Source organism: Tasmannia lanceolata, unplaced genomic scaffold (genome assembly GCF_043159265.1).
Source record: "Tasmannia lanceolata isolate RefF3 unplaced genomic scaffold, GAP_Taslan_0.1 ptg000012l, whole genome shotgun sequence".
Lineage (NCBI taxonomy): Eukaryota > Viridiplantae > Streptophyta > Magnoliopsida > Canellales > Winteraceae > Tasmannia > Tasmannia lanceolata.
The window spans coordinates 58,171,255-58,243,343 of record NW_027518689.1 but is presented as its reverse complement, the minus strand read 5'-3'; the positions used below and the strand labels follow the sequence as shown (position 1 = coordinate 58,243,343).

The window sequence follows — 72,089 nt, the reverse complement described above, 5'->3', positions numbered from 1 at the left end:
GGTCGGCTCGCCAATTGGCAGGTAAAGGATTGGGGGGAGGCCGGGTGGCAGGTAGGGTTATGCGACCTGAAGCCAGACACTGCTTAAGCACCTCCGAAGATGGAATGGGAAGAGGAGTAAATTCTACCCGGGCTTGTTGCCGAGGTGCGGTTGCAGGTTGAGCATAGTCCATTACTAGAGGTTCCTGGGATTTAGAGGATTGAGCATTGGAATGGGAGATACTACTGACTTGGGCTGGTGGGGATTTTTTGAAATCTCTAGGATTTGGGTTGCTACGGTTGAATACACCTTGAGCCATAGCCTCCTCTATCTGGGTGCCAGCCACAATGAAGTGTTTGAAGTCTGGATAGTATTGCAATGACATGTGATACTGGAGCTGGGGGGAAATATTTTTCATGATTATCTGGACTTGCTCCTCCTCAGACGGGCGCTCCATCATCTGAGCTGCTATTCTCCTCCATCTTTTCACAAAAATCAGAAAGGATTCTCTCGAGTCTTGTTTTGTTCTCTCTAAATCCTTTCTGGTGATTTCTGTCCCATCATCATATTTGAACTGCCTGATGAATTGCTCGCCGATATCCTTCCATGTCCTGTAACGAGTCTTGTCCAAGACCATGAACCATCTCCTAGCAACCTTGGTTAGGGAAACTGTGAACAATTGAGCCATTTGCTCAGGAGATAAGCCTTGAGGCTGACACATGATGGTGAACATTTGTAAATGTGTGATTGGACAACCCACACCATCATATTTGTCGAAATCGGGCATTTGAAAATTAGCAGGAAGGCGGATTTCGGGAAATAGAGTAAGATCACTGGGATTGAAACTACCCTGGTCTTGAAACTGAATGTCTTGAACTTTTCTGGTAAGAGTCTCTAATTTCTCCATAACAGACTTATCAACCATGGACTGAGAAGGTCTACTACGATTCTCGCTATACTGCTCTTTTTCCAAATCTTCTTCGGTTTTATCATGGATATTGATGAACACTGGCTGGACAGGTGCTGCTGAAGTAGCTGCTTGGTGCACAGGCCCTTTATCCTTGGACAACGATTGTCCGAACTTCTCAGAAAGTTGAGCCTTGATAACTTGGTTCTCTTCCTTGAGTTCTTGAAGCTGCCGGAGAATCAAGGTAAGAGTATCGGTGATAGCAGCGAGTGGAGGACTGTCCTGGTTTTCTGCCATTGGTGAGGATGAGGACGGGAAAGAATGAGATGCTGGGGTTCTCAGAGAAGGTGGCGGGGATACAGATTTCCTCTGTAATCGAGAAGAGACCCGAACCCAAGGAGTATTAGGGTTAGCTATGGTGTCTACGGCCCTGTAATATTTGAAAGACATATTTAAAATCAGAAAGAAGTAGACACTGATGTATGCATAGACGAAGATACTGAAAGAAAAAGGTGAACTTTTATTGATAGATCATTAAAGCTTGAGTACATGGTTCGATCTTTCAAAGATAGACTGATAAGAGAAAACATGACATTAAGCACTCTTTCTAGACTTCTTCTTTGGACGACTATCTTCCTCAACTGACTCCTTGAAAGATTTGATGACTCGAACATCCCAAGCAGATGAAACGGCTTTGACAATCTTGGGCTTGAGATCCTCAGGCGGATAGAAATGACGAAGGGGAGGCACAATGGATTGCTCCCTTCCATACTGACGCTGAATCCTGGCAGGAATATAAAAGGAAGTCTTTTTGAGGCCAAGAAGGCGAACGTAGTTAGCTTCTCCAGTATTGAAGACAGCTTCTTGGATTCCAGGGATTTGCCAATAAATCTGATCTTCATGGCGAGAACTCAACCACTCAGCCCAATCGCCTTTATGATTGAAAGAAACATCATGACGCCATTCACTGAAGGTGTATAACGTATGATCAAAATGCACAGGAGCTGCAATTTTTAGCTTGTGGCATAACCACACGTGAAGTAATGCAGGACATCCTGAGAAGGACCCAACAAAAGATCGAACATAAGAGCCTGGACCTGAGCTGGCACGAAGACGAGCCATCTCATCCAATCCATTGAAGGTTTCTGCAAGCATAGTAGGAATTGGATTGGCGCCACGATCCATCTGATCAACGAGGTCCAAGAGAACAGCTGACGCACAGCGAGAAGGCTGGACAGTGAGGAACCTAGCAAAGGAGCAGAATCTCAGAGCGCGACCTCGGGCTTTTTGAATATCAACAGCACCAATATGCCCAACAGGAGGGTAAATGTCAATCAGTTGTTGCATGGACACTTCCTGGTCTTTGATGAAAGAGTTCATGGATTCATCTGGATTATTCATCAAGCGAAGGAACAAAGGACGATAATCCGACACGTAAGATGGCTTCACCAGAGGGCCATCTACAGGATATTCCAATAAGGCACACCATTCTTCAAAGGTGGGACACATTTCTTGGTTGCCAAAACGGAAGACATGATGATCGGGATCCCAACACTCTGATGCAGCATAGAGTAATCCCCAATCGAGCTTGATGGTGGCCACGTAACCGAAGAGATTTTTCTCTTGCTCACTTATGGCATAGATATGGGATTCTCTTAATGTACCACGGATCCAATCAAGAATTGTACGAGTAGACATGGTGTCTGTAAGCCAGGAGAAAGGATACAGGGATAATCAGGATTACATGAACATGAGATTAGGATGAGTTCCTACCAATATAAAGGAAGTATGGATACTCGATCGAATCAGATAATATAAGATTAAAAATCGTACGATCGAGATGAGATGAGATAGCATAAGATTGCTTTCAACGGATGGATCATGAATGACTAATCCTATGAGATCTTTGGAAATGAATGGGATTTAAATCCTAACCCCAAAGGGAAAGTTTTTTAATCTTTGCACATTTTATCAGTGTTACCTGAAGGCATCAACCCTAATCCTAATCTAGCGGAGTGGAGAGAGGATCTCGACTCATGACTTTGTTTGTGTACCTAGGACCGATCGTAGCCATTAGAAGATGGTCTACGGCCTAATCTAGACACAAATAGGTAGGATATCCTAAACTAGGCTCACACACGTGATGCACATGTGTTCGTATACGACATGCATGTGTGGGTTAATCTAGGGGTAAGGCCAAGAGTTCCCTTAGCGCGAATCCCTGTTCGATATACTGTACCAGTGTCCGGCGTATCAGTACGTGAACAAGAGATCCGTTTACGTACCATAAAGGTACTAGGCTAAGGGTGGAATGCTTCTCTAGCACAGAGGCACCAGGTGATGAAATCCCAGTCAACCATGCTAGATAACACTCCGGGTTCCTAAAATAGGACGTGTGTGCATGTGAGATGCAGGGGTTTAGATGAAAGTGATGTAAGTGTGTGCAATAAGTTCGCGCAATCTATGATGCCTTCAGGTTTTGTTAGATTAAGTTTGAGTATATGTGATGAGAAAATAAAGCATACAAACTAATCTAACAAGCATAAAAGAGATAGAGTTTTCATGAGCCAGTTAAAATAGATTCAAATGAGTTATCCTTTGGAATTGTAATGAAGTTAGGTGTTCCCCAGCAGAGTCGCCAGACTGTGGGACATGATCCCGCGAGAGGGGTGGGGCGCGAGCCGCCATGCACTCTCTCTTGGTCTCTCGTACCCACGCGATTGGCGTGTGCATTTTATTATTGATTCGTCTTTCCTGTGAACTTGGGATCACTAAGGCAATCCGAATTCCACACGAAAGAGACTGACAGAGTCGCCACCTAGATGTGGGATCTAGGACCCATAATTAACCAGAAATCTAGACTCGCTACCTGGTTACGAGAATGGAAGGTATGGGGAGTTATCCACCACATGCACCATTCTTGTCCGATAATCGGTCTTCGATTCCAAAAGCTAACTCTTTTAAATTTATTTTAAATGGCTCATTCAACTCTATGTTAATGTGCGAACTAAGTGACATGCATCCTAGAATCTAATTTCAATGTGAATCCTAGATGTGTATCTTGATTTATTAATTTGTCTGGATTCATTCTAAGTGAAAGTTCTCCTAGAATTCTAATTTCATGGAAAACCCTAACTGATTTGATTAAGTATTTACAAGAAAATTAATATACAAAACACCACAATTTGTTTGTGGTGCCGACTCGCGGGTGGTATGCCATCAGACATCCAAGCTGCCTACGTACCCAAGCCTCACTGGGATCAGAGTCGACGTAGTTCGGTGCACCTAAGCTAAGCTACATATGCCTAACTCAACTAGGACACCGACTTAGACGGATTTGACTGTTTCAACAGTTTTAAGAGGAATTATTTAATTCAAGTTGAGGATTTTATTATCTTAGGATTTCATCTAAGATGCTATATGATTCTTATCTGAATGCAAGTTGTCCCTTAGACTAATGCAGGTTTGCCTACATCCTAGTTTACTAGGCTTGTCTTAAGGAAAGATTGGGTGACTAGTGTAACTAGACCTATGGTACGGTTGCTATACATAGCAAGCGTCCGTGATGAGGCTGGACTCCTAACTCTAGGACTCCCTAAAATTTAGGACACGACACAACACTAGTGTTCCTAAATTGGGCTCTAATGGTTCTTAGATTGGAAACCATAATCCAATGGTTCCGAAAGACTCGAGACAAATCAATTCAAATTCTTGAAGTTAATTAATTTCAGATTTCATGGATTTTCGATTTATGGACACTTGAGGATTACCAATGGTTCTAGGGTTCACCAATTTCGGCCCAGAATAGCATCCAAGGAAGGGAATCGTGCGTTCTTTCCTTGCGCAATTTAATACTTAGGTTATAACATCTTATTGCCTGGCATATCTCAGGATTTCCGTGGACAGTAACCTCGGAGCCAACAACATGCTATAGCTTAAGTATTCAAATTGTCAAAGATCGGTTGCAATTGGGATACGATTATGGATGCACTGGCCATTTTTCCAGGAAAATCTAAAGATCCTAAAATTTCTGTTTCAATGGATTAAGGAGTGAACATGTGACAAAATTTAAGGTTCTTTGGAAATTTTCACAATGATTTTTAATTAATTTCGAATTTTCAATGGATTTTATCAATTTTAAGCATATGAGTGATTTTACAAGTGAAATTATTGCAAACAAATTCGAAATGAGTTGAAATTTCTACAGCAGCAAGATATGATGAAATGTAGCTTACGGGAAGAGTTTTACAGATTTTTACATTAAGCTCATATTTAATTTCGATTTAACAATTGATTGACCAGATTGCACAAATAACACAGAAACCACTAGAAATATGAATCTAAATTCAATGAAATTTCTACAGTAATAAGATATAAGTAAAAATAACATACTGAGAAATTTTCATGAATTTTGGAAACCATTTACTATCAGTTTCAGATTTTTTAATTTTCAGACCAGATTATGAATTAACCCTACATCCCATATGAAAACAGATCCAAATCACTTGAAACTTTTACAGTAACTAGAAATGTGAGATTGAAGACTACTGTAAAAATTTTAAGAATTTTAGTTGTGATCTGATGTCAGTAACAATTCCTTCAAAAGCTGGTAAATTTCAAAGAAAGCATAAAATAATATACCAAACAAATTCTACAAATTCTCAAAATTTCATGGTAGAATGTACTGGTATCATATTAGTTTCCCACGAAATTTCATTAATTTTGGAATTCATTTAGTATATATTTTATTTTCGAAACACTCATGGAGATCATGATTTTGAGCATACATATTTAATTTTCAACTAAATCCAATTAAATACTAAAAATCATGCAAATATACCAAATAATTCTAGAAAAATCTAAAAATTAAGTACCTACCTGTGATCGAAATCCTCGTCGAATCCGAGAGCCGAAAAATTCGAAAATCGCACCGCCGCTTGATCCGCTTCCGCTTTCTTTCTCTTTTTCTTTGTTTTATTTTCTTTTATATTTTTTTTTATATGGAACAAGGGAGAGAGATGGGGAGAAACAAATAAGGAGAGAAAGTAGATAATGATAGTGTGAGAGTGAGAGAGTGAGAGATATTGAGGGAGGGAGATATTGAGGGAGAGAAAGAGAAAACTATCCAAAAACAATGTGTTGTTTTTCTCCTCTTTTCTTCCTCTCATCACCTCTCTTTATATAGTGAAAAACTTAGTGGAGAGGTGGAAATAAAAAATGAGAATGGTGGGTGTGGTGGAGAATAATGGAATATATAATGGTAATGGTGGGAATGGTGGTGGGAATAATGGAATATATAATGGTAATGGTGGGAATGGTGGTGGGAATAATGGAATATATAATGGTAATGGTGGGAATGGTGGTGGGGATAATGGAATATATAATGGTAATGGTGGGAATGGTGGTGGGGATAATGGAATATATAATGGTAATGGAGATAATGGTGGTGGGGATAATGGAATATATAATGGTAATGGAGATAATGGTGTTATTTTAAAGGGAAAAATGAAGTTAGTGGAAATGGTAGAGAAAGTTAAGTCATGCTAATGGTGAGTCCCACTTTGTGGGTTCCGCACAAGCGGGCCCCACATCAGCGGGCCCTACACAAGCGGGTCCCACATCAGCGGGTCCCACACAAACGGGTCCCACATCAGCGGGTCCCACACAAACGGGTCCCACACTAGCAGGTCCCACACTAGCAAGTCCCATACCAGCGGGTCCCACACAAACGGGTCCCACACCAGCGGGTCCCACATTCTCTTTTGCTCGGATTCTCATGAATAACCCTTCTCAATACTCAACGGAAAAAAAAATCAGAACATTGCAGGAATGACCAGAAAGATTTGAGAAAGCTTAAGGGATGAACACGGGAATGGAAAATACTGAAAAATTGACAGCGAAACCCTAATTTCTTTGTTGATCAAAGCAGAGCAAAATGGGGGTGTCTACAGGATCACACCGTTCCAGGATAAATTCGCCCCCTCTTAGGATAAACTCACCCCCCTTTTTCGAATTTGCACCATGATTTTGCTTGACTTGTTCGCTCTCAGATTTTGACGAAATTTTATGGGGACCTAGCTGGGACCTTAAGCTAGCTTGGGGTGAAATTTGGGACCCTACCTCGTTGATTTGATGGGATTTTGCATGAAAACGGGAGGTTTAGGGCACGGTCAAAATGGGGTGTCTACAACTACTCACTCAATTCTAAGCACAAATAATCAAATAAGAGAGTGAGAGGGAGTGAGAGAAATACCAATCACACAAGTGACACAAAGATTTATATTGGTTCGGCAAACGGCTTACTCCACTCTTCTCAAGGTCGCACTTGAGGATTTCCACTATTGAGACCTCGACGACGCCCGGCTCCAAGGCTTTTACAATCCAAGGGAATTAAATAAGGATGCCCTTCCACCTTTACAATGACTCTCCTTCTTCGCCGAGTTCTAAGCGCTTCACCCAAGAAAATTAAAAACAACGGATGCCCTTGCCACCGATCGAATAAAGAAGAAGATAAAAGCTTTGCCTCTATGTAGGCTACAATGCAAGTTAAAGCTCCAAGGATGCTCTCAAGAATAAACAAGTTTAAGCCTAAACCAATCTCAAATGATTTTCTCAAATCAAGGCACAAGAGGTTGGTGAGAGAAAGTACCCAAAAATAGTTCATAAATGATTTTCAAGGGTTTTTTTAAGTTGGACAGTGTTCATCTCTTGTTTTAGACCCATTAGATGGGTATATATGGTGTCCCAACTCAATATGATCGTTTGGGGGGCAAAACAGTCAAAACTGGGACAAATAGTCAACTAGCTGTTGGACCACAACGGCTATATTTTTTTGAACAAAAACATTTCTCGGAGTTCCGAGAATTCAAACAGAGCTTTTAATTTTAGAACCTGGATCATTTCTCGGAGCTCCGAGAATAATTCTCGGAGTTCCGAGACTGGATTTCCAGCAAATAGTGTGAAAAATTCATATCTCCTTCGTTTCTCATCGGATTTCGATGTTCTTATACCCTACGGATATGAGAAAAATGAGAGCTATATGTTAAAAATATTTTCAAAAATATTTGAAAATGTTTTAAATAAGTTTTGATAGGATTTAGTTACTGGTCCAGGTTGTTGCTTCGGAACTCTGTTTTGTTCATTCTTGTGCTGAATGTCATATGGATCCCAACATGTTGGTAAACCACCATTGCCATTCACTTATCCATTTAAGTCCTTAAAGGGTGTGTTAGTCTCTTTGAAAAATATATTTTTAGGGGTTTAAACAATGTGCCTTGACAAGAGAAAATGCAAGAGAGATAAGAATACATTCTACCCTTTCTATCACTCTCTTGAACTCTTCTCTTGAGCTGTGATCTTCTATGGTTGAGCTTCCATGCTTGACATCTTCAAGTTGTGGTACAAGCTCCTTGGTCCTCCAGCTTTGGCCTTCATGATCTTCTCTGTCTGTTCAATGCTTGATATGGATGATGTTGAGCTTCTCCTTGGTAGATCCTCTAAGGTGTGGTTTGTCTAAGAATGTTCTAGCTCCTTTATCCATTGGTTAGTTTATCTTCAAGCATAGGCCAACAAGGTGTGTGCTAGTTTGATTTGACTTGTGTAGGACCAGTCTAAAGCACAACACTCAAGGCAAATGATCAGTCCATAAACGACTAATCAATTTGCGTTTGTTAATCATCAAAAGACGATGATTGAATGAACCCATGGGGAACCCTTGGGCTTACAGCTTGTCTAGGCAGAACCCTAAATTGAGCCTAATAGACAAGGGGCTAGGATCATCCAATCAAAGAGTGACTAATGGAAATGGGCTGAACTTGTGTCTAACAATTGGATCAACGGATCAGATCACGTCCATGTGGCAGGCATGATGAGCCCAAGCTCTGATCGTTTTAAACATATTTTGTCCATTTAATGTTCTTCGTCGACTAAATAAGAGCAGCTGATTAGTTTTGGTTAACCATCCATTTGAAGCCCATAAATGTATGGATGGTTAGGATCGTCCAATTAGTATACTTTTGTATGTACTAAGGCATATAAATAGCAGGGCCCATCATATCAATAGTTGTGGCCAAGGTAACTGTCCCTGTGGGTAATGGGAAAAATGATATCGGCACTTCCTTTTCAAGAACTAGAATTGTCGGAGATGAAAATCTCGATATATTGTTACTATGTTTCCATTTCTACAGCAAGCAGAATGGTCAAAGTTTTAATAGACAGCAAAATTCTTGTCTAGATGTCTTTGTTATAGAGTCAATGATGGTTGACCGTCAGCCCAATGAAAACAACGATAGAGATGAAGAGGGGCACACGTCCGTTGAGACATATTGAGGTACTAAATAGGGTGATGATATTTTCATCCCCCCTACGGTACTTGCACACCTTATAACGTGATTTGACATAAAGTTGCCCACTGTTCACGTCAAATCAGGTTATAAAGGGGGTGTGCATGTAATGCAGGAGGGGATGAAAATACCATCTCCCACTAAAAATTCATAACAGGCTCGGTGGGCCTTTTTTAACTTATTTTTGTCATTTTCCCTTTATCCGTATATTAAAAAAGGAAAAATTATTTAAAAAAATTCAAAGTTTTGTCTAAATTGTAAATAAAGGGTAGTGATTTGAAATTTATAAAAAATGTGTTGTCAGGTGAGAGAAGATGGCTTTTAGGACAAATATACCCCTCCTACCTCTTTTTTCCCTCCACGTTTTTGCACCTATCCCTATACACTTATTACCTTCTCACCTACCACCTTCTTCTTCCTCAAGGCTTTTCAAACGTGGAAAACTCCATGGAAGGGTTTTGAAGGTTGCCATTTACAACAGGGTTTCGTATTCATGAGGGTTTATTCATGATAAACTTATCGAAGCAGTGTTACAAAATGCAAAGAAAATAGATTTTGAGCTTAAAACTGAATTTTGTTGTTTTCCCCATTTTCAAGATAAATCCATTTTCTTTGCATTTTTTTATTCTAAAACATCAAAACCAAGCTTCAATTTATGGTTGCCTGCATGACACTAAGATCACAATGTATATCCCTATTATCCTTGGAATTATTACTCAATTTGAAGATAAAAATCCTTGGAATTATCCCTATTCTACTGGCTTCCGTCGGAAGTCCGAACAAAACTTCGGACTTCTAAATGTAAGCCAGTATACGTAACCAAATTAATGGTTCCATTCGGAAGTCCGAAGGTTTGTTCGGACTTCCGAACAAATGTTCGAACATCCGACCGAAGGCAGTCGGACTTTGTAGTTCGGTAATTGTCATATGTTAGTACATCCTTTCGGTATTTTTTTTCTTAATTTTACTACTTTGCTTCCATTTTTCTGCAATTTTTCATTTAAAACTTAGAACTTCTGCCACAAATCTGTAATAATTACTATTTTTTGCTATTATGTTTTTGCTAGCAACCTTCACACCCATGTTACTTCTGCCAATCTTTGCATCAAAGGATGGGCCACAAGCCGACAAGTGGCCTCGGCGAAGGTGGCTAGCAAATTCCTATACAAAAAAAAATCTTAAAAAATACGACAAAAATCCGGGTGACCCGCGGGTCGACCCGGCCAGTACGGGCCGGGCACAGGTGCAGGCTCAGTGACCCGTAATTGCCAGGTCTAAATAATACTCAAAAGATAAGATTTGCCCAAGAATTTCTCCCATTGTTTCTTCATTTTGGAGAAATGTGTTGAGGGAGTTTAGAGGGTTCCACGTCAGCAGACAAGGGCCCGACAACCCCAGTGGTCAAACTCCCCATTTTTGCTAAATTTCAAACCAAACAGGTTTAAGCAAATCAGTAGAATAACATTCCCTGGTATTTTTCTCAAAAAAAGGTAACCAAATAGAGCATAGTAGTTTCAAACTCCCCATTTTTGCTAAATTTCAAACCAAACAGGTTTAAGCAAATTAGTAGAATAACATTCCCTGGTATTTTTCTCAAAAAAGGTAGCCAAATAGAGCATAGTAGTTTCGGGGTATAAGATGTGGTTCCCTAGTGGTTCTAGGGTATAAAATGTGATTCCCTAGTGGTTCCGATGTATAAGATGTGGTTCCCTAGTAATTCCCTAGTGGTTCCTAGGTATAAGCCGTGGTTCCCTAGTGGATCCGGGGTATAAAATGTGGTTCCCTAGTGGTTCTGATGTATAATCTGTGGTTCCTAGTGGTTCCGGGGTATAAGCTATGGTTCTCTAGTGGTTCCGGGGTATAAGCTATGGTTCCCTAGTGGTTCCGGGGTATAAGTTGTGGTTCCCTAGTGGTTCCGAGGCATAAAATGTGGTTCCCTAGTGGTTCCGAGGTATAAAATGTGGTTCCCTAGTGGTTCCGGAGTATAAGCTGTGGTTCCCTAGTGGTTTCGAGGTATAAAATGTGGTTCCCTAGTGGTTCCGAGGTATAAGTTGTGGTTTCCTAGTGATTCCGGGGTATAAGATATGGTTCCCTAGTGGTTGGTTCCGGGGTATAAGATGTGGTTCCCTAGTTGTTCCGAGGTATAAGATGTGGTTCCCTAGTGGTTCTGAGGTATAAAATGTGGTTCCCTAGTGGTTCCGGGGTATAAGATGTGGTTCCCTAGTGGTTCCGAGGTATAAAATGTGGTTCCCTAGTGGTTCCGGGGTATAAGATGTGGTTCTAGTGGTTCCGATGTATAAAATGTGGTTTTCTAGTGGTTCCGGGGTATAAGATGTGGTTCCCTAGTGGTTTCGGGGTATAAGATATGGTTCCCTAGTGGTTCCGGGGTATAAGATGTGGTTCCCTAGGGGTTCCGGGGTATAAGATGTGGTACCCATCAATGTGGTTCCGGGGTATAACACCTCGGAACCACTATATTATGTTTCCAATAGGTTCAAGATAGTATTTTAGTGCTTTTAAAAGTCATCATGGCTCTATCATTGGTGTTTAAACCTATTGGAACCATTAAGTAGGCCTCGAAACCACTATTTAGTGGTTCAAAGACTGTAAATTAAGGTTCCCAAGTGGTTGGTACATTGTAATACTACTTTATTAGTTTTCGAAGGGATAATGACTGTATCATTGGTGTTTGGAACATATTGGAACCATTATGTAGGCCTTGGAACCACAATTTAGTGGTTCCGAGAGGTTACATAGTGGTTCCAACACTTTAAATTGTGGTTTCAAGAGTCCGACTTGTGTTTGGTAAACTATAATAGTATTTTAGTGGTTTTAAAAGTCATCATGGCTCTATCATTGGTGTTTAAACCTATTAGAACCATTAAGTTGTCATCGGAACCACTATTTAGTGGTTAAATAGTTGTTCCAAGACTATAAATTATGGTTCCCAAGTGGTTGGTACATTGTAATACTACTTTATTGGTCTTCGAAGGGATAATGACTATATCATTGGTGTTTGGAACATATTGGAACCATTACGTAGGCCACGAAACCACAATTTAGTAGTTCCGAGAGGTTATGTAGTGGTTCCAACACTCTAAATTGTGGTTCCAAGAGTCCAACTTGTGTTTGGTACATTATAATAGTATTTTAGTGGTTTTAAAAGTCTTCATGGATGTATCATTGGTGTTTTAAACCTATTGGAACCATTACGTAGGCCTCAGAACCACAATTTAGTGGTTCCGAGGAGGTTAAATAGTGGTTCCAAGAATCGATATCAAATCTTGTTGTACGACATTCAAAATGATGATGACCTAGCAATGGTGATGATGCTTTTTGAGAATAGCCTCTTCAATTGTATGAGTCTGTTCATACGAAAGTCCCTACCAAATCCCATATTATAGTTAGACAGACGGTGGAGGATTTGAGGAAAAAAATATAGTGAGGCCTGCTTATTTGAGTAATCTAAACAATTTACTTGCTAGGCCCTTTCATGTAGTGCCATAAAATCTTCTCTACAGGATAATCATAACCCTCTGATTTGTTAAGGCTGTTTTTATGGGATCCATTCATTCTAACCCTCTATAATCCTAATGGTTAAGATCATCCTAATGGTTCAGATCATCCTATGGGATCCATTCATTCTAACCACATTTTCTACCCCGGAACCATTAGGGAACCACATTTTCTACCCCGGAACCACTAAAGAACCACATTTTATACCTCGGAACCACTAGGGAAGCACATTTTCTACCTCGTAACTACTAGGGAAGCACATTTTCTACCCTGGAACCACTAGGGAACCACATTTTCTACCCCAGAACCACTAGGGAACCACATTTTATACCTCAGAACAACTAGGGAATCACATTTTATACCCCGGAACCACTAGGGAACCACATTTTCTACCCCGGAACCACTAGGGAACCACATTTTCTACCCCGAAACCACTAGGGAACCAAATTTTCTACCCAGAACCACTAAGGAACCACATTTTATACCCTGGAACCACTAGGGAATCACATTTTATAGTCCGAAACCACTAGAGAACCACATTTTATACCTCGGAACCACTAGGGAGCCACATCTTATACCTCGGAACCATTAGGGAACCACATCTTATACCCCGGAACCATTAGAGAACCACATCTTATACCCTGGAACCACTAGGGAACCACATTTTATACCTCAGAACCACTAGGGAACCACATCTTATACCCCAGAACCACTAGGGAACCACATTTTATACCCCAGAACCACTAGGGAACCACATCTTATACCCCAAAACCAATAGGGAACCAAATCTACTGCCTTCCGTCGGAAGTCCGAATGTTTGTTCGGAAGTCCGAACAAACCTTCGGACTTCCGAATGGAACCAGTAATTTGGTTACGTATACTGGCTTCCATTCGAAAGTCCTAAGTTTTGTTCGGACTTCCGACGGAAGCCAGTAGAATAGAGATAATTCCAAGGATTTTTATCTTCAAATTGAGTAATAATTTCAAGGAAAATAGGGATATACATTATGATCTTAGTGTCATGCAGGCAACCATAAATTGAAGCTTGGTTTTGATGTTTTAGAATCCAAAAATGCAAAGAAAATGGATTTATCTTGAAAATGAGGAAAACAACAAAATTCAGTTTTAAGCACAAAATATATTTTCTTTGCATTTTGTAACACTCATTCGATAAGTTTATCATGAATAAACCCTTGTGAATTCGAAACCCTGTTGTAAATGGTAACTTTCAAAAGCCTTCCATGAAGTTTTCCACGTTAGAAAAGCCTTGTGGAAGAAGAAGGTGGTAGGTGAGAAGCTAATAAGTGCATAAGGATATGTGCAAAAAGGTGGAGGGAAAAAAGAGGTAGGAGGGGTATATTTGTCCTAAAAGCCATATTATCTCACATGACAACACATTTTTTATAAATTTCAATTCACTACTCTTTATTCACAATTTAGACAAAACTTTGCATTTTTGTAATAATTTTCCCAATTATTTTCCATGATCGAAAATTGTTCTTATTTTCTAAAAAAATTGGATATTGGAATTCCGTTTTCCATGCTTTTCTTCGAAGAAACATTTTCCTAAACTGGAGTTGATAGATACATTTAGTATGACTGAGATTTTATATGGTGTACGCTCGTATCTATCTATCTATATCTATAAAGCTGAATGTGGTAAGCTGGAGTGTTGCCACGTGGCACCCCGAAATTTAAAAATGCTTGCATTCCTTTATTTAAAAAAAAGTTTTTTTTAAGCACTGCAAGGGATTCCATACTCTTTGTAAATTACATGGCATGTTTTCGTTTTCTCCTTATTCAATAAGCTGAATGTGGTAAGTTGGGGTGTTGCCATGTGGCACCCCAAAATTTAGAAACGCTTGCATTCCCTTATTTAGAAAACGTCTTTAAGGATAATACCGCAAGGAATTCCAAAAGTTACTCTTTACAAATTACTTGGCATGTATCCTAATGCCTTAATCAATAAATTATCGATATTTATATTGTTGATAATATATCTTTCACTGATTTGGTTAGACGACCCATCTTATTTTTCTCCATTACCGTCTCAAACACGTTTCATATTCATAAGCAAGAGTCAAAACCCAAACGACACTTCTCGTTCTCTCTATCTCAATGGATGCGCCCACGGGACTGCAACTAGTCTATGTCTATAAAGTTGAATGTGGTAAGCTGGGGGTGTCGCCACGTGGCACCCAAAAATTTAAAAACGCTTGCATTCCATTATTTAAAAAACGTATTTTTATAAGGATAATATCACAAGGAATTCCAGAAGTTACTCTTTTCAAATTACATGGCACGTTTCCTTATCTTCGATTGATTTGGTTAGACGTCCCATCTTATTTTTCTCCCTTCCCGTCTCAAACACGTTTCATATTCCTAAGCAAGAGTCAAAACCCAAATGACACTTCTCTTTCTCTCTATCTCAACGGATACGCCCCGTGCAGCACGAGACTCCAACTAGTAGTCCAATATTTCTTAAAACGTACTGTATGGCTTACACCATAGGATGATCAAAATCGTTTTTTAATGGGCCACCACTATACAGGTTGTTCCCAAAAATTCAATTCAATAGGATTATCTTAGCCCTTTGATCTATAGAGGAACGACATGTTAAGGAAACCTCTATAGATCAGAGGGCTGGGATCATCCTATGGTAATGATTTTTGGGTCACAAGCATAGTTAGCATAATGTGATTCGAAAAAAAATAAAAATAACAGGATGGCAAAAATTCAAATTTAATTCGGCATTAGTTAAAAAAAAAAAACGAAAACACAAGAAAAATGAGTTTACAATTTTGTCATTTGCAAAATATTGTTGGGGTAAAATCAAATAATGGGCCAAAAAAACTATTAAAAACGTTTAAAACATTTTCCTCAAAAGAAAAGAGTTTTATTCGTTGTAGAAGTTATAAACGGCACACAAATAAAATGTGTTTTTTCAAAAAAAAAAAAAAAAAAAAAAACAAACGTGGTTTTGCTACACTGCTTTTTGGAAAATACTTAATAATACCGGCTTACACCATATAAAAACTCCAGAATTACCCAGCCCTGCTCTAAAAAGGCATATATGCACTAAACACAAATAATAAGCTTTTGGAAAAATACTGGACTATATGGGCTTACACCATATAAAAACTCTGGTACGACCAACCTTCTTTAAAAATTAAAACGGCATCTGCACTAAACAATGACATACTAATTCTCCAGGAAAAGTTGATGATAAATTCGCACCCCTTGTAGGATAATTCGCACCCTTGAACGTCAAAAAGCACCAATACATTTGATTCCCTTCCCTCCTTCCCTAAATTGAAGTTACTGAAGCTCATGCCCTAATTCTCCAATATTTTTCTAAATTCCCCCATCCCTCGCCCACTCTCTTTATCAACCCATCGAGTTTTCTAAGAATAGAATATGCCGTGTTTTCCTCCTCCTGGGTCGATCACAATCTGCGAAATCAATCGCTATTTGAGTAAGAAAGAAATTTTTATTTCTCATTTACTTACTGCTTTTCTCATTTTTACTGATTTCCAACAGAAATGTTCTAGGGTTCTTAAGATAATTTTGATATTTTTATTTAATGATTATTTTCTTTTGATTTATGTAGTTACCGCGGAAAGCCTATCGGATGATCCTGCCAAGGAAACTTATGGCAAAGTTCTTGTAAGTTGTTTCTTCATGTACTGAAAGTCTATGTAACTTTTTTTTTTTAATATTTGTAATTTTTTTCTTTGGCATTTTTATGTCTTAAAAAATTTGTCTCCATGAGTGTGCATGTAGTTCAGTTGAAATCAACTTGAATGCATGCCTTGTTTTCAGCATCCCTTGTTTTCAGCTCTTGAATCCATTTTAATATAGGGGTTTGCTACTCCTTAAGGTGCATTAGAAACATAATTGTACACATGTTTTAAGAGAAAAATCTTAATACATTCTCAAAACATGTGTAAAATTACGTTTCCAATGCACCTTAACAAGTGCCCTTAGGGCACCAGTTAGCTAAACCTTTAATATATTAATGTCGATGAATGATCCAATGCTGACCAGCTGCATTATACTGATATAACATGGTTGCAACCCATGGTCGAAAATATTCATGCTGATTGGGAGACCCTAACTGTCCCAACGATATAGTTTTGGGATTTTTAATGTGGATACTTTCATCTACATCTTACTATCCATTTGCTGGCTTAGAGTAATTTTGGGACATTGGCGATCTGATACTCTGTGCCTCGCATTTGCTGGTCCATATTTATTGAGGTGGGGCACATATGTATGGTGCAATGTGCCCCCTATGACATGTGTGCCTCACCTTGATCATATGGAGTGTGAACAATTGGTGTATGCATGCATTTGTGGGGCTGGCTTTGTCAGACATACTATTAGCTTGTTATCGTTGTGTTGGTTAAGTTTTTTTAAAAATGGTTCCTTGTGTTGGAAAATGTGTGATGTAGATTCTAATTTCCTTCTACCATCCCTGATATTTTGCATAATTTGAAATTGGGTGTCCAGGGTGCTGTTTTCAGCCCGGTTCCTTTTCAGCCATATCTTCCCTTGTTGAATTCTGAGCAAGACTCCGAACAGGGATCCAGAGATAATGGTCAAGAAAGGGGTTTAACCGCCTTACAGGCGACCTTGAGCAACTTATTCAAGTGGCGCTTTCCTCTCAAGGATGTAAGTTAGCTCCGTGCCGAGTTGACTAGTATTTACTTTGGCAGTATTTGGCCTGCATCCGCATTTTAAAACAATGCCAAAGAGTATGAAATTATGGATTCTCTATCTTCTCCAAGGGAAATGCTTTTGCGTAAAAAATACTATATATATGTATGTATAATAATAAATAAAAATAGAGGAGTTATCATTCAAAATAAAAAAAGTAGAGGAGTTTAAATATTCCAAAATAGTTACTAAGAATTGAAAAAATGCAACTACAATATTAATATAACTATCATATGTTTTTACTATGGTTATTGTTATGTAATTTTTATAATCTATACTATATTTAAAGGCTGTGTTGGAGAGGCTTAACTACCAGAGAGAATCTAATATGCATCAATCATCATGACAACATGCTATTGATGTAGGACTACTAAAAGGAAAGAAACTAGATATCGTAGCAGTGATACAAAATTGATGTAAGATAAAAACGGAAGAAAACTATATATTGTAGCTATGATGTCACTTACATAGGATCGGCTAGGGAAGACAATGAATAATGCTGATTTTATCACAGCTGGGTAACAAGTAGACGAATTTGGGTCTGTTAGGATGGGTTTTATAGTAAGGAAATAAATAACATTTCAGGAGAGGCGTATGGACAAATTTGGAGTAAGGAAATAGGGGATAGTTAATGAGAGGGGTATGAATAAATTGGAAGATTGATAGGGTTTCTAGGGGGACTGTTATTATAAATCTTGGATTGTGAAATAGATCTGGACTGAACAGTTGGCACTCTATTTTTATAGATAAAAAAGGGCGGCCCAGTGCACGAGGCTTCTGCTATTGCGGGGTCTGGGGAGGGCTAGATGTACAGTTTTTAGAATTCAGACTGCAGGGACTTAATAGGGGTTTAAAGACATGTTTAGGACAGAGGAATAGGGGATAATTCATGAGAGAGATATGAATAAATTGGAAGATTGATAGGGTATCTAGGGGGACTGTTGTTATAAATCTTGGATTGTGAAATAGATCTGGACTGAACAGTCCGGCACTCTATTTTTTAGATAAAAGGGCGGCCCAGTGCTCAAGGCTCCTGCTATTGCGGGGTCTGGGAAGGGCTAGATGTACAGTTTTTAAAATTCAGACTGCAGGGACTGAATAGGGGGTTTAAAGACAGGTTTAGGACAGAGGAAAGAGGGGATAGTTCATGAGAGAAATATGAATAAATTGGAAGATTGATAGGGTATCTAGGGGACTGCTATTAGAAATCTTCGACTGTAAAATAGATCTGGACTGAACAGTCCAGCACTCTATTTTTATAGATATGGACAGTTTTTAAAATTCAGACTGCAGGGCGTGAATAGGGGTTTAAAGACAGGTTTAGGACAGAGGAAATAGGGGATAGTTGATGGAGGGGTATGAATAAATTGGAAGATTGATAGGGTATCAAGGGGGACTGCTATTATAAATCTTGGACTGTCAAATAGATCTGGACCGAACAGCCCGGCACTCCATTTTTATAGATATGGTCAGTTTTTAAGATTCAGACTGCAGGGACTGAAATAGTGGTTTGAAGACAGGTTTAGGACAGAGGAAATATGGGATAGTTCATGGGAGTGGAATGAATAAATTGGAAGATTGATAGGGTAACTAGGGGGACTGTTGTTATAAATCTTGGACTGTCAAATAGATATGGACTGAACAGTCTGGCACTCTATTTTTATAGCTATGGACAGTTTTTAAGATTCAGACTGCAGGGACTGAAGAGTGGTTTAAAGACAGGTTTAGGACATATATGAGATATCGGGTGTAGAGAATTTTCTGCACTTTATAGCAGGTCTGAACAATCACAGGTGTAGGGGTTCTTGATCGTCGATTAGGGGTGGATTTTGGGTGAATAGTAGACTGTAATTCTTAGGTTAGCGATGGTCATTGGACACAGGTGGGAGGTAAATAATAAAAGTTTAGTGACTGTTGTAGGGTTTTGAGTCTGCTCTTGATTAGAGCAGTGCAAGAAGTAGGTCTAGGGTTGTGTTTCTTACGAGGAGCTGGAAGTGATGAGAAGGATCTTAGAAACAAGGCTTGGTATGGTTTCAAAAAATAAGCTGGTGTAAAAAGACTGGCAAGTGACCTCTATTAGTAAGGGAAAGTGTCAGAATCGAGATGGGATCTCTCCTAATACATAGAAAACGAAGAGTTTTACGGAATCTATGGCAAAAGAATGGTATACTCAAAGGTTCAATATGAAATTTCCAAACAGGTATCGATTGTGGGTTGCTCAGGGTAGGATAAGTCACTCAGATATCTAAAGATGAGGGTTTGAGTTGGCAGAGAAGGGGCAAAGGCAGGGTGGTTTGTCCGCTAAAACAATACTAGGGAGCTGGTTTCTTAGGCAGGGGTTGGGGTTTGGAGATCCAGGTTCGTAAAAGAAGAATGTTTCAAGATTGAGTTGAAGGAGAAAAGAGGAAAGAATAAGAGGAAGTAGTAATAAAAACCAACTTGAATCTCTTCGAGATTGTCCTAGGCATCACACACAAGGACTGAAGCATCAGACTTCGAGGGTATTTCCTAGGCATCTAATGTGATCCCATCCTGAGAATTTCTATTTTTAGGATAGTTTCTACTTTGGACCAGTTTCTATTTTTGACATGTTTACATTTTTATCACGTTGCTATCCTAGATCCTAGAGGTGTTGTGGGTGGGTTGGGTCGGGGGGGGTGGCTACTGTCCACATCAGCTAGGGTAGTCACCTCATTTTGACTTATCACCCTTTTACCACATTACCCATGCCATGGCTCACTTAAGCCCACTTAAGAAGGGGCTCATACCTTATTGGTGACCTCATATTCAAGGTTTTAAATTTTGGTTTCAGTTGCCATGGAAACAGAAACATTTCAGTTTTGGTTTGAAATTTTGTAAATTTATAGAAACATGTGGAAACAAATGCCAATAATAGAATTTAAAGATGAAACTTCAGGAAATGCTAGAATAGACATAAATACACACTTATAAACCATCATATAGGCATGACAATCATCCCATGCACTGCCCCATGTCTAATAATTTAGTACATACCAAATTTCAAATTGAATTCTTGTAAATATTTATACATAATACATGAACCACATTTTGCATGTAATTCATATAAATATAATTATGTAATACATACTGATGTATTATACCACTATTACACTTACGATTCTAGTTTATACACTTTGCTCATTTCAGTTTCGGTTTCGGTGGGGATGGAAACATAAACATTTCTGTCGTTTCTTATCGTTTTCGGTGGAAATGAAAACCACGCTCATAGGGCCCACCACTTAAGTGAATCCTAGCTTTATTATAAGGCATTGGAGAGCCCTAGAGGGTGGACAAACCCCAGGCAGCCACAAGGTAGGTAGCCTAGGTAGCCTTCTCTCTCTTTGGATTTCCTTCCTCTTCTCCCTCCATCTTCCTCTTCTTCTTTTCCTCTCCTTTTCCTTCCTCTCTCTTTTCTCTTTGCCCCTTCTTCCTCTTCTTTCCTTCCTCCTCCCTATCTTTCTCTTATTTGTCCCTTCTCTTTGCTGTCCTGTCCTCACCATAATTGTCACCCTGCAGTCCTTGATTGCTTCTGGAGTCAACAACCCCTCTCCCTTTCTCCCTCTTATGGGCACAACTCGGGCCGGGTGGGATTGGGTTTGAGGCCAACCCGAGATAGCATTCCCTCAACCCTATCCCAACCCAACCTGAGCCTCGGGTTGAGGAGGGTCAACCCTAACCCAACCCGCCTCTAAATTTCTCTACCATAACCCAACCCATCTAACCCAAAATCGGGTCGGGTTGGGTTCGGGTTCACCTAGGGCCAAACAGAAAATTACAAGAAAATAACACAATCCAAAGAAAACGAAGATAAAATTAGAGGAAGGAGCCCGGGTTTGGGTCGGGTTGCCTAGGCCTCAACCCTAACCCAACCTGAAATTAAATCGAGTTGGCTTTTCCCAACCCTAACCCAATCGAACCCGAGAAAATGCCGACCCAACCTGACCCAAAAACAAGTTGCATCCATACTCTCTCTCTCCACCCTATTTCTCTCTCTTTCCCTTGCCTTTTCACAATTCTGACGCAGGGGTAGCGTAGTAGTGGAAGCTTAGTTATAAGGGGTAAGTTTAAGGGTAAGGTGATGGGATTAGTTGAGGGAAAATCAAAGGAAAAGGGGAGGAAAACACAAGGAAAAGGAAACTAAAAGGGAAGTGGAAAAGTTTAAAAGGGTTATTGGAATTGTTGAAAAGGTGCTAAAAGGGGGTGAAACTAATGGAAATCTCTATTGAAGAGAGGGTGATTGTTTAGGTAATCCTATGGGTAATCTATTGGAGTTTCTTAAGGTGTGAAATGGGTGGTTAGAAGTTGGTTACATGATCAAGAAATGGTAGAGGGCTGTTAAAGAACCCAAGAAGTTGTTGGTATAAAGAAATAAAGTTGGATAGTGATTAGAGAAGGGTTAAAGAAAACAAGAAAAGATTTCTAAGATCAAGAATTGGGTGTGGGTCTTAATTGGTTTTGATGGGATTTGAAGGTGGCGGTTTTGATGAAGTGTGGGTCTACTGACACTAGGGAAATGGATGATGATATCGCCTAGAACTAAGGAACAAGGGTGGTAGATAAAGGAAGGTGAAGGCACCTAGATTCAAGGAACCTTTAGGTGGTTAGGAGAGGTGGTTACAGATATGGAAGGTTTAAGGGGGCTTGCGGGTGGAGTTTGGAAGTTTATGGGTTGCCTTCTTCCGACCAAAACAAAGGTTACATGGATTGGTTTTGGTGAAGTTGGTATGTGAGCATGAGGCGGAAGTGGGTGATTCGAAGTTCGAACAAAGGCAAAACAAGAGCAGCAATGGCGTTTGGGTAGATAATGTAGCATCAAGATGACCGAAATGTTCCGGGCGCTGTTCGACAATACAAGAAGCAGAAAAAGGGCTGCTTTGATCGGATGGAATGGGAGGTGAAACTGATCAAAACCCGATCAGTTTGATGGAATGAAAACTTGCACTAGCAAGTAGAAGAGGCAATGTCGTTCACACTTCATAGGACTAAAACCAAATAGATTTTACTAATTCAAAAGGCATTGAAAAATTCGTTTTTACAAGAGGTCTTGACTCAACTAAGCCTTTGTCCCAAACTAGTTGGGGTCGGTTTTTACAAGAGGTCTATTAAAATAATTTTCATGGCAAATCCCAATTCTTCTAAAATGGGAAAGGAAAAGACTAAACTATCCCTAAAATCTCTACATTCTCCCTAAATTCTCTCTCAACCTTGGACGTCCAACTACTAAAAATTTCCTAAAACTTCTCCCAATTTCCTAATTTTTGTCCAACTCAAAAAAAAGCCTTCCTAATAAAACTCAAACAAGGGCTCTTTTAGCCAACTGGAAATTCTTAAATAAAATAAAACTAAATAAAACTAATTTTGTGATCCTTGGTGAACAAGAACCGCTGATTTGGTCGTTGTCCAATCTCTTCCGATCTATGAATGATCGGCCTATGGAAAACATGACCTAGCATAATCTTGGCCTTGATTGTCGATCCGTGCCATCCATTGTTTGATCTGTGGGTTTGTAGTGGCCCGATCATGGCTTTGATTTGCTGTGCCTTCGAACGGCGTAGATGGACATGCATCACATTCCCATCACCATCTTTCTATTGGGATTGATGTTCATGATTTTAAATTTCCTCGAAACGACCAAAATGTTTATGTTTCCATCCCCACCGAAACAAAATATCAATGAGTTCCTTCCACGTCATTATTTCCTCCCTAAATTCCCGAAATTTGATTGAAATTCCTGAAATTGGACAGAAAATTTTGAAATTCAAGCCAAATGGTCGTAATGACAAAAAATGGAAAAGTGTTATGATTTACATCGTATAAAGTTATTTACATCGTATTGACATAGAGTTGGGGTCCTTAGAGGGGAGACATGTCATTGTACTTTCTTATACTTCATTACATTTTACTTCTTTATTGATTTTATTGTTCCAAACATGTGCGACAACATGTCACTAGGTGTTCGATATGATTAAGCCATTATGGATGGCTTTCTTGCTTATGTGATGGTTTCTAAGCATGTATTTGTGCTTGTTCTAGCATTTCCTTGATTTTACTAGATTTCCACTGAAATTTTCACCGAAACTGAAATTTAAAACCCTAGTTCAAACTTCGCTAGGTGTTGGGTGAGTTCTTCCACTTGCCTTCGGAGTGCCTCCATCTCAATCTTGGTTATCAAGGGTTTGGTCTCCTTGGCCATTACCACATTCTCATCAAGAAGCCACGTTGATCAGTTTTCAAGTTTTTGACAAGGATGAATCGTGTTATGATACCTCTTGACACAAACATAGAAAATTCAACTAATTTTTTTTTTTTGAAAAACGACAAATATTTCATTAATATTGATAGCATTCGGGACCAGGAGTCCCAACCTGCAATACAAAATATTAAGATGAATTGGCACGGGCATACCCAAAACCAATTCAAAAGTAGCCAAAATAAATTGTGAGAAAACACCAATTATTCCTTTCCTCTATTCTATAGCATCCCTTCTTTACATCTTTCATAGCATTCTTTTCAAACTTTCATGTGTACCTTTTTGAATTGCACATAATTCCGATTCCCCTAAACAAGTACTTCTTGGAAGTATAGGTAAACTAAAATTTCTGAAAACTACTAAAGCTTCAAACTTCTAAAACTACCAGACTTGCATCCTGAAACTCTATAACTCTAGATCTGATGTAGAATTCCAAGAAAATATAGTAAATCTAGAGTATCCAGATAGGGAAACCTAAGCGAAAGAACGAATCTCTCAAGCTATGGGTATTGAAAATCGAAAACTTCTGGATAACGACCGGCAAATCACAATGCTATTAAACAATAGAAATCTTGAAAGATTATGGAGGGAACTTACTCTCTACCGTCCTACAACCCAAATACTGAAATTTCAACAAAAGCCACCTGATTAAATCAAAATTTCATTACCCTTATCAGACACAATACTGAGGGAAAAGTCTATACTCATCTCCTTAGCTAATTACTTAAATGTCTTCCCCAATCTTCTTTTCAATTTCTTTTTCTCTTACCTTCTTCTCTTCTTATCTCTTGCCTCCATTGTGAGGAACATGTCTTTGGTTGCCCCCAAATCTTTCCTCATATTCAATCCCAAATACATCCCCCATCGATAACAAATCTTTGAATTCTTGCAAGAACGATCCCCGAGTCCTTGAATCTTCTGAGCTATCATCAACCTGCTTTGCCTTACTTTTAGGGTCCCCACAAGTCCTTTGGGTCCCCCTAGCTCGTAGATCTTCAATCCGTCCTGATATGGCAGAGGTAACAACTACCTCATGATTCGGGTGGATACAATTGTTCTCCAGGTCTCTGATAACAGTTTTTATTTCCCCCTTTCAGAGGCGCCGCCTGGTATGTCTTTCCTTTTCTAGAACTTTGATGAATATGGGGAAATCAAGGAGAGGTAAGTGCATTTCTATATCACTCGTCTATTCAGAGATAAGGGATATCATCTATTTAGAGATAAGGTCAAGACTGGTGTTGCTGGAAGAGTTTTTCTTTAGCTGGGCCCAACGCTTTTTTAGCAGGCTAAGAGAAGTCTCACAAGGGGTTGATGATTCCTTCCTAGCAAGCTTTTCATTATAGCGAAGATTTTTCAGTAGCTCAATATCTCCATCCTTATACGAAAAGTCCTTGGCGGGCGGAGAATTTCCACCCTGGGCCGATTCATTTCCTGACATAGCTGGCGAAGTGGTGGTGTCGAACTTTTGAAGGAGCTTCTGAGAGTCAACAACCAGTCTCCTCCGCCTGTGAACTTCTTTCCTAAATATACCTGTAAGTTTTCTTGTAAACACTAAGAGACCACCTCGAGTAGCTAGTACTTGTATTTCCGAGTTGGTATTTCTACGGGGTACGTTACCTATTCCTGTATGTGGGCGCTTTTCCTTAGAATATTTATTTTCGCTATTAAATCTAGTACTCATCTTTAGGGCCTTTTTAGGCGATGTCAGTATACAACTGTTAGCAACATCTTTTCGAGAGGCTTTTCCTTTCTCACCACGAGCTGCTGCATTTAATTTTTTTGTGCCGATCCATTTTCAGTCTGATCCCACTTTCCATGCACAACAACTTTCCTACTTTCTGACATTCTGGGCGAGTTGGTGGCGGTAAGCTTGGGTAATTCAAAATTCAAATCGGGACCCACCAACGGCTCCCTGGAAAGGCCGCAGGTATCGGGATTAACGTCTATCACCTTTTTCGGGGAGGCAGCCATCACTGGCAACTGGACATCGGAAACCTGTTCGGGGCCCTCACAAGCATCCAAATTATCCTTACTGCTTGATTCCCCCATAACCGATGTTAGATCTACATGATGGTTAATAGAAGGAAGAAGTATGAGGGATTAGGAGAGAGAGAGGTAAACACCGTACAGATTTCACCACTCTGAATTCGATGACGAATGAAGTGACAATCAACTTCAATATGCTTGGTTCGTTCATGAAAACACTGGATTCGTTGCAATATGAATTGCCGCTCTATTGTCACAATACAACTGCTGGAGATGTCGATGCGAACCCAATCTTTGATAACAATGAGCGAAGCCATATTAGCTCCCCACTCGTAGATGACATTGCTCTATACTCGGCTTTTTCACTTGACTTGGACACAACATCTTGCTTTTTACTTCTCCACGACACCAGATTACCTCCGACAAATGTACAATATCCTGTCAATAGGAGATCTTGTCCTATCTGCATCACTGAATCCTTCTACCTTTTTATGTCCATATTTTCTGAAGCATAGACCTTTGCTTGGCGTACTCTTTAAATATTTGATCATCTGGATGACAGCGGCCCAGTGGGAGGTACGTGGAGCACTCATAAAGCGACTAACCATACTAACTGCAAATGATATGTCTGGACAGGTGACAGTCAAATAGATTAGTTTTCCAACCAATCTTCTATATCGACCATGCTCATTCAACAACTCTCCTTGATTAGGAAGAAGTTTAACATTTAGATCCATAGGGATAGCTGCAGGTTTCACCCCCATTGAGCCTGTCTCTTCTAAATTGTATAACACATATTTCCTTTGTGACATTGAGAGACCATGACGAGAGCGACCAACCTAAATACCAAGAAAGTACCTGAGCTGACCCAAATCTTTAGTAGAAAATTCACTTTGGAGAAAGGACTTCAGATTGTGTATGCCAGACTTGTCATCTCCTGTAATTAAAATGTCATCAACATACACTATTAGGAGAATATATCCAGAACTAGATTTGTGGTTGAACACAGAATTATCAACAGCACACTGCTTCAACCCAAAATGCAAAACCGCAGTACTAAATCGTCCCAACCACGCCCTGGGCGATTGCTTGAGTCCATAAATCGCCTTCTGAAGACGGCATATTGATGAGAACATGTCCCCCTGAGCAACATACCCAGGAGGTTGCTCCATATAAACTTCTTTAGACAAATTGCTGTGAAGAAAGGCGTTTTTGACATAAAGCTGATACAGAGGCCAACCACGATTTACTGCCAGAGAGATCAATACACGAACCGATGGAATCTTAGCAACTGGCGAAAAAGTCTCCTGATAATCGACACCAAACGTTTGAGTGTAACCTTTAGCGACAAGGTGGGCTTTGAGACGCTCAATAGACCCATCTGGAAGGTACTTAATGGCAAATACCCACTGACACCCAACAATCTGTGCACCAGAAGGAAGGGGAACCAACCGCCACGTTTTATTTAAGTGAAGGGCAGCCATCTCAGCATCCATAGCAGCCCTCCAACCCGGATGATTCAAGGCATCTCTAACAGACTTAGGCAAACTAATCGAAGACATGCTAGAAACAAATGACTGAAAGGAATGTGAGATATGGGCATAAGAAACAAAATTAGATATAGGATGAGCAACAGTACGAAATGCAATTGGTGAATCATGAATAGAAGAACAAGTACCTGAAGGCTGACAATCCGACTGCGGAGGAGGATCAGTGGGCGGAGATGGCGCTTCTTCAATCGTAGAATGAACGACCTGGTGAGGTCCCCGAGTATAAGTTTGATGGTCAGAACCCTTAGAAGCCACAGGACCCGTTGGAAGATCAGGAACAGCCACAGGGACTGGCAGAGGAGGATCCATCAGAATAGGAACAGACAGGCTAGAGATGTCAGTAGGTAATGGAGAGCCTGTGGAAGGCAAATAAGGCTGGTCCTCAAAGAACGTGACATCCGCAGAGACATAAGTCTTTCTAAGACGAGGACTGTAACATTTATAGCCTTTTTGGGTACGAGAGTAACCTAAGAAGAGACACTTTTCTGCCCTTGGTTCCAACTTGTCAAGTCCTCAAGATAGGTATGAACAAAGCATGCACATCCAAAGACACGTGGCACTAAGGGAAATAGATCACCGAGAGGGTACAAGACCGAAAAAGGCGTTTTGCCAGATAAAGTTGACAAAGGGAGACGGTTACCTAGGAAGCATGCCGTGAGGATTGCATCACCCCAATGAATTTTAGGAACCTTCATCTGAAACATAAGTGTACGAGTTATATCCAGTAAAAAACGAAGTTTTCTTTCAGCCACACCATTTTGTTTTGATGTGTGAGCAGAAGATGACTGATGAATAATACCACAAGGGGAAAGAAAATCATGAAAGCCATTAGATACAGAGAAATATTCCTTAGCATTATCAGTACATAAACAGTTAATGGAACATTTAAACTGGTTAACTACTTCAAAATAAAAGTGACGAAATGCATTAAACACTTGAGATCTATCTTTAAGTAAAAATAACCATTTGGCTCTGGAATAATCATCAACAAAGATAATGAAATATTTATGTCCATTTAATGATGTAGTTCTAGCTGGACCCCAAACATCAGAATGAATAAGTTCAAATGGACGAGACACTCTACTACTAAGACGAGAAGGGAAGGACACACGATGGTGTTTCCGTAACTCACACGACTCGCAATGAAAAGATGGAACAGGTTCCAAAACAAAAGAAGACTTCCTAAGCATATCTGCAGGTGGATGTCCCAAACGACAATGCCATTGATAAGCATCCACAGAGGAACGAAGAGGTACACCAGCATCGGCCTGGTCAAGGTAGTAAAGACCATCAATCTCACGACCCTCCCCAATCCTCGTCCCAGTCTTCATGTCCTGAAAAACACAATAAGAAGAAAAAAAGGAAACGGTACAATTCAGTGATTTCGTTAACTGGCGAACAGATAACAAGTTAACATGAAAGGATGGAACATAAAGAACGGAAGACAATTGAAGTCCTGTCGAGATGGAGGCAACACCCATCCCAGAAACAGGGTTACCAGTTATATGGTGGGATGCTTCTGAATCGATGAGCCATGTCCCAGAAGAAGTACCAGAGAGAAACACAGGAGGGCCTACCTTTATGGGCAAACGTGGCAACTGGCTCTTTTCCCTTATCCCGAAGACGATAAGCTCCTCATATTCAGCACGAGGGATAACTAGGGACTCAGATGTAGATGGAGCCACAGGAGAAGAAATACCATCAGAAGCAGCAACAGAGGCATTTGCAGGCCTGTATGGACGAAGCTCAAGATTCAAATCATAGCAATAATCAACAGTATGGCCATCCAACCGACAATGAGTGCAATGGCAGCCCCCACGACCACGGCCATCTCTGCCTCCCCCTGACTCATGACCACCACCACTGCCCCGACCATGACTATGCCAACTACCATCATGGCCATGCCCAAAGCGACCACCACCACGGCCACGATCACCTCCACCATATAAAACATGAGCAGATCCATCCACTAGAGGTTCACCAGACTGAGGTACCCGCATACGCTGAACACGGGAGAAGGCCTCTGCGATAGTGGGAAGCGAACCAGAACTAACCATCTGCTGATAGATCTGGAGATAGTCAGGGCCCAAAGAATCAAGAAACCGAACCACCCGCATTTCTTCCTGACGTTTTTTGAGAACATCAGGATCAACAGTAAAGGGCAACAATAAATCAAGTTCCTGAATTAGTGCAAGGTAATCACTGTAGTGGGATCCTACGGGTTTAGCTCCTTGCTCAAGACTAATATGAAAAATGATCACAGATACGAGTCAGATTATCCATTCCTGAATAAATCGTAGTCACATGTTCTCATATTTCCTTCGAGGACTGCAGATACATCATGGACGTAGCGATATGAGGTGCCATACAACTCCAAAGAAAGGAGTGAACCACAACATCATCCTCCCGCCACTGATCATATGTCGAGTCAGTGCTAATCGGAGGAGAGTGCTCAAGAAAACTGATTTTTCTACGGCCAAGAAGATAAGTGTAGACTGCCATCTTCCACGGAGGGTAATTTATTCCATCCAGTTTTATTGAAGTCATCTGAAGAGAAGGCTCAACATGAGAATAGCTAGACTGAGCAGTATACGATGAAGAATGGCCTTCATCAACCTTGAGAGTAGTAAGTTGCTGAGCGGAGGTCTCCACAGATTCCATAACCAAAGCCGACAAACAGAACAACCAACATGAATATCCCAATCACCACCGAAAAATAATAAAGCACCTCCACAAAGTACTCAACAACCTACTGCAATGTCATAGTAACAATAGCAACAACACCATGAGGCCAAAATACCTCAGCCAACAACCACAAGAAGACAACCACAAGAAGACAATCACTAACAATAATCACTACAGCACTCCCAAGAAGAAATAACCAACACGAGGCTATAACACACAGCCAACCATCCACAAATAAATCACCACATCCACGCCAACACAACCATCACCAACACATGCAATAGATGTACCATCCAACCTCACCAAATCACCAACAATAATACTAGGGTGCTGATTTAGCTCATAGATAACAGCCTGAACCACGAATACCGCGAACCACCAGTTTCGTAATAAGAGATAAAATATGGTTTAGATCATGGATAAAAGAGGTCTAAGGATTGGAATCACAAACGAAGGGACAACACAAGAAAAAAAGGATTTAGGGCTTGGAGAAGGGAGGCCGAAACTGCTGATTTGTGAATAGGACAAAAAACTAGGTTTTTGTGAATAGGACAAAAAATAAAAAATTTTGGAATATGGTTGGGCAAAAATGGAGAGTATAGGGTATGGAAGATTTTGGTAAAATTTGGTTGAAAATTCCAAATGGTTAGGGCTGAAATAAAAAACCCAATAAAGGTTGACAAAAAAAAGAAGACACGAAGGAGAATACCGAATCTTTATTGTTGATGTGGATCTCTCACACCTTTTGCTCTGATACCATGTTAGATCTACATGATGGTTAATAGAAGGAAGAAGAACTATGAGGGATTAAGAGAGAGAGAGAGAGAGAGAGAGAGAGGGAGAGAGAGAAACGATGGAGGGAGAGAGTTACGTCTGTTGGGAGAGAGAATGCGTTAAGCAATCTCTCCTCAACACGCATAATATGTATACATATGTGGAAATGTCACAAATGCCCTTACTAGGGCGACAATTCATTTAACAACCGACAACGCCAAACTATTAATGCTATCCCCAGAAATCATTTAACTCCAAAAGAATAAATGCTGGACTCTACTCTTAGATTAATGGATGAGGGGATAGTTTTCCAAAGGGGAGTTAAGACCAAGGCTGAGGCGAAAGACATGCAATGGTCATAATTACCAAATAGCCGGGTCTGGATCACCTGGCCCCAGATGCTGCCCAAGGTACTCCACAGTTGACCAACACCAGGCATGAAGAGGAATATCGTAAAATCTGATGCTAATGGTTCTAGCACCAGTGTTATAAGCCGGGAACCAAGGCTGAAGGGAAGAGAGAAACCCTCCCAATGCCTCACCTCCACGCCTGAGGATGACAGTCGCCTGGGATTCTGACTCAAAACAAAAGAGGATATCTACTGAGTTAATAGAGAAAGGCTTCTGCAACTCCAGCAGGCCCCAACATCTTTTAGCCCACTCCCATACGTCTTCTAGCAGCCAAGATCCAGCTTTCAAGCTCCCAATGAGGCAGCTCTTGAAATATTTCTTTCTTTCCTCTACCAAGGTAACCGGGATCTCAAGGGCTCAGGGTTTAGCATGAATGTCAGCCTGAGAAGGTTCGACTTTAGGCCTCCAAACCATAGCTGGGGTCAATTTGGTTTTGAGATCTAAACATTTTCTACAGGCGTTTCACGAGCCAAAGTTTTTGTATTGACATTTTGGACACATCTAGTCACTACCATTGGAAGGCAACGCGGTTAAATTCAGAGGCTCTTCGGCCAGGGATTCTTCTGGCCCCAAATTCGAGTCGTCTCGCTCTGGTATCCCTGTCCTCAATGCTACCCAAGGACCCCGAATGGGATCTGGGGGGAGCCCACTGAGACATATTTAGGTTGTCGCCTTGCCTGAACAAACTGAAAGTCCTCCGACAACAGGTAGTAAGGATCCCCAAGGATTCAAATACTTCCAGAGCTTGATGTCCTCCTTCGAGGAATTTTTGGAAGTGATCCACTATAAGCTCAAGGCTAAAGCCGCATGAGCAAATTAGGGAGTCCACTGGGAATCTAGAAACAACGGCTATCGTAGGAAGAGGTCGACGGCTTCTGAAGACGTCCCTGATCGTCATTTTAGGTCGTCGTTCCTCTCTTTGGGTTTTCACGTGAAACCCTCTCTCAATCTCTCATCCTCCCAATCGATCCAACTAAATGGAATCCTTGGTTTGGGCATGATCAATACCAAAGGGAAGGAGAAAGGCATGTAGAGATGAACAATATTACATATGAAATGATAATAATATCACCCGAGTATTGAAGAAGAAGAATGGAATCCATCAAGTGTTCACTCCAATTCAAGCTTCCAAATCTTAAACTTTTGAAATATATTCCAAGTTTACAAATCCATGCTCCCCTTTTATCTCCTTATATAGATGAGTAGTACTGATTGAAAATGTAAATAAATAACTCTTAGCTAAGTTATAGACATAGGAAATAAAAAATTTCATGGGAAATGATAAAAAACTACAACTTTCAAAACATAGAGCTCACTCTAAACTATGGTTGACTCATGGAAGGTAGGGGTGGACATGGTTCCGGTTGGAACCAAGGAACCGAACCGAACCGGCACATTTGGTTTGGTTCGGTTCGGTTCCATTTCTATATGGTTCGGTTCCGGTTCAGAAATCCGGGAACCGGTGCAAATTCAGTTCGGTTCTGGGTTTGGGATCGCGGAACCGAGAACCGACCCTCTATCCCAAATTTATGCCTGATTATTTCCCTTAAAGATAGGTTCTTGTGGAACTTGACTTTTATATTCAGGTTGAGGAATTGGTTTAATGTGATTTTTGCTTTGGATATTAGGGCCTGTTTGCTTTGGATATTAGGGCCTGATTATTTCCCAAATTTGTAGTTCATGGCTTCATGCATTGCCAAAATTTGTGCATGATTATCCCACTTGTTTGTACTTCTTCATACTTCATATAAGTTTTGCAGTGCCCAAATTTGTGCCTGTTACTGTTACTGTTAGTGCTTGTAATTCATATATAAACATGGCCATTGATGAAGGTTGGGTAAACCCAGAACCGAACCGAACCGAACCGATTATATATGGTTCTGGTTCGGTTCGGTTCCACACATATATGGTTCGGTTTTGGTTCCAATTTTAGGGAACCGATTATATATGGTTCGGTTCTGGGTTTAGCCCAAAACCGAACCGAACCGAACCATGTCCACCCCTAATGGAAGGCCACAAAAAATGAAGAACAAGAGGTAAGGAGAAGGAAAGCTGCCCCTTTTTGATAAAATCCCTAAAATACCCTTTTTGATAAAATCCCTAAAATACCCTTATTCTTTTGTGAAACTAATTTGATAAAGAACAACTCCATATGCTAGGATGTCATGATCAAGGTCGGTTGAAATCATGCTTAGACAATCATGTGTTGGGAAAAACCTTTGGACAGTCCAAATTCTATTAAGAATAAACACTGGAATTCAAGAAAGAGTTAAAGATCAGAAGCAAGGGGAGGAGATGAACTGAAAATTTGAGAGATTAAAAGATACCTTTTGATAGAAGTAGGTCACCAAGGCATCACACCATCGGTCTTCCTAGGGCATTGGGCTGTCTGATTGCAAGGCATCACACTAGGACGAGGGGATATCACATCCATTGGTTGCAAAGGCAAGCACAATATTCTTTATTCATTCATTACGTCGATTTGGCCAAAGGACATGGAATATACATGTTAGAAGTTGGTGTATTAAGCCTTAAGGGCATAGTAGTCATTTTGTATGTTTCTCATTTGGATAAATACATTAGTGAGGGGGAGCTCCTACTCACAACTCTTTTCTCCAATCTTCTCCTTTTCTTCATCACTCAACATGGTATCAGAGCCCTAGGTTTATCCTAGGGGACCATTGAGGATCACCATCCTCCCATCCTTCTTCCCCCTCCCTTCACACCTCAAAACCCTAACCTAACTTCCCACTCCATCACCGCCCATCATCTTCTACCTCCACAGTCCTAGTCCTAACCCTAACCTAACCAACTCCACCACCCCACAGCCACTTCAAACCCCCACCGTACTCCTCTCACCACCACCTCCCATCACCACTCCAGCACCCCCCCCCCCCCGCAACCCACTTGGGTTTTCCAACCCTCGTACCTCACCCCCGACCCTACCTGGGTTCGTTCCACGCCCCAAACCCTGCCATAATACCCCCCTCCACCTTCCCCGACCCCCCAACCCTACCGTAACAACCTCCTCCACCTTCCCCAACACCCCATCCCCACCCTAACACCCTACCCATCCTTCCCCGACCCTCTAACACCACCGTAACACCTACCCTCTCTTTCAGACTTCTCGCTCCTTTTGTAAACCCATTTCCCCCCCTCTGTAAACCCATTACCCACTTCACATCCCTCCTCTCTCACTCTCCTCTTTTTCATTTTCCCACTCCTTTTTTAGTCTCTTCTCCTTATTCTCAAAGTCTTCACTTTTCTTTCTACCTTTTTCTTCCATATTATGGTCTAAATATCCTTTTGTGCCACTCCACCTCTTCACGGCTCCGATTTTTCTTGTGTGACCTTCCATGTCTCGGTTTCTCTCTTCTCTTACATCAGAGCCGCTCTCTCTCTCTCTTGGGCCCATTGAGTAGTCCTTTGTCCCTCTTGCTATCGAACCATTTGTGGGGTTCTCTATCTTTCTCTCTTTATGGATTCTCCCGTTATTGAGGATCCCCCTCTTGGATAGGCCTCTACTAGCCCTGTTCCTCCACCCCTTATGGCTTCCTCCTCTAGTCGTTCTTCCTCGGGGGATGGTTCATTCCCTCCGATGACTACTGTTCCATTAGATGGGTCAAATTATGTCAATTGGAAGGTCGCTGTCAAAACCTACCTCATTGCTCGACACCGGATCTATGTCATCCGTCGGGCTCCTCCTACCACTGATTCCTCCTATGAGAAGTGGGAGCAAGACGATGCTCCACTCTCTTATGGCAGAGCATATCCTCTCGGATTTCTGGCACCATGATGCATTTTCTGACTGCCAAGCATATTTGGGATGAGACTGCGGTTGTCTTTTCTGGGGTTGGCGATCTTGCTCTTATTTATTCCACCTATTCCCAGTGGATACATCTCAGGCGGGGTGATGCCCCTCTTTCTGGGTACTACAACCAATTTGTCTGTCACTGTCAGCAGTTAGATGTTCTCATGCCTCTCACGACAGACTTAGCTGTTGCTGCCCAGCAGCAGGACCAGCTCCGCGTCGTTCACTTTCTTGAGACGCTGGGTCCTGAGTTCCTCCCTCTTCGGCAGCAGATCTTTGGCTCTGGGACTATGCCCTCCCTCCAAGAGGTCTATTTACGAGCTTAGTAGTGTATCGTTGGTACTTCTCTACCTCCTCCTTTTGATGGATTTGCGACGGCAACTTATAGCTGGTGACCGTGGTTTCCTAGGGGGTGGCACCTTCGGATGCGGTCGTGGACGTTACCTTGGCCGTGGCTCTGGCCGAGATTTCGCTGGTGGACGGGGTCCTAGTGGTTGTCCTCATCCTTACTGCTCTCACTGCCGTCGGGAGGGACACACTCTTGAGACATGCTATGTTCTACATCCTGAGCGTTGTCCGTTGTTTGCTTCGCATTTTGGCCGCTCAGCACATCTCTATGCCAAAGATCCATCCGAGTCAGTGCCTTCTTCATCTTTAGAGCCGAGTCATGCCGCGCCTCCTGATTGTTTCTTCCTTTCTCGGGCTGACTACGATGAGTTCCAGCGCCTCCGGCTGACCAGTCACCCTCTGAGTGCCGGCTTTGCTCAGCCAGGTAGCTCTCCTGCTTCTCTTCCCACTCGTTCGAGCTCTTGGATCATTGATTCTGGGGCGTCGAATCATACTACAGGTATCTCATCATCCCTTCGTCTTTTTCGTCCTCTCTCATCTCAGTTTATTACCCTGGCTGATGGGAGTACTACTCCCATCTCTGGTCTTGGTACTACCTCTCCCTGTCCTGGTATTACCCTATCCTCTGTGCTATGTGTTCCTCAATCCCCTTTTAGCTTACTTTCAGTTAGTCAGATTACAAAATATCTCAATTGCTCTGTTTCATTTTATCCATCTTATTGTGTTTTCCAGGATCCTTCGACTGGGAAGACAATTGGCTCGCGTAGAGTGGTGGATGGACTCTATCATCTGGATTGTGGCCCTTCTCCCGCACTTTTTCATAGTTCTGTCGACTCCTATTAGTGGCACTGCCGTCTTGGCCATCATTGTCTTGACTGTCTACGACACACTCCTATTATGTCATCTCCTGTTCAGTCTTTTACGTGTGTGAGGCCTGTCAACTTGGAAAACACCATCGTGTGTCATTTCCATCCAGCTTGTTAGTAGGGCCTTGCACCCTTTTGATATAGTGCACTCTGATGTATGGGGTCCCTCGAGGACTACCTCTATTTTTGGCTATAAATATTTTGTTGTCTTTATTGATGATTTTTCTTGCATGACTTGGGTTTATTTTCTTCGAGATAGATCTGAGGTTTTCTCTACCTTTCGCACTTTTCATATCGAAGTAACCAATCAGTTCAGTTGTACTCTAAAATGCTTGCGCACGGATAACGCTAAGGAATATTTCTCCAAATCCAATGGTTTTCAGGATTTTCTTTCCACTCGTGGTATTGTCCATCAATCTTCCTGTGCTCACACCTCCCAACAGAATGGTGTAGCAGAACGGAAGATGCGATCTTTACTTGATGGAGCTCGTACTCTTCTTATTCAGATGCGGGTTCCCAAATCTTATTGGGGTGATGCTATCCTCACTGCATGCCACCTCGCCAACTAGCTTCCTTCTTCCGTCCTGGATGGTTCTTCTCCTTTTGCCAATTTGCATCCTCATCATGATCCTTTCCCTCTCACCCCTAGGATTTTTGGTTGGGTCTGTTTTGTTCACCACCTTGGTCCAGGTTTAGATAAGCTGGATTCTCAGGCTGAGCAATGCATCTTTCTTGGGTACTCCGGACTCAGAAAGGTTATCGCTGCTACAGCCCTCACTTACGTCGATCATTTGTCTCTGCTGATGTTACCTTCTTTGAGTACGAGTCTTACTTTCTCACTCCTTTGGAACGTCCCCCTGTTCTCGATTCGGATATTCCTCTCCCTCGGGTTGTCCTTCCAGATCCTACTCCTCCCCTTCCTCCTTTGCAGGTTCCTGAGCTGACCCCTGTATCTAATCCCTCATCATCCTTACCGGCTCCTGCGACTAGTCGTCCTGTTACTCGCCAGATCTATCAGCGCCGTCCGAAGTCTTGAGCCCATCCTCCTCAGCCTGCGCCATTACTCTCTCAGCCGGAGATCCCGCCATCCTCCTTCAGGTACCTCTTCCCTCCCCTCCTGCTACTCCAAATTCTCCCATTGCTTCGCGTGCTTGCTCTCATTGTACTGCTCATCTAATTTCCTCTGTTATTTCCTATGATACTCTCACCCCTCTGTTTAGAGGTTTTGTATCTTCCTTGTCTTCTGTTCCTTTGCCGCAGTCTTTGCCAGGTGCTCTTGATCATCAGGGTTGGCGTGCTGCTATGGATCTTGAGATGGAGGCCCTTCAGGCCAATCATACATGGGATTTGGTTCCCCTTCCTCCTTGGGCTTGGCCAGTGGGTTGTCGCTGGGTTTATGCCTTGAAACACTTACCAACGGCACTGTGGAGCGCCTTAATACGCAACTGGTTGCCAAAGGTTACACACAGACTTTTGGTGTTGACTATAACGAGACCTTCTCTCATGTTGCCAAGATACCTTTTGTTCGGGTTCTTATCTCACTTGCTGTGAACCAAGGGTGGCATCTGCATCAGTTAGATGGAGCAACCCCCTGGGTATGTTGCTTGGGGGGAGATGTCGTCCTCAGTATGTCGGTTGAGGAAATCTATATATAGCCTCAAGCAGTCCCCTAGAGCTTGGTTTGGCCGATTTAGTGATGCTATCATGCGCTTTGGCATGAAGCAATGTGCTGTGGATCACTCCGTCTTCAGTTACCACTCCGCTGCAGGTTTTGTGCTATTGGTAGTATATGTTGTTAACATTATTCTTATAGGCGGTTATTCAGTGGGGATACAAAAGCTGAAGACCTTGCAGAAGGAATTTTCAACCAAAGACCTTGGTCGTCTTAGGTATTTTCTTGGTATTGAGGTTGCCTATTCCACTATAGGCATCTCCCTCTCCCAAAGGAAATATGTTCTGGACCTTCTTGAGGAGACAGGCCATCTCAGAGTGAAACCTGCTTCTGTTCCCATGGACCCAAATGGGAAACTTCTTCCAGAAGGAGGTTTATTAGAAGACCTTGGCAGATACATGAGGCTAGTTGGCAAGCTCATATATCTTACAGTCACTCGTCCAGATATAGCTTTTGTTGTTGGTATCGTTAGCCAACATATGAGCTCTCCTCGTACTTCACACTGGGCTGCAGTGATTCAGATTCTTTGCTACTTGAAAGGAGCGTCAGGTAAAGGCCTTCTATTCATGAAGCAAGGGCATATCAGGGTGGAAGGCTTCTGTGATGTAGATTGGGCAAGATCTCTTGCAGATAGGCGTTCTACCACTGGATATTGTACATTTGTGGGAGGCAATTTGGTGTCATCGAAGAGTAAGAAACAAGACATAGTTTTCAAGTCCAGTGCCGAATCAGAGTACAGAGCCATGTCCCACACTAGTGGAGAGCTTCTTTGATTGCGTTCTCTTCTCTCAGAGATTGGTTTTCCTTCATCCTCTCCAGCTCGGCTTTATTGTGATAATAAAACTGCAATTTATATAGCCACCAATCCTGTCTTTCATGAGAGAACCAAACACATAGAGGTTGACTGTCACTTCATTCGCCAGAGAATACATAGAGGCGAGATTCATATTTCCTTCACTCGATATCTGGACCAGCTTGCAGATGTTTTCACTAAGCCCTTAAGTAATACTAGATTGAATGACAATTGTAACAAGCTTGGAATGTATAATATATACATTCCAGCTTGAGGGGGAGTGTTAGAAGTTGGTGTATTAAGCCTTAAGGGCATAGTAGTCATTTTGTATGTTTCTCATTTGGATAAATACATTAGTGAGGGGGAGCTCCCACTCACAACTCTTTTCTCCAATCTTCTCCTTTTCTTCATCCCTCAACAATACATACATACATATATATATATATATATATATATATGAGGAAATGGATACGGTGTGTACACACCCTATCCATGGAAGGGCCTTCCAAATGAATGCTTTGGATCCCCCAAAACATGTGGGGCCACATATTTTTGTGAGCTCGTGCTCAGATAAGCTTACCTGAGCAGCTGCTCACAAACCATTTCCTCTCTCTCTCTCTCTCTCTCTCTCTCTATATATATATATATATATATATATATATATACTAAATTGGAAACCCCGAAATTCCCATGCAATCAAGAGTTACTAAGGATTTCTCTTAACTCTATGATTTTCTCATAAGTGACAATTCTAATTAGGAAACTATCATAGTTAATTTCAATCAACCAAAGTAAGAAGTAATCCAAATAGGAAACTAACCCTAAACATTAACTTCTCCTAAAATAACGCCAAGGGTTCGTTTGGATATACTTTATATAGAAGTAGAAGGAAAGAAAAATAGATTCCCACTTATGTACCTTCCTTTTTCTCTTGATTTGAGAGGAAAGTCAAATAGTAAAAAACGGATTGCATGTAGAAATTTTACAGCAGACAAGGACTGTCACATGAATAGTAAATGACAACCAAATAACATCAGGAACAGGAAAATACGTCCTTTAACTTTTATTTTTCCACAAAACCCTTGTTTTTTTTTTTTTTTGCAACCAAACGAACCCAAAGGAAGCCTTGACAGGAATAGCAATTAAAACAAATCACTCAATCTTACACAAGTGGGCCTTAGGGGTTAGGAAAGCCTGAAGAAAGGGTATTACTAACCTGCCCCCCGTTCTACTATTTTAGCAAGGTGAAACTAGTAAAAATGAATTATTTCCCCCTTCTTTTCATGCATTTTCATTTTGTTGCTCCAATAATGGGTGGGTGGTCCAGGTAGGTCCCACTTGAGCATGTGTTGGCAAACAAGGTTTCGGCCCTTCTTCTCTTCTTGCATGGGGTCCACTTCACTGCCACTGCTCCTTTACAAATTCATGAGTCAATTGCTGGAGGTTCTTGAACCATCGGATGAAAGGCATGCCACCTTTGATTTCAGTGTTTCAAAAGCTACTATTCTTCTTATAAAGTTGGCCAAGTTTACTCATGCTCTTTTTTTTTATTTTAAAGATGACATATTTCATTGATATTAGAACTACAGCAGGGACCAGGAGTCCCGCACTGAATTACAGAATATCAAATTGGTACAGGCTAATCCCTGTCCAGGAAAGTACAACAAACAAAGCCAAAAGATGGTAACTTTTTTCTTTACAGGCAAAAATCAGACCCACCTGATTTCCAACAGCTGCTCTTACAATCGAACTAAAAATTGAAATGTAGGATCCAGTCTTAGCAAGGAACTAACCTTTCATACCAAGCTTAAATCTGTCCCATCTTACCAGGTCATCTAAGCCACACACTTCTCCAATTCGTCCAAGATATGCTGGATTAGAAAGTCCGGCATTTCTATGAAAAGCTCCTCCGGCACCCGCTCCAAGCGGCTAGGGATTTTTCTATCAGCCACTTGCCGGATGCCAACAATTTTTTTGGCTTCCCAATTTAGCCTCCTCAAATCCCTTTCTTCAGCCAAAGGAATTTGAAGAAAGGATGTGCAAAAAGTGGCGATTGGGTTTCCCTAATCTCACTTGACCAATGAGACGAGATAAGGTGAAAGGGCAATCCTGAGCATCTAGTTTAAAAATGTCCCACTGCTTCCGAAGCAAGTCATCGGCTATCTCTTTGGGCAAAGGGTCCACGATAGAGGCCCTTTCTTCATCATAAGACATCGCTTTAATCCTTCTGAGGATGTTTTCTGGAGTGGATACCTCTGTGAGTAAGTGCCTCCTTATTGCGTCGGAGAAGGTAGATGGACTACTAGAATCACCTTGATCCTCCATTCTCAAAAGAGTATCTTAGAAGTTCAGAGCTAGAAACAATCAGGAAACCAAAAAATGCCCTGAGAAACAGACAAATGAGGACGAGAAGCTCCTTCAAAGACTCGCTAATATACAGAACAAAGCTAATAAAACCCTAAAAGAGACCAAACAGCAATCCGCTACTCGGGACCTGAAAAAATTAAACCTATACGAAAGGACCAATAAGAACCACCTTGAAAGCCCAAAAAATAAATTAGGATGGGACAGGCCAAACAGAAAAAGGAGCAAATCTACCCACAAAAGAGATAGAAAGATGATCTAACCCCTACAAGGTTCCAGACGCCAACCCTAGATGTAAGATGGTGGGTCAGGCCCACCCTGACTAAAGGATTTGAATCAAGCTGACCCTCACCGACAAAACACTTAAACTTTCCGCTTAGGGTCAAGGGAAACCAGCGCCTCGGGCTCCACCGACAAACTTACTGTTAGATTTATGCTGGCTTGACTCAAAACTTGCTGTTAGATATATGATTTTCTCATGCTTTGCTTGACTCATTCTTGGTTATTAGACTAAAACTTGATAGTGAGGTGACAGAAATTGATTGTCATTTGACTCAATTAAGTTTTAGTTATGCAGTTTGATGACAAGTAAATTGTTTCTTAAAACTGAGGCCTAACGGATTCTATTTATTTTGGTGATTTGTTCGAATTTGAAATATTGTTCAAAGCTTCTTATTACCGACGTTTAATGTTCTACCATTCAAATATTTTCCAATTAACCGAGCTCACTTGTTTTTGCTGAGTATCGAGATGGCTTTATCCACCTCATTGGTTCAAATATATTGTTGATAAAGGGAAAGACTGTTAGCAGACTGATGCTGTTGTGATACTTTTCTCACCCGATTCTCTCATAGGCGAATTTGCTGACAGAAGTTGATATTCATGGAGTGAGCTGGCACCATCATAAGCATATTTTAGCTTTTATCTCAGCGCCTGACCAAGTTATGATACGTGATTATGATGATTCAGGTCAGTAACATTTTCTTATTTGAAACATGGATATTTTACTTTTTTGATACTCTTGGCTTTTCTTTTGTCAAAAAATGAAAAAGGAAAAAATGAAAAATAACATAAATACTTTTCCCTAAGTTTTCTTATAACGTTCTTTTATTCTATTGAAACCGAGTGTGCTTCTTGTGACAGAACGCAAAGATCCATGCATTTTAACTAGTGAGGCTCAGAGAGATATTAAAATGCTGGACTGGAGACCAAATGGCGGGCGTACACTTTCTATAGCTTGCAAGCGAGTATCATGATTATATCTCCCGTTCCTTGAAATTTGTGTTATTTCACCTTAACTATGTGTTGTGGACTAATTACTGTTAAAAATAAAGTTATAATGTTTCAGTAATTAATTTTTTTATAGGGGTGGAATTTGCATCTGGTCTGCTTCTTACCCAGGCAATGCAGCCCTTGTAAGACCAGGAATTGCCACTTTCTTGGGTTCCCTCTCTAGAGGTTCTAGAGTCCGATGGACCTTGGTGGATTTTCTTCAAAGCCCTAACGGTGAACAAGTTAGTGCGCTCTCTTGGAGCCCTAATGGGAGATATCCTTTTTAAGTTACTTGTGCGCTATTACCACTAGAGTTAGACTAGCAAGATGATTTCATTTTGATGAATGAAAATGACCATGATTTAGTGGAGACATGGCATATGTGCTTGGCGATTGGGACCATTGATCTTATGGGCCAGCACAAGGTGACCTAGTGGATCCTAGTCTGATGCCGAATGGAAATCTCATTTTCCGATGAGGCTGTGACCGAGGGCAATAGGCCAGACTTGTGATGGCCAATGATATTCGTGGACATGTTTGCTGTACTTGTGGCATGTGGCGAATGCCGTACATGATCATTTTCCTTAATGAAAACAATACTCTGCTTAAAAGATATTTCCTTCTAATATTTAAAAGTTCTCTGCCATCTCTCATGGTTTGTCTTTTATTTCTCATAACATGAAGTCTATGAAATCATTGTATTGTCACAAATGTTTTAATACGTTAATTCTATTTCTTCAAAACTTATATGTTCATTATGCAATTATCATCCTAAACAGTTATATTTTTGTGATATTTCTGGACTTCTTTAAGTTGCTGCTTACAAAGTTCGCAAATTTTGTTGTCCAAAGTGATGCATTTGATGTACCAATTGTAATTGTCCTTGACATTTCTTCACATATTTGGCGTTTGCCTCGTACGAGAGCTCATCATTCACGATATGGGATGTTGCTCAAGGTATTGTTGATTCCTTTTTTTCCCCTAATTTTTTATGCATTAATTCTGATTATACAGTGGGATTCATTCTACTTTCTATTGACATGTAGCATTGTGTCCTCACCAGTAACTTGTTCACCAAATTTAAATCTTAAGGCATCAATGTACCATTCTATTGACATGTAGCACTTTTGCTCCATTCTATTTTCTATGACCCATTTTATTTATCTATTTTAAACATTTGTTTTTTTTAAACATTTGTTATGTGAATAAACTTTGGTTCTATTGACTAATCATGTTCAGATCTCAAATACATTTGTTGGAATTTTTAGTCTTGACCCCCCTCTTGGCAATACAGTTGGTGGAAGGGTTTGCTTCTATTAATGTATGCAAGATATTATTTCTTCCAATTCATTTAAATGGCCATTGTTTCTGTGAAGAGCCAACAATCATCCATAGCATGCCAGTCCTTTATTTGTATACAAAGTCATGTGTCCTTGCAAGGCCTATTTTTTTTTCCTGATATAATCTTTGGTTTTTGTATTTTTTTCTTTTTTTTTTCATTTAATTGTAAATAAATTTATTAAAAGAAATGAAGCAGAAGGCAGAAACAACAATGACCAAGTTTGATCAAGAGCGAAAAACAAGGAACAACAAACAGCAGAAATGACATGTTCACAATCGGGAATACATCACTGACTATTGGAGTAGGCCTAAACACCCCTTCTCGAGCTCGCCCCATCCAAGGTATGGTAGAATGTAACTGATGCTCCTCAATGCAATCAAGGGCGCCTCAATGGCGTCCACAAACCTCCAAGGTTGTTCGCCCTTGTTCCTCATCCGCCAATTCACATTTAGGGAGTCTCCATGACTTAGGATGGGTCTATGGAAGAGAATTTTCAAAAATATTAAGGGCTGATTTAATGGGTAGAAGACAATTAGAAATATGAACTAGATGGAATCCAAACAATTTGTAGATGCATTTTAAATCAGAATGATATAATATTTTTATTGAAAGATGAGGAAATGTATTAATAATCATATGGAAGTTACATAATAAAGGGACCAGGAGTCCCCCATGAACCATCATATGAGATCCTAGGTAATATGTTCATAAACCTGGAAAAGTCCAGGGTTTTACATTCCTCTGTACTATAAACTACTAAAACAACAACTCTAAACTCTACATAAATCGTTCCTACAAGAGCCACCTGTTTAATCAACACCACATCTTTGCAATCTTCAAACGAAGATCTTGAGAGAACCCTTCGGAAATTAAAGGTAGTTTTCATACAGCCTTCCACAAGGATCTTGACAACCTTGCCCATACAAAAGAGAGAATCATCACCAGAGACTAAGAACACTTCCTCAATTCTCCAAGAAAGTAGTCAATTCCAGCTTGCAGTTGCTTTTCTTTGGGAAGAAGAAATTTCGAAACCCGGAGATGGTACTTCCTCCATCGGGTCCGAATTGATGGCGATCAACTTCTCCAACTTCCGAATACAGAGCTGTTGATTGTCCTCCCAACTGAGGCGCCGATCTTTTTTCTCAGCCGCAAGACTGTTCTTGAAGAAACTAAGTTTGTAAACTGGCACACAGATGTCCGTAATGTTTCGGGTACCCGTAAGAGGGAAGAGCTCCTCTATATTCTGTAGAAAATCTGCTCTGAACTAGCTCCACTGACTTTTAAGGCTTTTTTAACTATCTCTCTCAGGGTGAGAGCATTGAGAGAAGCTTTGGCTTCATCAAACCGTAAAAGTTGTACCTCATTTAAAAGCTCAATCCATGGAGAACAATCCATAGGTTGCAACCTTCTTCGTTTAACATATCGAACTTCCGGGGAGAGAACGCTGCTTCCTTCCATTTTTAGACTTTACAAAGCTGAGTTCCTTTCTTTTCCTAAAGGTCCATGAATCTACTTTATAAGAACGAACCGTCTATACTACCAATTAAGAGACCCCACTGAGCCGAGACTTACAAAGCAAGAAATGCCATTAAATAGACGCCACTTGCCAAAACTTATAGACGCTAGCAGCAAACCATTTGACTCTCAACTCACAAAAGTATTTATATCTACTCAGAGACCCAAATCTCAAGGTTTGAATTTTGCCTAACCTATTAACATCCCTGCCTAGAGCCCTCAAGTTCATTGCCTATAGCTGATTCTTACAAAGGAGCGTAAACTCCAAGAATCCTTGATTTTGCTAAGAACAATCCCTATTCCACCTAGAGCCTCCGCTTCCAGAATGACCACTATCTAAAATTATACTAAGAGAGAAGAGCTGAGGGCTCTCCTCCAGGATTGGTGACCGAGCAATCGTTGCAGAGTTTGGCCAAATCTAGGGCCACCAAACTTTGATAATGGGGCCAGGCAAGTCAGATCTCGTACTGGTTGACCAAGGATACAAGCCAATAGATTACCCAGAATTTTCTTAGCTTTATTGTTTCTTTCTGTGTCTCAAAGGGGCCGTTGTACGGCTCCCGCTCAACCCATTCAACGGCACAATCCTAAGCACCCCGGGATAATGATTTGATTGGTTCGATTTAAAATTTGAATTCTCTACAAGGCCCAACAGCTCAATGGGCAAAAGCCTGTTGCACGCTGGAGATCTATCTGTCGGCGAAGGAAGATTTTTCTTCGAGAGTTCCACCCCAATGACATAGGTCTGATCTAAAATCCTGAGATGCACACATGAGTTTGGGAAAAGCCATCGTAGGGCTAAGATTTTGGCCGAGACATAATTCATACAATTCTGATGATTGCCTTCCATCTTAGTTTCTATAACCTTACCAAAAAGACCCCCTAATGCCTCCACCGTTGAAGAAGCGCAGGCATGCAGAGGGATGTCTTAAAAGTCTACCCAAAGAGCTTCCTCCCCCCTTTGATATATTCCTTTTTCCAAGGTAAAAGGGAGAGCAAGTGGTTATCCAAGGCCGCAGATCCCTTAGCAAGGATGAAAGAGGCTTGTGATTCTGATTCAAACATAAAAAGAACGTCATTTTTCGCCAGCAAAGATGGAAAATGTAAAGATGGGATGTCCCAGGACTCCTGTGCCCATTTCCAGAGCTCCTGTAGAGTCTCATTATGGTTTCTCATTTTCCCTATCAGGCAGGCTCTTAGAGAGCCCATTCGAACATCCATTTCCCTGGCCGAGATAGATAAAAATGGAACTCCTGAGTTTTTGTGGCAATAAATATTACCCGAATCCGGCCACAGACCCTCCTCCCCACCAATCGATTTAGATGATGAGCTAGCGTGAGGAACCCATTTTGAGGGGGATCTGGTCTTATGGCACCAGCGACAATCTCCCCTCCAACTAAAGTTTAGATATTGAAAGGGGGCACAAAACCATGCTCCTGATCTATTATCCCAAGATGTGCGGGGTGAGGAGGGGGGATTGAATCTAGCTTGCGGCACCTTCTACATCTAACTCGCCAGCCAAAATTATGATAGCGACAGAGTAGGCACTGCCAGTCCTCCTCCCTTGAAACCATCAGAGATCTTCCCTCAAAGTTTCCCCTTCAATCTATCATTCCTCTTATTTGTTTTGTTCATTTGCATAAAACAGAGCAAGCATGCTAAGTTGAACAACTTTGGAATGAGTTCCTTTACTCATAAAATTCTACTATCTATTAACAATAAAACAAGAGTTCTAATATTTTTTGCTCTTGGCGCGCTCAGGTCCCTGGATTGGCTGTTGTTATTATAGGCAGTAGAAAAGATCCTCAAAGTTATGTCAATATGAAGAGAAAGGCATGTGCTGAAGTTGGCATTAGGTCCTTCGATGTGGACCTTGCGGAGGAAGTATCCGAAGAGAGAATGATATAATATTAATTCAAGGTTTATAGTTGAAATAAAAAAAATGATACAATAGTCATTTTCATGACACCCCAGTCAAACCAGGCAACTTCAGGCTTTGGTCTGGAACTTCATTGAAGAGATGGACCCAATCTGGGAGTTAGAAAACTGGTTAGAGGATTGTAATTCCTGTTTTGCCTGATTAAGGGTAGTTTAGGTATGGGTTTTCATGTTCTTAGGTGTAGTTGTGTGTGTGTGTGTGTGTGTGGGTGGGTGGGGTTGAAAGTGAGGGGTTTTGGATAAGGTTTTTGAGCTTTCTAATCCTCTTTTCATTTCTTATATGTGTAGCATCAGGGCACTTTCTCTCATGATGATGATACTATGATATGAATGGAAAAAACCTTTGCTCATGGAGAGGTTCCCTTCACTTCTTGATCTTGATGAGATGTCTTGATTGCCTATTGGTGGGAAGCCATCGGGCATCCTTCGTCTTGATACATTTATCTTTAAGAGAGAGCATATAAATCTGCATTGCCCAAATTGGTCCATGTATCTTGAAGAAGCATGGGTCCTACTACCTTAGTAAAGATATTAGCAAGTTGATTTGACAATGGAACATAAGGAGAACAAGAGCACCGTCATGGAGCTTCTTGCTGACAAAGTCCTAATCAACTTCAATATATTTGGTTCGCTCATGAAGAACAACGTCCAAGGCAAATTGATTGCAGATTTATTGTCGCAATGAAGAGGCATTGAACCACTGGTAGAAAATCGTAACTTAGAGTTAGAGATTGGGGAACGAAGCCATAGAAGCTCGCATGTTCCATGAGACACAGTCCTGTACTCTGTTTCAGCATAGAGCGAGAGACAACAACCTATTTCTTGCTCTTCAATGTAACAAGGCTTCCTCCTAGGAAATTAGAATGCATAATATCCAGATGTGGAGCGACGATGAATAGCTGAGCCCACACAATCAAAATTACTGTAACTAGTGATATTTGGTTGACCATGAGGGCATAAGTCCACAACCATGGTTGGGCTTGATGAAGGGACGGATGCGATAAACAACAGCTAGATGAGGAGACCGAGGAGCATGCATGAACTGGCTAACCATGTTGATCGCAGATGTAATATCAGTCGTGTAATAGTTGACAGATAAAATTACCTACCATGTGCTGGTACTTTTGGTTATTAGGAATATGATTACCCTTGCTAGAATGGAGAAAGTGCTTTGGATCCATGAGAAAAATGAGAGGGTTTGCACATCAACATTCCAGTCCACTTCAGGAGATCAAGGGTATACTTCCTCTGAGAAAGAACGGTCCATTTTCTAGATTGAGCAACCTCAAGACCTAGAAAGAATTTCATGTTGCCTAAGTCTTTTACTTTAAAAATCTGAGCAAGCTCCTCTTTCACATGAGTAAGGCATATGTTACCCTCTAGTAATGATGACATCATCAACATATATCAGAAGGATAATGTTGCCAGATGTGACAGTGAGTGAATATTGTATGATCCAATTGACATTGTTGAAAGTCCATGCCATGTATCGTTTAGCTGAAATGATGGAACCATGTCTGCGGCTGCTGCCGCAACATAGACACTCTCTCTCATACCCCCCTCCCCCCCCCACACACACAGTCTCTCTCTCTCTCTCTCTCTCTCTCTGCAATTCATCTTGCGTGCTTAAATGTACCCATGTTTCTCATGTTACTAGTTGTTAATATTTTGGGCATCAAAGGTAAGCTCTCTATCGAGTGCACTTAGAAACTTTACATGTTGCACACAATCAACCAAGGGTCCACTCTTTGGTATCATTTGCTAATTTGACCATACTTTTTGTTGCTTGTACTTTTATTGCAATGGTAACTTTCTTAATGGAAATGGTGAACAATGAAAATGCAACATAAGTGATGATTGATTGAAATCCCATGACCAAAAAGTAGGGAGTATCTAAACATAGGAATGAATATTTTTTCTCCCATGCCCACTCTGCCCTTAAAAATTTGACGTGATCCAACCCCAGGTTTGCATCAAAATTTGTTCTCGTGTCTTAATCTCATGGTTTGTTGTATTTATGCACCAATTTTTATGAGCTTAATATCAATTACCGATAGATTTTAGTATCCTTTCTTGAATCATATTATTTGATAAGAAAATAAGCTTCTAAGAAATTGTTCAAAATTTCTTCCAAAGCTGGAGATCAACGAGGATGCCCTTTTTAGAGGAACTAGATATTCTTTGTTGATGTGTCTAATTTTCAACTTGTTTGTTCATAAACAGTTACTGTTTGTTTCCTTGCTCCCAACTTTTTCTTTGACTGCAGGATTGGGAACGCCGATTCGACGTGGATTAGGGGGCATATCAATCCTGAAGTGGTCACCAACAGGCGATTACTTTTTTACTGCAAAGTTGTATGGTCATTTTTACAGTTAAATTTGAATATGTAGAAGCATGACTAGCAGCTTTCAACTCATTTATGAAATGGGTATCTCTGTACTTTTGTAGTGATGGGACATTTTATCTTTTCGAGACGAATACTTGGACATCAGAACCTTGGTCATCCTCTTGTGGATATGTCACAGTAAGTGAAAATGATGAATTATGACTAAAATGTCTTACATTTCTGATTTTCAGTATTCATCTTTTGTAGAACACTGAAAGTTATCACCCTTAATAGAAATCTATGAATCAGGGCTGTGTCCACATTGAAGCCAAGGGTAACTGTACTAGTTTATTTTTTATCAAGTTGGGAATACATTCATGTCGGATATTAGGATTTGACTAGACGTTTTTGAGTATTCATCTTTTGTAGAACAATGAAAGTTATCACCCTTAATCGAAATCTATGAATCAGGGCTGTGTCCAAATTGAACCAATGGTAATTGTACTAGTTTAGTTTTTATCAAGCTGGGAATACATTCATGTCGGATATTAGGATTTGACTAGACGTTGTTCTTCTTATTTTACATAACTTGTGTATGTCTACTTGATAATAATTTTGTTGTAACTGGATCAGATGGATGCATTTCAACTTCACATGCACAAAAATTGTGTTACACTATAATTCTATCTCTTACACTCCAGGATTTGAGATTACAATTTATATGTCAACAAAAATAGATTAGCTTATGACATCGTTGAAATTATATTGAGAAAACTAGCTTAGAAGAATCTTGCTTTGCTTTAAGTTTGTGGGTTCATTATTGGAACTGATTATGGATGGATTGGAGAATAAGTTTGTAATTGATGCATAATTAGGAATTCTCAAATCTGTTCGTCCCCATTGGTCAATCGTCTACTAATATTTGATTAGTTACAACAATGCCCCAATTGTAGGATGAAAAAAAGGCACATGAAATAAATGTCTTTTACTTGGAGTGAAGTCCACTGATAATAGGAGTGAAGTGTCAAAATTACCAATTGATATATTGTGATGACATATCCTGACTAGTAGTAAGTTTTTTAAGTAAGGCTGCATTTGGTAGCCCATTATATTGCAACCATTGTGATCGTTGTCACAACAATTGCTCTTTTGTGTCGATATTGTTGCAATATGTCATCTTCAGTCCCACTTTCTCCTTGAAAGATGAATCTTTTACTCATTTCTTCATGCAAACTAGTTAACAACTTAACACTTTGTATACAGCTTTTGCAATAGACTTAAACACCACCAATTACTTGTTTTTTTTCCAAGAACTGAAGAAAACTTACCCACTTGAGCAAATGTGGCACTGTTGCCTAAGCGATATTTTTGAGTAACTCCCTCTGTAACCAATTGAGCTTTGTACTGTTTGATAGAGCCATCTTCCTTGTTGTGTTTCACGGTAAAGATCCACTCACACCCAAAACACAAAATCCATGAAATATGAAATTTCATGGACTAATTAATGCGCAAATTTATCTAATGAATAATTTCTTGATGCGTTTGTACCTTAATCCATGAAACAAGCAAAATCACAAAATAAACACTTGAACATATTGAAAAACCCAAGGTTTTGATGGACTTCAGTCGTGATTTTCCGTGCTTACCAAACCCCCCCGATGTCGGCCAGCATCCTATACCGTTTTCGCTTCCAATGTATTTCGTTCCTGTGGGGGGCGATGTTGACATACCTCATCTGAAACCTATGCATTTTCGTCGACATCTGAAACATGATCATATGGAAGGATTTGTTTCCCCGGTTTGTTGCTCAAAGCAGTGTCCACTTTCATGCAAATATAGCTTCTGCATGTTGATGATCAGGATCAACAGATTTAAATAATTCATATTAATGTAGTCATTACTCTCATTACTCTTTTTTGTGCTAGAATGATGGAGGTTCTACCATGGCACAGTTTTTAAGGTTTTTGCGTTATTTATTTTGGACACGGACACATGTTTTGGTGTTGGATTTGGATCAAGGGGGCCAGACTTAGAGACATATGGTTACCTGATCATCCTTACAAAACAAAATGTTTTAATGATAAAAATAAGAAGGTAAGTATAAAAAGAACCTAAAAATAATACACATACACAAATCCATGTTCAACTACATTGACATTTTAATTTTAAAAAGCAACTAAGGACCGATGATTCTATTAGCTACCAAGGATAACAGGTAGCGCTGAGCAAACAATCTCCAACAGTCTTCAGAGTGCTATTCTTCAAAACAGTATATCATCTGTTTCCAATAAGTTTGCTTAACTTGATAAACTGTTTCCATCTTCCATTGAACTATTAAAGTTTTTTGCTATGTTAAACTTGTCTCTCTGGACTTATCAAAAATATTTTCTTCCATTGAACTAGTTTTTTGATATGTTAAACTTGTCTCTCTTGACTTATCAAAAATATATTTCTGTTTTAGGTGATAATCTAACAATTTTCATGTCATAATTATCTATCATGATTGCTCATCATGTAAAATAAAACCTCAATGCCATCCTAGTTATTAACTATGTCATGGTTTTACTATCAGGGGGCAACCTGGGATCCAGATGGACGTATGGTACTTATTGCGTTCTCAGAATCTGTAACATTGGGTTCAATTCACCTTGCATCAAGGCCTCCATCATTGGGTATATTTTCTGATTCTATGTGAGGCTCAGTTTCCATGTTTTTTTTTTCTTTTGTTCAAATCTGACAATTTTTTAGTTTCTTCCTAAATTTAAGGATTTATCATTGGTAAGAAGGATTAAGTTTTTCACTCTTCTTACTTTCCAGTCATCATCTCTTTTCCAAGCAAATCTGGCCAGTGCTAAGGATATGACATTGCTTATTGTGGATTTTATATTCCACTCCTTTCAGAGCTGACTAAATTTGGAATGTACATATTTGAATTTCCTATGGATCCATAGGCCCTTATGGAACTTACTCTCCTTTAAGAACCTGATAATGCCCTCATATCTCCAACCCATGACAATAGGATTCTCCATTATATGTGGCCTTTTTAACCCAGTTTATCTAGAAGATTTATCCAATAGTTGTGCTGGTCTGTTCAGATATGTACTATTGGATCAACAAGATTCTTGAGTGAAATCTTGATCTGTTTGAGGTTTAATCAATTATTCTCACGACTTATGAGTTGTGATGTTCCTTATGCATAGTTTGTTATCCATTCAAAACACTTTACTGTAATTTTTAGTTACTCATGGATTTATACTCTATAGGGAATGAAGCATTCTTCTCTCATTGTTGAGCATGATTATGTAGCAGTAGTGTAGTGAGAATTTGCATTCATATGATGTCCTATCTTTATGCCGCCACCTTGTTGTGCCCATGGTTTTAAATTTCCGCCTAAACCGACACGAAACAATCCAGAATTTGCATTCATATTGTTGGGAAAGTTGCCTTATTTCCCACCACCGTAGTGTGGTGTGGTGGGAAGGCAGAAGCTAAGAAAAGGAAACTTGTTTCTTTTTCTTAGGGTTTTTAGTAAAGCCTATAAAAGGAGTACGAGCACTCTTTGGGAGAGTGCGGCAGTGAACGAGAGAGAGAGAGAGAGATAGAGAGAGAGAGAGAGAGAGAGAGAGGGAAGGAGAAAGTGAGTTCTTTGGGTTTTTCTTGGGTACCCCTTGGGGTTTCTTCTTCGGATTTTCTCTTGGGATTTTCTCTTGTGGGTTTATCTCGGTTTACTCTCTTGTATGGTCTTCGGTTTGAGAAGCAAGGAAAGGGTTGCAGGTTTTGGATTATTGGTTTAAATCTATTGCAATCCTTGTATATTGTTTTTCCTCATAGTGGAAGATCGTGTTTCTCGCCCGTGGAGCAGGCTTGGCCGAACCACGTAAATCTCGGTGTTCATCTTGTGGCTTCATTTATTACTTTTATTTTTCCGCTTAAGTCAGATTGTTTTGCCTGGTGGATTTTCTCAACAAGTGGTATCAGAGCTGTGGTTGGAGCGATCGTCGAGGCCTGGCGGAGTGATCGTGGGTGTTGTGGTTGGATCGCGGTTAGAGCGATCTTTAGGAGTAGAAAGATTGTCCAAGACAAGGTTACCTGGAACACGGTTCGTTGCGGTACGCGATACGGGAACGGGTACGCGGTACGTTGGTTAGCTGGTACGCGGTACGATGAGGGTATGCTTAGCTGGTTCGGTATTTGGGATGCGGGTCGATTTGGAGCGCTAATTCGGGTCGCTCCGGTACTCTCTATATGTGTATATATGTGTCTGTGTGATATTTCATACATTTTTTACAAGAATTGGTTGCCAAAGTGCAAAGACCATGTACTACATACATTTAATTAAAAAAAGAAGCAAAACCTCATGTATGCCATATTTAGTAAAAAAAAAAATTCAATTCCAAAATCCATAGTTCCATATTCCAAAGTCCAAAGTCCAAAGTCCAAACTAACATATATTGCATACTCCATCCAAAATGATAGCAACAAAAAATAACTACTCGGATCTGAAATTAAAACATAAAAATATGACAAATGATAAAAAACTAATCAGCTAGTGTGCAACATTGCATCTCTCTTTCTCTAGTCCATTGAAGTGCCCCCTCTTGTAAAGCTGGATATGCGAGTTTGTTGTAGTCCGGGACGACAATTTGATGGCGTGCTTGAACTTGGAGGCGGAGATGGTCTTGTGCTTGAAGCCGGCATCGAAGCATGCAAAGGTGCTATTTCATCATCTTTTTCTGTAAAATCGTCTGAAGCATCTATGTAGTCACCATCGAGGGATCTCCATCTCAAATCCTCTAGTCGAACAATGGAATCATCGATATTAGTATGTTCTGGATCAATATCCCACTTCTTAAAAGGTCCATCCTTATAAGTTTCTGTGAAGCGTGACTGGAGGCGAATATTTGAATGGATGAAAACTAATTTATCAGCACGTGAAGAATTCAGCCTATTTCTCTTGACATTATGAATAAAAGAATAAGTGCTCCAATTTCGCTCAGCTGATGTACTAGTAATTGGTTGCGACAATACCTTCTTAGCTACCTCAGCCAACTCTGGAGTTTCTGATCCGTATGTTGCCCACCAATTGATTGCATCCATGGTTACAGCATCTGTTTGAGCAGCTGCCATAGCATATAGACCTTTTTTGCATATGAAAGACAACAAATTGTTCACGTAACAATTTTACTTCTTCCACGCTTTCTGATATCTTTGCAAAAGCTCCCATAACACCCTTAATTACTTCTTTATCTTGATTCAGACTCCTTCTAACTGTGCCTCCTGGTGCTGGCGTAGCAAGGTATCGCGGATCATAAAATCGCAGTGTAAGTGCAAATCCAAGACAATGCATTGGGATATTCATTTTTTCCCACCTCTTTAACACAATTTCTTCAACCTTCCTAACCATAGGATGGTACAGTTGGTATTACATTTACAGGAAGGATTGTTGTTTCCTTTTGTGAGTAATTATAGCAAGGAAATGATAATAGCACACCCATATTTTGATATTTTCACTCACCCAGCTTCGCTGTCCTTTTGCTCTTTTTTTTTAAATTAGTGAGAACAAAAAAAGAGGAAATGATAAATCCTCCCCCTTGTTGTACATGGGACACCCAACTTCAGTGTGCATGGTTGTCCCAAGTATGAAAAGGGGCGGATATATCACTTCCTAGGGCAAAAATAAAGAAGGTAAGGATAGCCAAATTTCAGAAAATTTCTATTATAATTATATGGTCAAAGAGGTATGGATGGCATGCCAGCTTTCAAACAATCTCCATTCTTCTTATACGGTCAGAGAGAGAAGGATGGCATGGTAGCCAACTTTTAAAAAAAATTCCATTATTATACGTGAGAGAGATAAGGATGGCATGATAGCCAAATTTAAAAAAAGTTCCATTTTAATTATATTGACAGAGAGATAGGGCCAAATTCCAAAAAAATTGTTGTTATGGTCAAAGAGATCACGGTAAAAGAGGGCATGCCTATTTCACTAATATCTTTTTTTAATTCCAAAAAATTTCCTTTCTAATAATAAAGTCAGAGTAATAAAGAAGTTCATAGTAAAAGAGGCAAGTTTCTCTCACTAACATTCTTTTTTTATTAATTCCTCTCCCGCCCTCTCTCTCTCTTGTTAAAGTGTTTGCTAGCTTGCCTTTTTTACCTCAATAGAAGAGCTAACAAAAAAGAAAGATTTTTTTGGGTTTTGTAAGTCTTCCTAAACAAGCTCCTCCATTTTTTCCTTGGAATGGTTAAAGCGTATGGGTTCTCGTGGGAAAAATGGAGCTTACATCAACGGGTATGTTTTCTTAAACCATTTCTTTTCTTTTTTTCTTGAATGGTACTGTAAATCCCCTTCTTTTATTCATGTTAGTGTGAATCTCTGCCTCTCTCTCTATATCTCATCCGGGTCGCAATTTTTGGCGATCCGGATCGCAAACCACCCACGTTTCGGGTCGCGCGATCCGGATCGCTGGTCGGGGGGGGGGGGGGTAGCGATCCATGTAACCTTGGTCTAAGAAAGATTCTCGTTCGAGGTGGAACGCTACATCGTGAAGTACGGAGTAATCTGAAATGGTTGTAAAATCAAGTTCTACTCAGTTCAACATCGACATATTTGACAGAAATGGCAGTTTCACCCTATGGGAGATGAGGGTGAAGGACATCCTAGTTCAACAGGGATTGGTTAAGGCATTGAAGGGTGAGGATGGGAAGCTGGAGAGGATGACATATGCCGAGTGGGAAGACATTGAGTCGAAGGTGGTCAGCACGATTCAACTCAGACAGCGTTATGTTTAACATTATGTAAGAGGAAGATGCGCCTTAGTTATGGGAGAAGTTGGAAAAGCTTTACATGTCAAAAAGCGTGGCCAACCGGTTGTATCTGAAGCGGAATTGTACGGGCTGAAGATGCAGTAAGGCGCATAAATCTTTTGAAACACATTACGATGTTCAACGGAGTTGTGGATCAGCTCCACAAGGTTGGCGAAAAGTTGAAGGAAGAAGACAAGGCCCTTTTGCTTCTTACTTCTCTTTCTGATTCGTATGACAACGTAGTGACGACTTTATTGTAGGATGCAATCAAGTTGGAGAAAGTCACGGCATCGCTCCTATCGAATGAGATGCGGAAGAAACCTGTTCTTGGTGGAAATGAAGAGCATGGGCTGGTTGTTCATGGTGGGAATCAAAGAGGAAAATCGTCTAACATGGGATATGGAAAAGGCAGGTCAAGATCTAAGGTCGGCGGAAAGGGCATGCAATGTTACCGTTGCAAGGAATATGGCCATATCAAGTGGGATTGTCCAAAGCGAGCTAACCAGGTGGACAATGGTGCTACGAATATGGCGCTGGCAGTAATGGATGAGCAGGGTGAAGAGTTTGGAGACGTTCTCACAGTCTCCACAGGTAATCACACTTCTCCTCATGATGAGTGGATTCTAGATTCAAGATGCTATGTTCATGTTCATGTATGTTCTAGGAGGGAATATTTTGATACGTTCCAAGAGACATGGGTGGGTGTAGTGTCCTTGGGTGATAGGTCTACTTGTGTGATGTCACTGGAGTTAGGACAGTGAAGATCAAGATGTTCGATGGAGTGGTTCGTACTTTGTGTGGTGTGGTGTGGCATATGTTCCAAAGATGCGAAGGAATCTAGTATCTCTTAGCCGGTTGGACTAGGGGTTGTAGGCATTCAACTGTAGGTGGAGCCATGAAAATCACACGCGGTTGTATGGTTCTGATGAAAGGAGAGAAGTGTGGCGGATTGTATCGTCTGGCCGGGGACACGGTGTCTAGTGTTTCTAAGATCTCGATGGCTAGTTGGAAACGGCGTGGAAGCACGTGCACGTGTAGGGTCCCTTTTGCAGTTGGTGCAGAAACAGGTTTCTAGGTTGCAGACGATGATGAGAGGATGACAGTACTTGCGTTGGGGAGGATGGATCATGATCTCTGTCCAAGGTTGACTACGTGACTCAACGAGTTGCCAGCTACACACATGTGCATTGGCCACGTTGATCGATTCGGAAGGAGTCAGAACCAAGATGATTCGAGGGGTGTGTAGCTGGTATTTAGAAGGCCAATGGTAGTTTGTGGTGATAGTGGACCGGTGGTGACATCAACGGAAAATCTTGCCTTATTTCCCACCACCGTAGTGTGGTGTGGTGGGAAGGCAGAAGCTAAGGAAACTTGTTTCTTTTTCTTAGGTTTTTTAGTAAAGCTTATAAAAGGAGTATGAGCACTCTTTGGGAGAGTGCGGCAGTGAACAAGAGAGAGAGAGAGAGAGAGAGAGAGAGAGAGAGAGAGAGAGAGTTCTTCTTTGGGTACCTCTTGGGGTTTTCTCTTGGGCTTTTCTCTTGTGGGTTTCTCTTGGTTTACTCTCTTGTACGGTCTTCGGTTTGAGAAGTAAGGAAAGGGTTGTGGGTTTTGGATTTTTAGGTTAAATCCATTGTAATCCTTGGATATTGTTTTTCCTCATAGTGGAGGATCATGTTTCTCGCCCGTGGAGTAGGCTTGGCCGAACCACGTAAATCTTGGTGTTCATCTTGTGGTTTGTTTATTTTACCTTCTGTTTAATTTGTGCACGATCAGATTGTTTTGCCCCGTAGATTTTCTCAACACATGATGTCCTATCTGTATGCCGCCATGTTGTAGTGCCCATGGTTTTAAACCTATGATTTGGCCGACACTTCGAATTTATTGCTGACTCACGTGTCCTGCCGTGTCCGACACGACACCCATGTCCACACGTGTCGACACTCCTTTGAACACTTTTACTTGTAATGCTGGAAGCGTTAGACTTAATGTGGGTGTGTGGACATGTTTTTGTACCGTGTCAGGTGTGACATTATGTTTTTTTATTGAATATTGTGTTTACCTCATTTAGACAACTTGTATCCATGTCGAAAATGGACACACGAATCCATATCCACAAATCATGATCACATATACTTTCTATTTTAGCAGTGTCCCCGTTTCTAAAGTTTGGGGGTTTGCCGTGTCCGACACTCCGTGTTCGTGTCGACACGTGACACTCGTGTCCGTGTCCACAAATCATAGTTTTAAACAAGGTTTTAAATTTTGGTCGAAATCTGAAATTTCGGACTGAAATTTCGGATTTCGGTTGAGAACTGAGACCGAAATCGAAACTGAAACTGGAACACATTGTAGAATATGTCATGTCTCAACCAATTTTCCTTCTCCTTTTATGGCTTATGGAAAATGTTTCTACTTTCCAAATGAGGTCCATGAGTATCCTTATACATAATATTACCCTTGTCCTTTTGTGTCACCTCCATGACTTCTTCACTTATCCATGTTTTCATCTATGTCTTTCTGCACTAGAAGTTGTCAAACCCAAGGAAACTGATGAATACTTTCCGACCTCATCTTCTTTTTTATTGTTTTACAGAATTTCAGTCGAAATTTCCAAAATTCCGAAATTTCGGTTTAGGCAATGTCCGAAATTTACTACGAAACCGAAATTTAAAACCTTGGTTTTAAATTTCCACTCTCGAAATTTATTTCTAGGGTTGCAACTCGGGTTGGGCGGGTCAGGTTTTCCAAACCCTATCCTACTAGAAAAATTATCTCGGGTCGGGTCGGGTCTAATTTTTTATAGTCTAAACCTGAGATTCGTAAACCCAACCCTATCCAAGATAGTTTCTCGGGTTGGATTTTTATTTTTTTAGTGTAGAATAGTAACTAATTTTAAAGATTGTAGAAGAAAAAAAAAATCTTCACACCAAAAAGGGAAATGTTATCAGAACTACTGTATTTTGATGCGGGCACTCCTCACTTTATTAAAAGTACAGTATGGCCCGCTCCATAGGATGATCCAAACCGTCCATTAGATGGGCCACATCCTAAATAGGTTGTGCCCCAAAAATCATTTCCATAGGTTGATCCTAACCCTCCGATCTGAATATTAGAGGGTTGATACTAACCCTCTATATATCGGAGGGTTAGGAATTTAGGATCAACCTATGGAAATAATTTTTGGGGCACAACCTATTTAGGCTGTGGCCCATCTAATGGACGGTTTGGATCATCCTATGGTACGGGCCATACCGTACTTTTAATAAAGTGAGGAGTGCCTATTTCAAAAAAAATAAAGTGAGGAGTGCCCTCATCAAAATACATCCCCACCAAAAATCTCAAAATTCAAGACAAGTGTATAAATTTAAGAAGTAAGCTATATTTTCTCATCACAAACATGATCACCTCAATGAAAACAATTATATAAATATATTGGAAAATAATTTGCTATGTTATTCAAGTCTGAGATATTTAAGAAAGTCATAGTACACCTATATAAGTCGGGTCGGGTTTCCGGTTTTGGTTTTTTTTCCTTTAAACCCAATCCTACCCGTGATTGAGTCGGGTTTTTCAATCTAAAGCCCAACCCTACCCAAGGCCCATGATTTCTAAACACGACCCATGTTATTTCGGGTCAGGTCGATGTGGGTTGGGTAAAAGTTGACCCAATTTGCAACCTTATTTATTTCATTCGTAGTTTCGAATTTCCATCGCAACCGATACGAAACGACCAAAATGTTTCCATTTCCATCCCCACTGAAACCATTGCAAAACCGAAATTGTAAGCGTATTATTTAGTAGTACACTATGCAAGTGTGTGTTACATAATTATATTTATATGAATTACATGTAAAATGTGGTGTATGTATTATTTATAAATATACATGTACATAAATTAAATGCAAAATGTGATATGTAATGAATTATCAGACATACCGTTAGCGCTTGTCACTAGGTTTTTATGTCAGACCATTATGTGTGTTTTTTTTTTCACTTATATGATATCTAATATGTATTAGTGCTTATTCTTGCGCTATGTGAAGTTTCATCTTAAATGTCCATCATTTGCAAATATTTTCATATGTTACTGTGATTTTACAAGATTTCCACTGAAATTTCCTACTAAAATTGAAACGTTTTTGTTTCCATGCTAACCAATTTCGAAATTTAAAACCATGGTTGCAATTCTTAGTTACACATGAATCTGGTTAAAACAGTCCCAAACTGTGCAATTGCTCCCTAATCTCCCTGATCTTTCTACCATGTTTTTCTCCTAGTTGTACGATCGGTTCTTCCCGTCGTAGGTTCAACTCCCTTTGGTTCCAATAATTTCGCTAGCATCATTAAGTTTTTTTTCCTACCAATAACAATGGGAATAAATTTTCAAATTCCACAAAATTCAAGAATCCAAATAATAGTCGTATTTTGTGCGATTTAAACAGAATTGCAGTGATATTTTCAAAACCCCGGGCGAGTGTTACCAGGTCACTACCCTCCCATCGATCCGTGATTTGGGTCGCATGACACGAAACATGATTTTTTTGAGACCTGGATCGCCTTTAGTGATCCTGGTCGCACAACCTCAAACATGGTTCGCTTGCGACCCATATCTCTAAAAATGACGACCCACAAGAGAGCAACAGAGAGATGCATGTCAACATACACTGAGAGAGAGAGAGAGAGAGAGAGAGAGAGAGAGAGAGAGAGAGAGAGAGAGAGAGAGAGAGCATACTCGAAATGGAAGAGTTGTTTTCGCGCTTTGAGAAAGACATCAATAGGGGTTTTCCCTCCACTGCCTCCGTTGTCTTTTTCTCTTTAAATTTTGGCATTTCTCTTGTTGTTCAAGCTCACAAGACTTTGTCGGTTGATTATAATTCCATATTCTTTCCTTGTAAAGTTCATTTTATATTTTTCATTAGTTTCCAATTTCTTTATGCACTGTTTGTTTTGGATTTTGAGAATTGATTTTACATCCAAATCACACACACAATATACACACACAATATATATATATATATATATATATATATATATATATATAAAGAGAGAGAGGGAGAGAGAGAGAGAGAGTACCAGAGTGATCCAAATCAGCGCTCTAAATCGACCTGCGACCCCAAATAGTAAACCAACTAAGCCTACCCTCATTGTACCACATACTGGACTACCATTGCTGTACGACCTAATTTACGTTTTTGAAAACAAACTGTATGAATAAAAGAAAACAACACACAATATGATGGGGACCATCATTAGGCCCATACTCTGATTTTTAAGTGCTTTTTAAGTCCTTTAAGTTATAGGAGGGGTACCATATTATTTTTTCAACAAAATCACTAAAGTTCTTTGACTTATGAGTGTTTTAACTTAGACCCACACTTGTATTATGAAAACATTAAGTCATTATGTTATTAGAAGTTATTTTAGTCCAAATGTGAGGTTTTTGTTTAGGGTTTTAGAACCTTTTCTCTTTCTTTTGTTATAAATATGTTGCCTTATGACACTTTTCTTGAATTCTATGCAATGGAATGAATAAAGATCTGAAGTTTCTCTCTCTCTCTCTCTCTCTCTCTCTCTCTCTCTTGTGTGGATGTAGTGCCTTTTGCAATGTGATACTTCATATTAGGTCTCTAATCCCTATACTTATCTTTCTTTCTTTCTTGTTCTCCTTTTTTTTCTCCCATCACTTTTCTCACCCTTCCCAATTAGGTTTATAAATCGCTCTCCCTTCGACTCGTACCTTTCTCATTTTTCTTGATCTTTACCACTCTTCTTGATCTCCCGTCTTGATCTCTTTTCTTGATCTTGATTGTCTTGATTTTGTTCTCTTTTCTTGTTCTTGATCACTCTTGTTGATCTTGTTCTCTTTTCTTGATCTTGATCACTCTTCGTGATCTTCATCTCTTTTCTTGATCTTGATCTGTTTGGTCTTGATTCTCTTGGTTTTTATGGATTCACATCAATTTGGTATCGAGCCTAAGGTTCGTGTCAATTCGTTATCAGATCCTAGGGTTCATATCAATTTGATATCAGAGCCTATTTTCGAATAGCTACTTGGGATATCAGAAATATGCTGTAAAGATCCCAACCCATAGATCGTAATCAATACACTATGAGGATTCGAGGCAGACTAAGATTTTATGGAGTTAATGAACATTCCCATCTTGATTGGGCAGAAGCGTTCGAGACATATTTATTGGAACATAATATAGGTGATGACGAAATGATTTAAATTACCAGGACGCTTTGGCCAAGCATGCCTTAGAGTGGCAGTTAACATTGAAGAAGAAACAGTGCATAATGTGAAAATTAGCTATCATTCATTGGTGTGACATGAAGGATCTATTTTTGAAATAGTTTTCACCGAAGACTATTCAAGAATATGTAAAGTACTACGAGTTAGAATGAGTTTGAGAGGAGAAAACGAAGAAAGCCAAAGCTCTTGTTATGAAATTATCTGCTTGTTTGAGGATCCAAAAAAAATGGCGAATGTATCGGACCAAGCAAGTGTACAAGAGAAGTCACTTTAGCCATCCAGATCCATGCTTGTGTGCGAGGATTGATAGCGCTGAATGTGTTCGACATCAATTGACGTCAAGTGACAAACGAGAGCAACACTTATCATCCAACGAAAATTCCGACAGCATGTAGCTCGCTCGGATTACTTAAGGATTAAAAAAACGGCAAGTATATCTCAGAGTTGGTTCCGCCAAAAGTTAGCTCGTGAACACTACCTAATGGCTAAGAGGAAAACAACCATCATCCAACACACTTGGAAGGGGAAAGTCGTTCAACATAGTCAACGGGAACTTCAAATGATGCCAACAAATTCATTGATCGTAGTGTTTGGATCCAGGAACTCGTACGAGTCGACTCGCGAGTCATGCCGAGCCATGATTATTTTGAGTCAACTCGCACGGGTGAATCGTAAGTGTTGAAGACTAGTACGAGTCGTCTAGCGAATCACACGAAAGCGACTCATACGAGTTGGAGCGAGTTGACTCGAAATCTTAAGATTCGTACGACTCATTGAGTTTACATCCTAGTTGTAATTCTTGATTCTCTTCTCTTCTCCTTGCCTCTTCTAAATATTTACATGTAAGTCATTTAAGTAAATAAGGGAATACCCCCCATTTGAACTTATTAAAAATAGTTTTGTTGAAGGGTGAAGAAGAAGAGAAGATTAGAGAAAAGAGTTGTGAGTGGGAGCTCCCCCGCACTAATGTATTTATAGATGAGAAACATTCAAAATGACTACTATGACCTTAAGGCTAATACACCAACTTCTAACACTCCCCCTCAAGCTGGAATGTATATATTATACATTCAAAGCTTGTTACAATTGTCATTCAATTTAGCATTACTTAAGAGCTTAGTGAAAACATCTGCAAGCTGGTCCAGAGATCGAGTGAAGGAAACATGAATCTCGCCTCTATGTATTCTCTAGCGAATGAAGTGACAGTCTACCTCTATGTGCTTGGTTCTCTCATGAAAGACAGGATTGGTGGCTATATAAATCGTAGCTTTATTATCACAATAAAGCTGAGCTGGAGAGGATGAAGGAAAACCAATCTCTGATAGGAGAGAACGCAGCCAAAGAAGCTCTCCACTAGTATGGGACATGGCTCTGTACTCTGATTCGGCACTGGACTTGGAAACTATGTCTTGTTTCTTACTCCTCCATGACACTAAATTTCCGCCCACAAAGGTACAATATCCAGTGGTGGATCGCCTGTCTGCAGGAGATCCTGCCCAATCTGCATCACAGAAACCTTCCACCCTGATATGTCCTTGCTTGTTGAATAGGAGGCCTTTACCTGACGCTCCTTTCAAGTAGCGAAGAATCTGAATCACTGTTGCCCAGTGTGAAGTACATGAAGAGCTCTTATGTTGGCTGACAACACCAACAACAAATGATATATCTGGACGAGTGACTGTAAGATATATGAGCAAGCCAACTAGCCTCCTGTATCTGCCTGGGTCTTCTAATAAATCTACTTCTTCTGGAAGTTTCCTATTTTGGTCCATGGGAACAGAAGCAGGTTTCACTCCGAGATGGCCTGTCTCCTCAAGAAGGTCCAGCACATATTTCCTCTGGGAGAGGGAGATGCCTCTAGTAGAGTAGGCAACCTCAATAACAAGAAAATACTTAAGACGACCCAGATCTTTAGTTGAAAATTCTTTCTGCAAGAAGGTCTTCAACTTTTGTATCCCCACTGAATCACTGCCAACATATACTATCAATAGCACACAACCTGCAGTGGAGTGGCAACTGAAGATGGAGTGATCCACAACACATTACTTCATGCCAAAGCGCATGATAGCATCACTAAATCGGCCAAACCAAGCTCTAGGGGACTGCTTGAGGCCATATGTAGATCTCCTCAACTGACATATTGAGGACGACATCTCCCCCTGAGCAACATACCCAGGAGGTTGCTCCATATACACTTCCTCAGTAGTCTCACCATGTAGAAAGGCATTCTTGACATCTAACTGATGCAGATGCCACCCTTGGTTCACGGCAAGGGAGATAAGAACTCGAACAGAAGGTATCTTGGCAACAGGAGAGAAGGTCTCATTATAGTCAACGCCAAAAGTCTGTGTATATCCTTTGGCAACGAGCCGCGCCTTAAGGCGCTCGATGGTGCCGTCAGGTAAGTGTTTCACGGCATAAACCCAGCGACAACCCACTGGCCGAGCCCCAAGAGGAAGGGGAACTAAATCCCATATATGATTGGCCTGAAGGGCCTCCATCTCAAGATCCATAGCGGCACGCCAATCTTGATGATCAAGAGCAGTGGGCAGAGACTGCGGCAAAGAAACAGAAGACAAGGAAGATACAAAACCTCGAAATAGAGGGGTGAGAGTATCATAGGAAATAACAGAAGAGATGGGATGAACGGTACAATGAGAGCAAGTACGCGAAACAATGGGAGAATCTGGAGTAGTAGTAGGAGAGGGAAGAAGAGGTACCTAAGAGGAGGATGACGGGATCTCCTGCTGAGAGAGTAATGGCGCATGCGGAGTAGGATGGGCTCCAGACTTCGAGCGGCACTGATAAATCTGGCGAGTAACAGGACGGGTAGCCGCAGAAGCCTGTAGCGATGATGAAGGATCAGACACAGGGGTTAGCTCAGGAGCCTACAGAGGAGGAAGAGGAGTAGGATCTGGAAGAACGACTCTAGGGAGAGGGATATCCGAATCGAGAACAGTGGAATGTTCCACAGGAGGAGTGAGAAAGTAAGATTCTGACTTTGAAGAAGGTAACATCAGTAGAGACAAACGAACGACGCAAGTGAGGATTGTAACAACGATAACCTTTCTGAGTCCGGGAGTATCCAAGAAAGATGCATCGCTCAGCCTGAGGATCCAGCTTATCTAAGCCTGGACCAAGGTTGTGAACAAAACACACACAACCAAAAATCCTAGGGGTGATAGGGAAAGGATCATGATGAGGATGCAATATGGCAAAGGGAGATGAGCCATCCAGGACTGAAGAAGGAAGCCTGTTGGCGAGGTGGATGCAGTGAGGATAGTATCACCCCAATAAGATTTGGGAACCCGCATCTGAATAAGAAGTGTACGGGCCCCATCAAGTAAAGATCGCATCTTCCTTTCAACAACACCATTCTGTTGGGAGGTGTGAGCAAAGGAAGATTGGTGGACAATACCACGAGTGGAAAGAAAATCCTGAAAATCATTGGATTTGGAGAAATATTCCTTAGCGTTATCTGTGCGCAAGCATTTTAGAGTACAATTGAATTGATTTGTAACCTCGGCATGAAAAGTGCGAAAAATAAAGAAAACCTCGGATCGATCTCAAAGCAAATAAACCCAAGTCATGCGAGAAAAATCATCAATAAAGACAACAAAATATCTATAGCCAAAAATAGAGGTAGTCTTCGAGGGACCCCATACATCAGAGTGCACTATATCAAAAGGGTGCGAGTCCCTACTAACAAGCCTAGATGGAAATGACACACAGTGGTGTTTTCCAAGTTCACAGGCCTCGCACATAAAAGTCGACAGAACTGAACTGTGCAAAAGGGCGGGGGAAGGGCCACAGTCCAAATGATAGAGTCCATCCACCACTCTACCCGAGCTAATCATCTTCCCAGTCGAAAGATCCTAAAATCAACAATAAGACGGATAAAATGAGACAGAGCAATTGAAATATTTAGTAATCTGACTAACTGAAAGTAAGCTAAAAGGGGATTTAGGAACACAGCACAGAGGATAGGGTAATACTAGGACAGGGAGAGGTAGTACCAATACCAGAGATGGGAGTAGTACTCCCATTAGTAAGGGTAATAAACTGAGAGGAGAGAGGACGGAAAGAGAGAAGGGATGATGAGATACCTGTAGTATGATTCAAGGTTCCAGAATCAATGATTCAGGAGCTCGAACGAGTGAGAAGAGAAGCAGGAGAGCTACTTGGCTGAGCAAAGCCGGCACTCAGAGGGTGAGTGGTCAGCCTGAGGCGCTGGAACTCATCGTAGTCGGCCTGGGAAAGAAAGAAACGTTCAGGAGGCGCGGCATGACCCTGATCTGAAGATGAAGAGGGCACTGACTCGGATGGGTCTGTGGCAGAGAGATGTGCTGAGCGGCTAAAATGTGGAGCAGACGGTGGACGACGCTCAGGATGTAGAACATAGCATGTCTCGAGAGTGTGTCCCTCCCGACGGCAGTGAGAACAGTAAGGACGAGGACGACCACTAGGACCCCGTCCACCAGTGAAATCTCGGCCAGAGCCACGGCCACCACGCCCAAAGTCACGTCAACGAGTGTCATAAGAAAAAACTCTAATATATGTGAACATAAATAGAATTTAGGGACTTATTGCAAATATTTTTCAAAAAGTTCTACCCTTTGGCTAAATCATGATTTTGGATGACTGACTGGATTATATTTTACGAATTAGGAATTTATAGGTTGAAGTTTAAAGTTCCTTTTATAAAATATTGTAGAAAATAGAACGATAATGTGGAAATTCATGCTACTTCTTATGGAATACTTGTTTTTAGTAATTACCATCCTATAGTTGAAGATAATATGAAAAGTTCTATTGCACCCATGTACTTCAGTTCTATCCTTTATTACTGAATGTTGTTACAAATTATTATTTGGTTCGCAAGTCAGAGAGAAGTGATTGCTTGCATGGTGTATTTGGATAATTTTTTTCTTCAGATGCACACTTGTTACCTGTTGACTTGCCAGAAATAGCATCCTTGACCGGCAGGTAAATGTATTCTTGCTTCCATGTTTGGCATTCTATATCTGTTTTGATACTCTTTAAAAGTCTTTTACTTCAGTGAGAATTTTATTTACTCTAAACTAACCATTTAGAGCATGTTTATGAAAATAGTTCTCTCAAAAGCCAGCTGGCATGTGATAAATCTGTTTATCCACGTCGAAGTTAGCTTTGAGTCATGTAACAACTGGTATTTAACTTTCAAATATTTCTATGTCAAACAAGTATTGGACTTTTGTAGATTCAGCTCTTCTGAAAATCTTATTCTAAATTTCTTCTTATTTCTCGGCATTTTTATATACTATTAGTTTTAAGATTTTACTGTGTTTTTATCTGGTTAGATTTTCTTTTATGTTATGCTTTTATGCACTGACATTCATTTTTTTAAGTAACAATTTGATTGAAAGGAAATAACAGTGTGCACACTGCAGGGAAAAGGTGTCCCTAAAATTATATATAACAGAGAAATCCGAAGTATTCTGACCCACCAACTCCTCAGGCTCCAACCTCCTTTCCTCCAAATTAGGATTAACAATGTATCTCCTTCTCTAGTTCGTCTTTAGCCAATGTATCTGTTTGCTCGTCTTTAGCGTGCCTCTGTTATGATCGTGAAATATGATGCCTATACCCGCACGCCCGGGATTATATTTAGAGCTTCACTCGAAGTTGAGTTTCACCGATTCACATTACTGCAATCGCCATACTTTTTTCTCCAGTAATCAGTTCTCCATTTTCTTAGAATATCTCCCAAACTGTACGTGGTACACTTATTATCATGCCTTCCCTATGATATGAGATCGATTTTGATTTCTATCGCAATCCTTTTCAATTGCCATTTTTTCTCCTTGAAAATATGATTATCCCTTTCCTTCCAAATGTGCCATATATTGGTACTAACGTCAGAAGGATCTATCCCGCTCTTACAGAAGGTCCAATACTCCAGTGAAAAATGATATTCTTAATTGATCTTTGGAAAACCTACAAAATTCCAAAGCTTTTTATGAACTAACATTCATGCAGTAGTGTATATTTGCTAGCGTCCATCGCAGAAGGCAATTCGCGGATGGGCTGTTACATGTGAGAGGAGCCACACTGGCTCATTTTTCAGTAGATTTTGTATTCATTCATGATGTGGCTGCTCTCACATGCAACAGCTCATCCGCAAAATGCCTCCTGCGATGGATGCTAGCATTTCCATCTTAAAATATCATAATACAATTGTAATTATGTTTCAACTTCTTAAGCCTTTCTAGTGTCACCATGTCTTTGCATGGTATTGGGAGTCCCACTCAAAATTCTTGCCAATCTGCACATGCGACAATTCTGTGTAGTCTCTTATCTTGCTTGGGGTGTCCATCTCTCCCACCATTTTGAAGGGGCGGGAATACATCCATGGGGCTACAAACTCATTTCTCAAAATTTTAAGACCCTATAGTTTTATGATTCATAGTTCTGCATTCTAGGACATGCTTGTGATGTTCTGACACTAAGTCTTTTTCAGAGGGTCTACCTATTTTTGTGCTCTCTTGCACTATCCATCTAAACTGTTTTTCATTGTGCTTGCTTGTAGTAGTGGCATTGAGAAGATAGCTTGGGATGCTTCGGGAGAGCGTTTGGCTCTCTCTTACAAAGGCAGTAATGAGATTTACAGTGGTCTTATTGCGGTATATGACACTAGGAGGACACCACTTGTTTCAGCATCCCTGATGTGAGTGTCTTATTTCCTTTCAGCTGCTCACATGTTTCTTGTTGTTCATTTGGGTTTGAATGATATCTTTCTCTTTGCCTATATTAATGAATTTTCTAATTGGCATTTCTTGAACAAATCTAGCGGATTTATTAGAGGGCCCGGAGAAAACCCAAAGCCGCTTGCATTTTCCTTCCATAACAAATTCAAGCAAGGACCGTTGCTAACTGTGGTAAGAGTGTGATCCTCTATATTGGTTCTTTTATCTTTAAATGACTCTGTTGGGTATATAACCAAAAATTTGTGTAATGACTCACTTAGACTAAACATATTGCTTTGAATGTAGTGCTGGAGTAGTGGCTGGTGTTGTACGTACCCCCTGATATTTCGATCACATTTGCTTCCTTAATTGAGGTAAGATCCTAATCTCTTTTGGCATTGAAGACTTCTATTTTCTGCATCAACATGATTTCACCTTTGGAAAGTGACTTATTTTGCCCCATTGAATTTCACTGTTGCAGTAAATTTCACATGGCGAAAAAAGAGAAAAAAAATCGAATGCCTAAAGGATCGCCTTATTCTTTACGCAGTTCATTTGTTAGCGATCTTAGTTCAGGTCAGTGAATTTTTCGGTGCAATCTCCTGCTGTCAGGAATCTGTTTGTGATGAGCTTTGAAAGTGGTGAAATAGAGCATTATGTAGAAAATCACTGTATTTTTTTTCTTGAATGGTAGATTATCACTGTATTTCTCAGTCATACATGAAAGATCCTCTATTTTTTTGTGAAGCAAAAAACTTTTTTGAATATCTACATCAAACTATTTTCTTTGAAAGCCCCCACACCATATGTAAGACCATTTATATTGTAGAATATCATGAAACATCCCATGTGTAAAATAAAAGGACAGGAAAAATCAAGGGTTCAGTTTTATCTCGGCAGAACCCTAAATTTGGGTTGATGGATCAAGGGCCTAGGATCATCAAATCAACTTGTCAAGGGAATTGATCGTTCAGATCAAGAGAATTGATCATGTAAATGAGGTAAAACTGGGGCCAATAAGGGGCTGTTTGATTGTAGGATTGTTCATGTAGAGAAATTATATTATGAGTGGGCGTACATCCTCGTGTTGATTGTACGATAGAAGTACCACGCTTGATATTTGATCCAACAGCAGCTTCTTGAAAACTGAGCTGCTGTTTGATCAAATATCAAGGGCGCGACACCTCCAACACGAGCGCGTCCTCCCACCCAGTATATAAAATCTCGTTCATGTAAAGACCTTATCTTGGGTTGCCCTCTATTCTAGGATAGATCGGTCTGGACTCTGGATAAGTTCTTCCCATGTATTTTGTTTCACTGTTAAAATAGTTTATCTTAAAAAGTGATATTGAATACAAATTCCACCTTTTAGTATGAATCAAAATTATCTTAATTTTTGAAGTGAAGGTGCATTTTTTGGTGACATCTTGTTATGGATAGTTCATCTGTGGGGGGCTGTTCTCACTTGCAAAACCCAGCAGCGAAATAGCTCTCTGCGAAATTGCCTAGCAATGGGCCACCCTAAAAAACAATTGCATTGATTATGGATCTTAGCCATCGATTGAAGGAATTTTTCTTTAACCTTCCATTTGCCTTGGATGGTTTGGATTGCAACATCTATGTGAATTTTGGGTTATGGTTCAGATGCCGATGAAGGGTCCTCTTGATTTCTAGGTTGGAGTTCATACATGAAGGGTCTACATTTGCAACTTGGATCACTTTTGGAAATTTGGGTCGAGTTTTTACCATAAAATGGGGTCGGGTTCGGGTTGATTCTAATTCTTTTTTATAGCAAAACCTCAACCTCACCCCACCTCACCCAAGTTGCACCCTAGTCCCGCCAGATAAAACTTATTTATCCTTCCAGGGATTGTTTGGAAAAGAAAATCCCTTTCAGAATTTATAATTTTTCCGTTGTTTGACTAGAAGTGGAAAAACAATAACCCGTTCCACAGCGGCTTCAGTTTTACTTTTAAAGACCTTCATTTTATAATGATATCCCTCTACATGACTCATGAGCCATGATCATATCATTTCCCTCTAATGATTTGAAAATATTGGCTCTAGGGTGAGACATTAGAGAGAATATGAATGGCAAGCAAAAAATAAATCCTATTTTTAGTGGAGGTTTTTTTGTGTTTTTTATTTTCCATCTTTTCCTTATCCTCTCTCTCCCTCTCCTGTCCTCCCTCACCATTGGGGAAGCTAATATTCCATGGAAAAAAAAAATTAACATGGCTTAAAACAAAACAAAAAGTCCTTGGAAATTTTTTTTCTGCCAGAAATATTTTTCCTGCAATACAAACAGGGCATAATGCCTTTTTTTCTGAATAATGTCTATAATAAAAAGTTAGTTGCATTGTTGACAGATCAATAGGGGTCCACAATTGAATTGATTAGGATTTGTTTGAAATCATCTCTGAAAAAAAGGCTTCGTAACAATAATGAAATAAGTATTTTTTTTTCTCTTGAATATAAATTGGTTTTGCCGTAATTTTCCTTGTGGAAAAGATGTGACCTTTCACTGTACATACAAATTGAGTTAGAATTAAAGAATGCAAGAGCTAGGGATGCAACTTGGGTCGGGCTCAACCCGCACTTGACGGGTTCAACCGGATTTTGGCTCGGGTTGGGTTGGGAAAAGCCAACCAGATTTAATTTGGGTTGGGTTAGAGTTGAGGCCTTCGCAACCCGACCCGAACCCGACCTCCGTCCTCTAATTTTCTCATGACTTTTTAAGATTATGCTAATTTTTTCTTGTATTTTTCTATTTGGCCCTAGATCCCGACTCAACCAAACCTGATTTAGAGGCGGGTTGGGTTAGGGTTGACCATCCTCAACCCGAGGCTCGGGTTGGGTTGGGTTTGGGGTTGGGTTTGGGTTTGGGTTTGAAAAAAAGCTATCTCGGGTTGGGTTAG

At 40.4% G+C, this 72,089-nt stretch overlaps 1 protein-coding gene across 3 annotated transcripts; it reads left to right on the top strand.

Moving 5' to 3' along the window:
• The first annotated feature begins 15,926 nt into the window (after nucleotides 1–15,926).
• On the top strand, nucleotides 15,927–69,942 carry LOC143887481 (aladin-like). Of its 3 annotated transcripts, none has more exons than XM_077391562.1 (15): nucleotides 15,927–16,219; nucleotides 16,355–16,410; nucleotides 17,257–17,418; nucleotides 41,848–41,962; nucleotides 42,137–42,236; nucleotides 42,360–42,543; nucleotides 43,168–43,222; nucleotides 49,327–49,411; nucleotides 49,509–49,584; nucleotides 51,959–52,058; nucleotides 67,381–67,432; nucleotides 69,015–69,152; nucleotides 69,276–69,363; nucleotides 69,478–69,545; nucleotides 69,653–69,942. In XM_077391562.1, the coding sequence occupies exons 1-14, from the start codon at nucleotides 16,162–16,164 to the stop codon at nucleotides 69,538–69,540; spliced, it is 1,332 nt and encodes a 443-aa protein (XP_077247677.1). In that variant the 5' UTR covers nucleotides 15,927–16,161; the 3' UTR covers nucleotides 69,541–69,545; nucleotides 69,653–69,942. The 3 variants fall into 3 exon arrangements, with proteins under 3 accessions (XP_077247677.1, XP_077247676.1, XP_077247675.1); XM_077391561.1 differs by having other exon boundaries at nucleotides 49,327–49,414; nucleotides 69,018–69,152; XM_077391560.1 differs by having other exon boundaries at nucleotides 15,928–16,219; nucleotides 49,327–49,414.
• Nucleotides 69,943–72,089: the final 2,147 nt, after the last annotated feature.

What these genes read in the sequence shown, in the direction of transcription:
- LOC143887481 (XM_077391560.1), top strand. Translation starts at nt 16,162, where the DNA reads ATGCCGTGTTTTCCTCCTCCTGGGTCGATCACAATCTGCGAAATCAAT. An exon ending in AAACTTATGGCAAAGTTCTT is followed by an intron (nt 16,411 to 17,256) that starts GTAAGTTGTTTC and finishes TTGGGTGTCCAG; the next exon opens with GGTGCTGTTTTCAGCCCGGT. An exon ending in CTTGTTTCAGCATCCCTGAT is followed by an intron (nt 69,153 to 69,275) that starts GTGAGTGTCTTA and finishes GAACAAATCTAG; the next exon opens with CGGATTTATTAGAGGGCCCG.